Here is a 72,089-nt window from a genome sequence, read left to right on the forward strand (position 1 = left end):
AGACCTAATTTTTGAAGCCTACAGTACAGTCACTAAAGTTCACCTAGAACTCTTCCATGGGGGTATCCTCCAATTTTCTAAGTTTGTTAAAATCTGACCAGGCCTCATAAGCACTTATTAAGTCACTCTTTTTGTAATTCTGATCCATGAAAGTTAATAATGCATCCAAACCTCCATTTGAGTTCAAATGTTCCGGCTCCATTTCTGAGGATACCTTGCAACTTATTTTGTTTTTATACGGCAGCGAAAGTGCCAGGGTCATTCCTTGTTTTATCTTGGTCAAGGATGTAACTATTGTCCACATGGTAACTTCATTCTTCCATTGTGCATAGGGTTGATGTTCAGAAAATAATGGTGGGTAGTCATACCGCAACACTCTACCCTTGGATTCAGCTATTTGTTTTCCAAGTTAGTCCAAATCACGCTTCAAGGTTGGAACTCAGAATACAGTCTTTCATCTGAAGAAATTGCAGTTTGCAATCCTTTTTTTCACTTGCTTTCGATAACCATCCTCTGCTACCATTGATGAGACCAGGGCCGGGATTCTCCCCTACCCGGCGGGGCGGGGGGTCCCAGCGGGATGGAGTGCCGGGAACCACTCCAGCGTTGGGCCGCCCCAAAGGTGTGGGTTTCTCCACACCTTTAGGGGCCAAGCCCTCACCTTGAGGGGCTAGGCCCACGCCGGAGTGCTTGGCGTGCCGCCGGCCGGCGGGAAAGGCCTTTGGCGCCACGCCAGCCGGGGCCGAAGGGACTTTGCCAGCCGGCGGAAGTTCGCGCATGCACGGGAGCGTCAGCGACGGCTGACGTCATCCCCGCGCATGCGCGGGGGGGTCACTTCCGCGTCGGACATCGCGGAGGCTAGGGCCGACGCGGAAGGAAAAGAGTGCCCCCACGGCACAGGCCCGCCCGCAGATCGATGGGCCCCAATTGCGGGCCAGGCCACCGTGGGGACACCCCCCCGGGGCTAGATCGCCCCGCGCCCCCCTCAGGACCCCGGATCCTGCCCGCGCCGCCAGTCCTGCCGGTAAGAGAGGTGGTTTTATTCCCGCCGACGGGACTGTCATGACAGCAGCGGGACGTCAGCCCATTGCGGGCCGGATAATCGCCGGTGGGGGCCCGCCGATCGGTGCGCCGCGATTCCCGCCCCCGCCGAATCTCTGGCGCCGGAGAATTCGGCGACCGCCAGGGGCGGAATTCACGCTGCCCCCCGGAAATTCTTCGACCCGGCGGGGGGTCAGAGAATCCCGCCCCATATTTGGAGTATTGTGTACGGTATTGGTCTCCTTTATTAAGCACCGATAGTATCTCTGTAATGCAAAACTGGAAAGTAAGTCTTGACTTCTTCAACTCCAAGTTTATTAGATTTAGATTTATTGTCACGTGTATCGTGGTACAGTGAAAAGTATTAGAACATAGAACATAGAAAAATACAGCACAGAACAGGCCCTTCGGCCCACGATGTTGTGTCGAACCTTTGTCCTAGATTAAGAACAAATTAATCTACACCCCATCATTCAACCGTAATCCATGTACCTATCCAATAGCTGCTTGAAGGTCCCTAATGTTTCCGACTCAACTACTTCCACAGGCAGTGCATTCCATGCTCCCACTACTTTCTGGGTAAAGAACCTTCCTCTGACATCCCCCCTATATCTTCCAACATTCACCTTCAATTTATGTCCCCTTGTAATGGCTTGTTCCACCCGGGGAAAAGTCTCTGACTGTCTACTCTATCTATTCCCCTGATCGCCTTATAAACCTCTATCAAGTCACCCCTCATCCTTCTCCGTTCTAATGAGAAAAGGCCTAGCACCTTCAACCTTTCCTCATAAGACCTACTCTCCATTCCAGGCAACATCCTGGTAAATCTCCTTTGCACCTTTTCCAAAGCTTCCACATCCTTCCTAAAATGAGGCGACTAGAACTGCACATAGTACTCCAAATGTGGCCTTACCAAAGTTTTGTACAGCTGCATCATCACCTCACGGCTCTTAAATTCAATCCCTCTGCTAATGAACGCGAGCACACCATAGGCCTTCTTCACAGCTCTATCCACTTGATTGGCAACTTTCAAAGATCTATGAACATAGACCCCAAGATCTCTCTGCTCCTCCACATTGCCAAGAACTCTACCGTTAACCCTGTATTCTGCATTCATATTTGTCCTTCCAAAATGGGCAATCTCACACTTTTCAGGGTTAAACTCCATCTGCCACTTCTCAGCCCAGCTCTGCATCCTATCTATGTCTCTTTGCAGCCGACAACAGCCCTCCTCACTATCCACAACTCCACCAATCTTCGTATCGTCTGCAAATTTACTGACCCACCCTTCAACTCCCTCATCCAAGTCATTAATGACAGCAGAGGACCCAGAACTGATCCCTGCGGTACGCCACTGGTAACTGGGCTCCAGGCTGAATATTTGCCATCCACCACCACTCTCTGACTTCTATCGGTTAGCCAGTTCATTATCCAACTGGCCAAATTTCCCACTATCCCATGCCTCCTTAATTTTTGCATAAGCCTACCATGAGGAACCTTATCAAATGCCTTACTAAAATCCATGTACACTACACCCACTGCTTTACCTACATCCACATGCTTGGTCATCTCCTCAAAGAATTCAATAAGACTTGTGAGGCAAGACCTACCCCTCACAAATCCGTGCTGACTATCCCTAAACAAGCAGTGTCTTTCCAGATGCTCAGAAATCCTATCCCTCAGTACCTTTTCCATTACTTTGCCTACCACCGAAGTAAGACTAACTGGCCTGTAATTCCCAGGGTAATCCCTATTTCCTTTTTTGAACAGGGGCACAACATTCGCCACTCTCCAATCCCCTGTTGACAGTGAGGACAAAAAGATCATTGCCAGCAGCTCTGCAATTTCATCTCTTGCTTCCCATAGAATCCTTGGATATATCCCGTCAGGCCTGGGGGACTTGTCTATCCCCAGGTTTTTCAAAATGCCCAACACATCTTCCTTCCTAACAAGTATCTCCTCGAGCTTACCAGTTTGTTTCACATTGTCCTCTCCAACAATAAGTCCCCTCTCATTCGTAAATACTGAAGAAAAGTACTCGTTCAAGACCTCTCCTATCTCTTCAGACTCGACACACAATCTCCCGCTACTGTCCTTGATCGGACCTATCCTCGCTCTAGTCATTCTCATATTTCTCACATATGTGTAAAAGGCCTTGGGGTTTTCCTTGATCCTACCCACCAAAGATTTTTCATGGCCTCTCTTAGTTCTCCTAATCCCTTTCTTCAGTTTCCTCCTAGCTATCTTGTATTCCTCCAGCACCCTGTCTGAACCTTGTTTCCTTAACTTTACATAAGTCTCCTTATTCCTCTTAACACAACATTCAACCTCTCTTGTCAACCATGGTTCCCTCACTCGACCATCTTTTCCCTGCCTGACAGGGACATACATATCAAGGACACGTAGCATCTGTTCCTTGAGCAAGTTTCACATTTCACTTGTGTCCTTCCCTGACAGCCTATGTTCCCAACTTATGCACTTCAATTCTTGTCTGACAGCATCGTATTTACCCTTCCCCCAATTGTAAACCTTGCCCTGTTGCATGCACCTATCCCTCTCCATTACTAAAGTGAAAGTCACAGAATTGTGGTCACTATCTCCAAAATGCTCCCCCACTAACAAATCTATCACTTGCCCTGGTTCATTACCATGTACCAAATCCAATATGGCCTCCCCTCTGGTCAGCCAATCTACATACTGTGTTCGAAAAGCTTGATTATCATAGAATTTACAGTGCAGAAGGAGGCCATTCGGCCCATCGAGTATGCACCGGCTCTTGGAAAGAGCACCCTATCCAAGATCAACACCTCCACCCTATCCCCATTACCCAGTAACCCTAGCAAACACTAAGGGCACTTTTGGACACTAAGGGCAATTTATCAAAGTCAATCCACCTAACCTGCACATCTTTGGACTGTGGGAGGAAACCGGAGCACCCGGAGAAAACCCAAGCACACACAGGGAGGATGTGCAGACTCCGCACAGACAGTGACCCAAGCCGGTATCGAACCTGGGACCCTGGAGCTATGAAGCAATTGTGCTATCCACAATGCTACCGTGCTGCCCAAGCTTCCTGGACACACTGCACAAACACCACCCCATCCAAACTATTTGATCTAAAGAGGTTCCACTCAATGTTTGGGAAGTTGAAGTCACCCATGACTACTACCCTGTGACTTCTGCACCTTTCCAAAATCTGTTTCCCGATCTGTTCCTCCACATCTCTGCTGCTATTGGGGGGCCTATAGAAAACTCCCAACAAGGTGACTGCTCCTTTCCTATTTCTGACTTCAACACATACTACCTCAGTCGGCAGATTCTCCTCGAACTGCCTTTCTGCAGCTGTTATACTATCTCTAATTAACAATGCCACCCCCCACCTCTTTTACCACCCTCCCTAATCTTATTGAAACATCTATAACCAGGAACCTCCAACAACCATTTCTGCCCTCTTCTATCCAAGTTTCCGTGATGGCCACCACATCGTAGTCCCAAGTACCGATCCATGCCTTAAGTTCACCCACCTTATTCCTGATGCTTCTTGCGTTGAAGTATACACACTTCAACCCATCTCCGTGCCTGCAAGTACTCTCGTTTGCCAGTGTTCCCTTCCCCACTGCCTCATTTCACGCTTTGGCGTCCTGAATATTGGCTTCTTTAGTTGCTGGACTACAAATCCAGTTCCCATTCCCCTGCCAAATTAGTTTAAACCCTCCCGAAGAGTACTAGAAAACCTCCCTCCCAGGATATTGGTGCCCCTCTGGTTCAGATGCAACCCGTCCTGCTTGTACAGGTCCCACCTTCCCCAGAATGCGCTCCAATTATCCAAATACCTGAAGCCCTCCCTCCTACACCATTCCTGCAGCCACATGTTCAGCTGCACTCTCTCCCTATTCCTAGCCTCGCTATCTCGTGGCACCGGCAACAAACCAGAGATGCCAACTCTGTCTGTCCTGGCTTTTAACTTCCAGCCTAACTCCCTAAACTCGTTTATTACCTCCACACCCCTTTTCCTACCTACGTCATTGGTACCAATCTGCACCACGACTTCTGGCTGCTCCCCCTCCCTTTTAAGGATCCTGAAGACATGATCCGAGACATCCCTGGCCCTGGCACCCGGGAGGCAACATACCTTCCGGGAGTCTCGCTCGCGACCACAGAATCTCCTGTCTATTCCCCTAACCATTGAATCTCCTATTACTATTGCTTCTCTATTCTCCCCCCTTCCCTTCTGAGCCCCAGAGCCAGACTCAGTGCCAGAGACCTGGCTGCTAGGGTCTTCCCCCGGTAGGTCATCCCCCCCAACAGCATCCAAAACGGTATACTTGTTTTGAAGGGGAACAGCCACGAGGGATCCCTGCACTGTCTGCCTGTTCATTTTCTTTCCCCTGACTGTAACCCAGCTACTCTTGTCCTGTACGTTGGGTGTGGTTACCTCCCTGTAACTCTTCTCTATAACCCCCTCTGCCTCCCGGATGGTCCGAAGTTCATCCAGCTTCAGCTCCAGTTCCCTAACACGGTCTTTGAGGAGCTGGAGTTGGGTGCACTTCCCGCAAGTATAGTCAGCGGGGACACCGGTGGTATCCCTCACCACCCACATCCTACAGGAGGAGCATGCAACTTCCCTAGCCTCCATCCCCTCTTACCTTACAGAATATAGCTGCCCTGTGGACCAACTGGAACTCTGCCCTCCGACTCTGCTCCCAGTCAGCTACACTCTCTGTAAACTCCTGGCTCCCTTCATGCTCTTTGCGGAAATGAAATAAAAGGAGCACCTTGCTCACTCCTCACCTAACTTGTTCTGAGTACAGATCAGACAGATCGTTCCATACATGAAAAACATAGGACATATGAGAAATACACAATGTAAATACATAGACATTGGGTGAAGCATACGGAGTATAGTGATACAACAGTAGGGAAAATGCGTAGAGAGATCAGTTCAGCCCATCAGACGGTATTTCAGGAGTCTGGTAACAGTGGGGAAGAAGCTGTTTTTGAATCTATTAGCGTGTGTTCTCAGACTTTTGTATCTTCTGCCCGATGGAAGAAGTTGGAAGCGAGAATAACCCGGGTGGGAGGGGTCTTTGATTATGCTGCGCTCTTTCCCAAGGCAGCAGCAGGAATAGACAGAGTCAATGGATGGAAGGCAGGTTCGCCTGACTGGCCTATGTTCACGACTCTCTGCAGTTTCTTACGATCTTGGGCTGAGCAGCTGCTATACCAAGTTGCGATCCAGCCAGAAAAGGAGTTGGATTCTCCACAGCCCCGCGCCGAAATCGTGTTTGGCGCGGGGGCGGAGAATCAAAGTTCCCGACCGAATCGGGCCCGGGGCCACTCGGGTGATTCTCCGGGCCCCGAAAAATTGCAGGTCTGCAATTTACACCTTGCGGCTGGGGGACCATTGACAGAGGCCCGCCCAGCGATACGCCAAATTCCCGACGCCGTGGAACTAATGTGGTATGGCCGGTCGGGACTCAGTCCGCAGCCGCCCTGGTGGGGGGCGGGGGGGGATCGAGCCCCGGGGGGCAGGCCTAATTGGATGGCCGGGGCAGCGACCAGGCCAGAAGGATCCTCAGGCGTGTGGGGCCGATCGGGGGGGGGGGGCTTAGACTGCTGGTGTTGGTCCGCGGTCCATGTCCGCCATGGCGCTCGGTGCGGAGCTGGAGGCCGCGCCGTGCACATGTGCAGGCTTGGAACCAGAAGTGCGGGGGCCCATATCCATAGTCAAAGCTGCGAGAAGCTCCCCGGGTCCCTTCTAGCCCCCAGAAGGTAAGTGAATCGCCTTTCATTTTTTGCAGGAAACTGGGGAGTGCAACTCCTACGTTTTTACGCCGGCGTGGGGACATAGCCCCATTTTGGGAGAATCCAGCCCAAGATACTTTCTGTGGTGCATCTGTAAAAATTGGTAAGAGTCAATGTGGACATGCCGAATTTCCTTAGTTTCCTGAGGAAGTATAGGCGCTGTTATGCTTTCTTGGTCGTAGCGTTGGCGTTGGTGGACCAGGACAGATTGTTGGTGATATTTACACCTAGGAATTTGAAGCTGTCAACCATCTCCACCTTTGGCCCCATTGATGCAGCGCCACCACAGTCGGGGGAGGGGGGGAGGGAGGGGGGCTGATTCGCGGGCAGGGGGGCTTTGGCGAGGGATGGGGGCACTGGTGGGGGGTGGTCCAAGGTGTGTACAATACTTTGCTTCCTGAAGTGACCAGCTCCTTAGATGTGCTGACATTGAGGGACAGATTGTTGTCATTACACCATGCCACTAGGTTCTCTATCCTGCTCCTGTACTCTGACTCATTGGGCAGGATTCCCCCGTCTCCGAAGCCAAAATTGCGTTCGGCGATAGGCCGGAGAATCCCCGTTGGCTTTTGCGATGCTCCACCCACTCCAAAACGGCGCACTCGCAGAGTTCACCGCAGGCCGTCGGGACGTCCTTAGGATGTTACCTGAGACTCTCCCCTGATGCCCTGCCCCCCAATGGGCCGAGTTCTTGATGGCGTGGGGCGCGTGTGCTATTTGTTTTCCGGAACCCGGCGTGGTAGCTGCGGACTGAGTCCAGCGCCGCCACAGTTGGCGGCAGCCGATTCGTGGGCAGGGGGGCAATAGCGGGGGCTGGGGGCACCGGTGGGGGGTGGTCCGAGGGTGGCGAGACTGGCCAAAGGGGGGCACTATTTGGCGGACCAGGTCCATGCGCGGCTGACGCCATGTTGCATGGCGTGGCCGCTGTAGGCAGCCGCCATGCGCATGCGCAGCCACGGACCCGGCAATTCTCCGGCTGTATCCGCAGCTAAAGCCGGGGGCTTTACGCCACTGTTCCCATGTCGCTGTCAGAACATAGTCTCCCAACCGGAAAATCCAGCCCATTGTTTTTGAGATTTGACCCACTATGGTCGTGTCATTAGCAAACTTTTAGATGGAGTTGGAGGCAAATTTTTTGCCACACCGTCATGCGTTCATAAGGTGTATAGTAGGGGACTAAGTACACAGTCTTATTGAGGACTATCATGAAGGAGGTGTTGTTGTTTATCCTTACTGATTGTGGTCTATGGGTCAGGAAGTGGAGGATCGAGTTGCAGAGGAAGGAACCAAGTCATAGGATTTGGAGATTGGATATGAACTTGGCTGGGATTATGGCGTTGAAGGCGGAGCTGTTGTCAATAAATAGGAGTCTGACGTAGGAGTCCTTGTTGTCGAGATGCTCCATGGATGAGTGTGGGGCCAGGGAGATAGCATCTGCGGTGGACCGGTATGGGAATTGCAGTGGATCGAGGCAGTCTGGAAGTATAGAGTTGATGTGTCTCATGACCAACCTCGCGAAGCACTTCATAATAGATGTCAAGGCCACCGGACGGTAGTCGTAGACACACATCGCCTGGATTTTGTATTATGTTCCATAAACACTTCTCATCCAACACCACAGGGCCACCTGTACCTCCTTTATATATATGTGCAGTCTATCAAACAATTAAATCTCCAATTCTAACTTAAGCGCTGAGGAACATTAACTCTTTCTGAGCATCCTTATTGGAAGCAATTCAGAAAAGATTTACTGAACTAATAGGTGTATTGGATGGGTTGTCTTATGAGGAAAGGTTAGACAGGTAAGGCTTGTATCCACTGGAGTAAAAGCAAAGATGTGACTTGATTGAAACATATCAGATCCTGAGGGGCCTTGGCAGGATTTATGTAGAGAGGATGTTTCCTCTTGTGGAAGAATCTAGAATCATGGGTCACTGTTTAAAAATAATGAGTCACCAAATTAAGACAGCGATGAGGCAAAATGTTTTCTCTCAGAGCGTTGGTCTGTCTTTGGAACTCTCTTCCTCCAAAGGTGGTGGAAGCAAAGTCTTTGAATATTTTTAATGCATGGGTACATAGATTCCTAATAAGCAAAGGGGTAATAGGTTATCAAGGTTGGCAGTTGAGGTTACTGCATGGTCATTGAATGGTGGAGCAGGTTCGAAGGGCTGAGTGGCTTACTCCTGCTTCGAATTTGTATGCTTGTATGTTCCATGGCAATGCCTTGGCCAATCAGTGTTGACTTGCCAACCAATCATCAATCTTTTCTCCCATAGTATCAACCTTTGTGATCATTTGAATTTAGGCAGTTTTGCGTTTCTCCTGACGAGTGCAAAATAAGAAGCTTCAGCACCATGTTTCTTTTCAGTGTCCACATTGTTGCTTGCTAAAACAGATAGACTACTGTTTTAAATGAGTCTTGGGTGGCCTGTCGCATTTTACATTTTCCAAATGGGTGAACATGTTCCACAGTTAGGAGAGCCGTCCATCAGTTGTCGGAAAATGAGTTTTGCAAACTAAAATTGTTGAGCTCATACTGCCATTGTTTTGGTGATATCCCGCATGTCTCTTTACCCTTAACGTAACAATCCATGACCCAAATTCAATTAAGTACTTAAGCGTTTACCCAACTTGCCCAACTCCCCACCCCACTCCAAACAAGTTATATACTATATGGATTAAAGGAATAATAAATAGTTGGCAGTTGGTCTCAGTAGGTCAATTATTCGTGGGGTTCTGTTAATATTCACAAACAGCTCAAGTTTTTCTTGCGTTGTTTACAATGTCATCACGACCACTTGCTTGAAAAATAGTTTGTGCTTCTCTGCCAGACATTGCTTATCCTTTCTTCACAACTTTGTTCACAAGGCAGGTGAATATTTTTTTTAAATTGCATTTCCATTGGTGCGATAAAAATATCTTCATCAGGCTAATTTTTTCTGACTTATCATGGAGGATTTAAACCATTATCCTTCACTTTCCTGTTCGTTATTATTAATTTTAATAGTATAACCAGTGAAAGTAGAGTGACCAACCCTGCTGAAGTTCATCCCTACTGCGATGTTATCACTCAAGAGTTTATCGAATTGACCTCAATTGTCTTTGAAGTGCATGCAAATAGTGTGATGTGCAATCAATCTCTCTGTATCATAGGTCGCAGAAGGTCACATTTTAATGGACGCTGTCCTTCAGCTTTAATTCAAACATGGTGCAATGTCATTTTTATTTATAAATATCAAGTTATAAAGATCCGTTCACAATTCTCTTAAGGGCCATGTAAACTGAAACAATGTTTTTTTCAACAGCAATTTAATTTTCATAATAATTCATAGTAATCAATGAGTACAAATCTGGCCTCATTTAAATTTTTGTGATTCCAAGTTTTAGTTACAAAGTCTTTAAGTTGTTTTGATATTTATACTTTCTTTAGGCCTGGTTTGTAGATGTTATCTTCTTTCAGAAATTTTAGTGTATAATAATCTCACCACAGGGACCTCACAGCAAATTATCCTTCAGCTAAATCTTGTTTTCCCTTTTGAGGCCCAGAAGAATTTGTAACTGTTTATCTCGAGAGGATGTGTACCGTACAGATATAATAAACAAACACAATAATGATGTTACAGTGAAACCACCCACAGCTCGCCAGCAGTAGGAGGCTAGCAATCTTTCCTCTATTCTTGTGGGTGTTTTCACAATAATCTATTTGTGTTGCAATTAAGTACTGCCTTGTATCTACAGGTAAAGCAGTGAGTTCTCCGGTGTTGAGTATACAGGGTGAAATTTTCAACTTTGCCACCTGATCACTAATCTAGCAGAGCAGTTATTAGGCCTATAGTATGTACTTCTTCATCTTGCTGGCACTGTGGCACAATGATTAGCACTGCTCCCACACAGCGCCAGGGACCCAGGTTTGATTCTGGCTTGGGTCTGTGTGGAGTTTGTACATTCTCCTCTTGTCTGCGTGGGTTTTCTCCGGGTGCTCTGGTTTCCTTCCACAGTCCAAAGATGTGCAGGTTAGGTGGATTGGCCACGCTAAATTGCCCCTCAGTGTCCAAGGATATGCAGATTGGGTGGGGTTACAGAGATATGGGGGGGGGGGGGATTCTCCGATATTGAGGCCAAGTGTTCGCGCCGTCACGTTTCACAACGGCATGAACAGAGCCCGGGCACGACCTATTCTGGCCCCCAGCACGGCGCTGGAGCCATTCGTGCCACTCCAGCATCCTTACGTGGCGCCAAATGGGCACCGCACCAACCCGCGCATGCGCAGTTGGGCCAGCTCAATCCTGTGCATGCGCAGTTGGTCCAGATCAATCCTGCGCATGCACGGGGAACTTCTTACGCGCGGAGGGGGAGGCTGGCCCGCCGATCGGTGGGCCCCGATCGCGGGCCAGACCCCATTGGAGGCCCCCTCCCCCCCCACAGGCCGCCCCCCCGAGCGTTCCCGCAGAGTTCCCGCCGGCAGCGACCAGGGGTGAAGGGCTCCGGCGGGACTATGTCATATCGGGGCAGCCACTCGGCGCATCCAGGCCGGATTATCGGCGGCCCCGCTAATTCCAGTGAACAACCACCTTATATCCCTCCTGGGCCCCATTGCAAATAAACCTGCCCCAAAACTCGCTCAAACCCCACAATCAAGCCGCACTGAATTAAATCGAGACTTTCGCAACTAGAGTGCTTACATTTTCTTAAAGGTGAGAAAAAGAGATTCATGCCCCGAAACTAATCACAAATCATTACATTTCAAGATCTCAGTCCAGATCCAGAAACCACAACATTCAATGGGAGAAAGGTTCTCATTGATACATAGATACATAGACGATAGGAGCAGGAGGAGGCTTTTTGGCCCTTCGAGCCTGCTCCGTCATTCATCACGATCATGGCTGATCATCCAACTGTCATGTGAGAGTACCTTTAAGAAATGGCTGTTCAAGAAATGTACCTTTAAGAACTGGAGCTGCTCATGTTACTGGAGTGATGTCAGAGTGTGGGTGGAGCTGAGCTCTACTTCTGCTTTTTAGTTCAGTTTGAGAAAAAGCTTGGGTGTGTCAGTGTTTTTCAGGGAGCTGCATCTAAAGTTAAAACAAAGAGCTGTACTGTTGATCTCTGCCACCCAAAGACTATCTATGGATCATTTGGTGAACCCAGAATTGTAAAAGGTCTCAGTATTGAATGTAAAGCTAATGTGCTCCTGTTTGAAGGTTTGTTAAGTCTTTTGGGTGTTAAAAGGACAGCTTACAGGGTTACTTAGTGTTGTAGTCTTTGGGGATGTATTTGATTTACTGGTTGCTAAGATGTTCACTGTTTGTTTTAAAAAGGTTAACCTGAGTTCATAGAATAAACATTGTTTTGTTTTAAAGAAATACTTGTCCTTTTCTGCTGTACCATACCTGTAGAGTGGGCCGTGTGCTCCGCATACCACAATCTATTAAAAGTTGTGGGTCAGGTGAACTCCATGATACGCTTTGGGATTCTCTAAACCCTGACCCATAACGCAACTCAATAGCCTAATCCTGCTATCTCCCTTTGGGATCAATAGCCTTTGATCCCATTCTCCCCAAGTGCTGTATCCAACCGCCTCTTGAATATATTCAAAGTTTTAGCATCAAGTAGGTCCTGTGGTAATGAATTCCACAGGCTCCACACTCTTTGTGTGAAGAAATGTCTCCTTATCTGTGTCCGAAATGGTTTAACCTGAATCCTCAGGCTGTGACCACTGGTTCTGGACACACCCATCATTGGTAACATCTTCCCTGCATCTACCCTGTCTAGTCCTGTTAGAATTTTATAAGTCTCTGTGAGATCCCCTCTCATTCTTCTGAACTCCAGCGAGAACAATCCCAACCGAATCAATCTCTCCTCATATGACAGTCCCGCCAACCCTGGAATCAGTCTGGTAAACCTTCGCTGCACTCCCTCGAGAGCAAGAACATCCTTCCTCAGAGAAGGAGACCAAAACTGCACACAATACTCCAAGTGTGGCCTCACCAAGGCCATGTACAATTACAGCAACACATCCCTGCTTCTATACTCAAAACCTCTTGCAATGAAGGCCAACATACCATTAGCCTTCTTTGCCGCCTGCTGCACCTGCATACTTACCTTCAGCGACACCCAGGTACCGCTGCACACTCCCCTCTCCCAATTTACAACCATTCAGGTCGTAATCTGCCTTCCTGTTTTTGATTCCAAAATGAATAACCTCCCACTTATCCAAATTATACTGCAGCTACCATTGGTTTGCCCACTCGCCAAACCTGTCCAGATCTTGCTGTAGGATCACTGCATCCTCGTCACAATTCATCCTCCCACCTAATTTGGTATCATCTTCAAACTTTGAGATGTTACATTTTGTTTCCTCATCCAAATCATTAATATATATTGTGTCATGCAAGACTGCCTTTAAGAACTGGAAGTTTAAGCAATGTACCTTTAAGAAAACAGTGATGTCATAGAGTGGGTGGAGCTCAGCTCAGTTCAGTCATTTTGCAGGTTTTTAGTTTCAGTTTAAAAACAGCTTGTGTGTGTGTCTGTGTTTTGCAGTGAGCTGGATCTCTCCCATGAAAGACTATTTCTGGATCATTTGGGTGATTTAAACTTATAATAGTGAAACCTTTAACCTGATGTGATTTTGTTTAAAGGTGTTAAGTCTCTTGGAAGTTTCAAGGAACATTTTAAGGAATTATTTACTGTTGCAATATTTTCTGAGTTATCTTTGAAGTGAGGAGTGTTAAGAGATCCAATGTTTATTTAAGATGTTAAGTTGAGTTCATGGAATAAACAGTGTTTTGTGTTTAAAAACCCACGTGTCCATAATTGTAATCCCACACCTAGGGAAAAAGCCGTGTGCTCGGAAAAGCAACAAATCCATTAAAGGGTGAGGTTGGTTGAACTCCATGATACATTTTGGGGTTCTGAAAACGCCTCGCCCATAACAATTGGGGGCTCGTCCGGGATAAAAGTCTATCTATTGGATTGGGTTTTGTGAACTTAAAAACAGTGAAGGATTGTTGCTTTTCCGGTGTGGTATTTTAGTTTAAGTGGGGAGAGTATTGTGAACAATGGCTCTTTCAGAGGCTCAGATGTTTTTGGGGGTGGAGAATGTCACACGTAGTACTTTACGGACAGAAATGAAAAGCAGACTGTTAGATTTGGCAAGAACATTGCAGATAACATTACCTGACAAAATGCGAAAAGATTAGGTAATTATGGAGGTGGTTAAGCATTTAAAGTTTCCTGAGATAGAGTTTGACTCATTGGAAATGGCAAAAATTAAGTTGCAAATTAAATAAATGGAACATGAGAAAGAATTAAAATGGCTGGAATACGAGAGTGAGAGAGAGGAAAAAGAAAAAGAAAGAGAGAGAGAGGAAAAAGGAAAGGAGGGAAAAGAAAGGAGAAAAGAAAGAATAGCCCTAGCAGAACAAAAAGAAAAAGAATGGGAGATACAGATCAGGGAAAAAGATAAAGAGAGGGAGTTTGAACTTCAGAAAATGGCCATGAAACATGACAATCAGTTAAAATTAGCAGACGTAAAGGGAAAAGTACAGTTGGATGATAGTGGTGAGGATAGTGAGAAAGAGCGTCATAGTCGAAGACATAGAACATAGAACATAGAACATAACAGCGCAGTGCAGGCCCTTCGGCCCTCGATGTTGCGCCGACCTGTGAAACCACTCTAAAGCCCTTCTACACTATTCCCTTATTGTCCATATGTCTATCCAATGACCATTTGAATGTCCTTAGTGTTGGCGAGTTCACTACTGTTGCAGGCAGGGCATGGAATGCCCTTACTACTCTCTGAGTGAAGAACCTACCTCTGACATCTGTCTTATATCTATCTCCCCTCAATTTAAAGGTATGCCCCCTCGTGCTAGACATCACCAACCGAGGAAAAAGGCTCTCACTGTCCACCCTATCCAATCCTCTGATCATCTCGTATGCCTCAATTAAGTCACCTCTTAACCTTCTTCTCTCTAACAAAAACAGCCTCAAGTCCTTCAGCCTTTCCTCATAAGATCTTCCCTCCATACCAGGCAACATTCAGGTAAATCTCCTCTGCACCCTTTCCAATGCTTCCAAATCCTTCCTATAATGCGGCGACCAGAATTGCACGCAATACTCCAAATGCGGCTGCATCAGAGTGTTGTATAGCTGCAACATGACCTCATGGCTCCTAAACTCAATCCCTCTACCAATAAAAGCTAACACACCGTACGCCTACTTAACAACCCTCTCAACCTGGGTGGCAACTTTCAGGGATCTATGTACATGGACACCGAGATCTCTCTGCTCATCCACACTGCCAAGAATCTTACCATTAGCCCAGTACTCAGTCTTCCTGTTACTCCTTCCAAAATGAATCACCTCACACTTTTCTGCATTAAACTCCATTTGCCACCTCTCAGCCCAGCGCTGCAGCTTATCTTTGTCCCTCTGTAACTTGTAACATCCTTCCACACAGTCCACATCTCCACCGACTTTAGTGTCATCTGCAAATTTACTCACCCATCCTTCTATGCCCTCCTCCAGGTCATTTATAAAAATGACAAACAGCAGTGGCCCCAAAACAGATCCTTGTGGTACACCACTAGTAACTGGACTCCAGTCTGAACATTTCCCATCAACCACCACCCTTTGTCTTCTTCCAGCTAGCCAATTTTTGATCCAAACTGATAAATCACCCTGAATCCCATGCCTCTGTATTTTCTGCAGTAGCCTACCATGGGGAACCTTGTCAAACGCTTTACTGAAATCCATATACACCACATCAACTGCTTTACCCTCATCCACCTGTTTGGTCACCTTCTCAAAGAACTCTATAAGGTTTGTGAGGCACGACCTACCCATCACATGACCGTGTTGACTATCTCTAATCAAATTATTCCTTTCCAGATGATTATACATCCTATCTCTTATAAACCTTTCCAAGATTTTTCCCACAACAGAAGTAAGGCTCACTGGTCTATAGTTACCGGGGTTATCTCTACTCCCCTTCTTGAACAAGGGGACAACATTTGCTATCCTCCAGTCTTCTGGCACTATTCCTGTAGACAAAGATGACTTAAAGATCAAGGCCAAAGGCTCAGCAATCTGCTCCCTAGCTTCCCAGAGAATCCTAGGATAAATCCCATCCGGCCCAGGTGACTTATCTAAGACGTGGTGAGGATCTATTTAAATATGTCCAAGCATTGCCAAGGTTTGACGAGAAGGAAGTGGAAGCCTTTTTCATCTCATTTGAGAAGGTAGCTAAACAAATGAAATGGCCACAGGACATGTGGGTGTTACTGGTTCAAACAACGCTGGTAGTAGAGTTAGTGAAGTGTTTGTATCACTACCGGAGGAAGTATCTGGAACGTATGAGGAGGTGAAGAAATTCATCTTAAGTGCATATGAGCTAGTGCCTGTAGCTTACAGACAAAGGTTTAGAAACAGTGATCATGGGGGACTTCAATATGCAGGTGGACTGGGTAAATAATGTTGCCAGTGAACCCAAAGAAAGGGAATTCATTGAATATTTACAGGAGGGCTTTTTAGAACAGCTTATGATGGAGCCCACGAGTGAACAGGCCATTCTGGACTTAGTGTTATGTAATGAGCCAGACTTGATAAAAGATCTTAAAGTAAGGGAACACTTAGGAGGCAGCGATCATAATATGGTAGAATTCAGTCTGCAATTTGAAAGAAAGAAGGTAGAATCAGATGTAAAGGTGTTACAGTTAAATAAAGGTAACTACAGGGGCATGAGGGAGGAACTGACGAAAATCGACTGGGAGCAGAGCCTAGTGGGAAAGACAGTCGAACAGCAATGGCAGGAGTTTCTGGGAGTAATTGAGGACACAGTACAGAGGTTCATCCCAAAGAAAAGAAAGGTTATCAGAGGGGGGATTAGGCAGCCATGACTGACAAAGGAAGCCAGGGAATGCATCAAAGCAAAAGGGAAAGCCTATAATGTGGCAAAAGAGTAGTGGGAAGTCAAAAAATGGGGAAGGCTACAAAAACAAACAGAGGATAACAAAGAGAGAAATAAGGAAAGAGAGGATCAAATATGAAGGTAGGCTAGCCAGTAACATTAGGAATGATAGGAAAAGTTTCTTTAAATACATTAAAAACAAACGGGAGGCAAAAGTAGACATTGGGCCGCTCCAAAATGACGCTGGTAATCTAGTGATGGGAGACAAGGAAATAGCTGAGGAACTAAATAAGTACTTTGCGTCAGTCTTCACAGTAGAAGACATGAGTAATATCCCAACAATTCAGGAGAGTCAGGGGGCAGAGTTGAATATGGTAGCCATCACAAAGGAGAAAGTACTAGAGAAACTAAGAGGTCTAAAAATTGATAAATCTCCGGGCCCAGATGGGCTACATTAGAGTTCTAAAGGAGATAGCTGAAGAAATAGCGGAGGCATTAGTTATGATCTTTCAAAAGTCACTGGAGTCAGGAAAAGTCCCAGAGGATTGGAAAATCGCTGTTGTAACCCCCCTGTTCAAGAAGGGAACAAGAAAAAAGATGGAAAATTATAGGCCAATTAGCCTAACCTGGGTTGTTGGCAAGACTCTAGAATCCATCGTTAAGGATGAGATTTCTAAATTCTTGGAAGTGCAGGGTCGGATTAGGACAAGTCAGCATGGATTTAGTAAGGGGAGATCGTGCCTGACAAACCTGTTCGAGTTCTTTGAAGAGATAACAAATAGGTTAGACCAAGGAGAGCCAATGGATGTTATCTATCTTGACTTCCAAAAGGCCTTTGATAAAGTGCCCCACAGGAGACTGTGAGTAAAATAAGGGCCCATGGTATTCGAGGCAAAGTGCTAACCTGGATTGATGATTGGCTGTCAGGCAGAAGGCAGAGAGTTGGGATAAAAGATTCTTTTCCGGAATGGCAACCGGTGACAAGTGATGTCCCGCAGGGTTCAATGTTGGGGCCACAGATGTTCTCTTTATATATTAACGATCTAGATGACGGGACTGGGAGCATTCTGGCTAGGTTTGCCGATGATACACAGATAGGTGGAGGGGCAGGTAGTATTGAGGAGGTGGGGAAGCTGCAGAAAGATTTAGACAGTTTAGGAGAGTGGTCCAAGAAATGGCTGATGAAATTCAACGTGGGCAAGTGCGAGGTCTTGCACTTTGGACAAAAGAATAGAGGCATGGACTATTTTCTAAACGGTGGCAAAATTCATAATGCTGAAGTGCAAAGGGACTTGGGAGTCCTAGTCCAGGATTCTCTAAAGGTAAACTTGCAGGTTGAGTCCGTAATTAAGAAAGCAAATGCAATGTTGTCATTTATCTCAAGAGGCTTGGAATATAAAAGCAGGGATGTACTTCTGAAGCTTTATAAAGCACTAGTTAGGCCTCATTTAGAATACTGTGAGCAATTTTGGGCCCCACACCTCAGGAAGGACATACTGGCACTGGAGCGGGTCCAGCGCAGATTCACACGGATGATCCGAGGAATGGTAGACCTAACATACGATGAACGTCTGAGGATCCTGGGATTATATTCATTGGAGTTTAGGAGGTTGAGGGGAGATCTAATAGAAACTTACAAGATAATGAATGGCTTAGATAGGGTGGACGTAGGGAAGTTGTTTCCATTAGCAGGGGAGACTAGGACCCAGGGGCACAGCCTTAGAATAAAAGGGAGTCACTTTAGAACAGAGATGAGGAGAAATTTCTTCAGCCAGAGAGTGGTGGGTCTGTGGAATTCATTGCCACAGAGGGCGGTGGAGGCTGGGACGTTGAGTGTCTTTAAGACAGAAGTTGATAAATTCTTGATTTCTCGAGGAATTAAGGGCTATGGAGAGAGAGCGAGTAAATGGAGTTGAAATCAGCCATGATTGAATGGTGGAGTGGACTCGATGGGCCGAATGGCCTTACTTCCGCTCCTATGTCTTATGGTCTTAATTTAAGGAAAGAATTTGGTCAAACATACATGGAGTTTGAAAGGCTCAAACAGAGTAATTTTGATAGGTGGATAAGGGCTTTGAAAATAGACCAAACGTATGAAGCTCTCAGAGAAATTATACTTTTGGAGGAGTTTAAAAATTCAATTCCTGATATAGTGAGAACTCATGTGGAAGAACAGAGGGTTAAAACTGTGAGATTAGCAGTTGAAATGGCAGATGATTATGAATTAGTTCATAAATCAAAGATTGGTTTCCGACATCAGTTTCAGCCGGTGAGGGATAGAAACTGGGGACATGAGAAATACTCAAGTGGTAAAGGTAAAGGTGATCTGATGGGAGACAATAAAGAGAGTGTACCTCAGATTAAAAAAGAAATCCAGGAGGGTGGAAAAGAAATGAAAAGTTTCAGATGTAATAAACTAGGCCATGTGAAGTCACAGTGTTGGTAGTTGAAGAAAAGCACTGGGAAGGCTGATGTGGTAAAACAGGATAAGACAGTGGGGTTTGTTAAAGTGGTAAAGGAAAGCCCAAGGGAAGCGAAGAAGGTGCAAACGATTGTGCAGCCTGTTCAAGAAGTAATTGTTAAGAAGGTGCCAGATGTATTTGAAGAATTTACTTGTGTGGGTAAAGTTTACTCATGTGTATCAGGAGGAACAGGTAAAGAAGTCACAATTTTAAGAGATACAGGGGCTAGTCAATCTTTAATGGTAAGAGATGAGGAATTATGTAGTTTGGGAAGAATGTTGCCAGAAAAGGTGGTGATATGTGGAATTCAGGGTGAGAGGAGTAGTGTTCCATTATATAAGATAAGGTTGGAAAGTCCAGTGAAGAGTGGTGAAGTGGTAGTAGGAGTAATAGATAGAACATAGAACGATACAGCGCAGTACAAGCCCTTCGGCCCACGATGTTGCACCGAAACAAAAAGCCATCTAACCTACACTATGCCATTATCATCCATATGCTTATCCAATAATATCCACGATAGATAAACTATCTTGTCCAGGAATACAGTTTATCTTGGGTAATGATATAGCTGGATCGCAGGTGGGAGTGATGCCTACTGTGGTTGATAAGCCAGTGGAAAATCAGTCAACTGAAATGTTGAAGGATGAATATCCTGGGATTTTTCCGGATTGTGTAGTAACAAGGTCGCAAAGTCACCGGTTAAGACAAGAGGAGAAATCAAAGAGTGAAGATGAAGTTGAAGTGCAATTATCAGAAACGATTTTTGATCAGATGGTTGAAAAGGAACAAGAACAGGTGGAGGATGAGGCGGATATTTTTTGTTCAGGAAAATTGGCGGAGTTACAACAGAAAGATGTAGAAATAAAACGGATATATCAGAAAGCATATACGGAAGAGGAATCTGATAGTATACCAGAGTGTTATTACCGTAAAAATGATGTCTTGATGAGAAAATGGAGACCTGTACATATGCAGGTGGATGAAAACTGGGCAGAAGTTCATCAAGTAGTATTGCCGGTAGGGTATAGAAAGGAGGTGTTGCGAGTTGCACATGAGGTACCAGTGGGAGGTCTTTTGGGAATAAGGAAAACTCAAGCTAAAATCCAGAAACATTCATATTGGCCTGGACTACATAAAGATGTTGTTAAATTTTGTTAATCATGTCACACATGTCAAGTGATAGGGACACCTCAAGCAGTGATAAAACCAGCGCCCTTAATACCCATTCCAGCATTTGAGGAACCTTTTACAAGGGTCCTAATCGATTGTGTTGGACCGCTTCCTAAAACAAAAAGTGGGAATCAATATCTTTTGACTGTAATGGATGTGTCTACTAGGTTTCCAGAGGCCATTCGAGTACGTAATATTACAGCTGAAAGGATTGTGGAGCAGTTACTTAAATTCTTTCCTTGATATGGACTACCCACAGAAATTCAATCGGATCAAGGAACACATTTTACTTCAAAGTTATTCAAAGAAGTTATGGATAGCTTAGGAATAAAACAATTTAAATCAACTGCGTACCATCCAGAATCGCAGGGTACGTTAGAAAGGTGGCATCAGACATTAAAGACAATGTTGAGGGCGTATTGTCAAGATTATCCAGAGGATTGGGATAAAGGAATCCCATTCGTATTGTTTGCAATTAGGGATGCACCTAATGAGTCTACCAAATTAAGTCCTTTTGAACTAAGTTTTGGTCATGAGGTAAGAGGACCACTTAAATTGATTAAGGAAAAATTGGTGGGTGAGAAATCAGAAATTACACTATTGGATTACGTGTCAAATTTTAGGTAACGATTAAATAGAGCAGGTGAATTGGCTAGACAACATTTGAAAGTTGCACAAAATGTGATGAAACGGGTAGCGGACAAGAAATCCAAAGTTCGTAGTTTTGCCAGTGGGGATAAAGTTTTAGTGTTGTTACTAGTGGTAGGGGAACCTTTAAAGGCTAGGTTTTGTGGAGCGTATCAGATTGAAAGGAAATTAAGTGAGGGGAATTATGTGGTAAACACACCAGATAGAAGGAAGACTCACCAAGTATGTCATGTGAATATGCTTAAAAGATACTTTGAAAGGGAAGGAGAGAAAAAGGAGGTTTTAATGATTCTAACTCAAAGTGACAAACCAAATCCAGATGACTGTGAATTTGACATACCTCAAATTAAATTGGAAAATGAGGATGTTCTTAAAAATTGGGATGAATTGTTAAGTTACCTTCCAGAGGAAAAACAAACTGACCTGAAAGAGTTATTGATATCACATGGGCAAGTTTGTAGAGATAAATTGGGAAGTACTAAAATGGTTATACATGATGTAGATGTGGGAAATGCTGTTCCTATCAAACAACATCCATATAGACTTAATCCTTTAAAATTGGCACAGGTTAACAGAGAGATTGAGAGTATGCTTAAAAATGGCATAATTGAAGTGTGTTGCAGCCAATGGAGCTCACCCATAGTGATGGTACCTAAACCAGACGGTACCCAACGGTTGTTTGTGGACTATAGAAAGGTGAATACGGTTACAAGAACGGACTCTTACCCTGTCCCAGCATTGAAGGATTGCATGGAGAATGTTGGACAATCTGCTCTTATTTTCAACTTCCAGACATGGAAAGAACCTTTAAAACCTCCTATAGAGTTCTTTGATCGACTTCAGGAGGCGGGTTTGGTGATAAACCTAGCCGAAAGTGAATTTGGAGTAGCCCGAATCACTTTCCTTGAGGAGTTTCCGATACCCTCAAGACGAAGGGAGGCAATGCGATCTCTTAACATGAATGAATTTGATCGAACAGCTGTGCAAAAGTTTTGTGGCGTGGTTACTCCACTGATGGACTTGCTAAAGAAACGTCAACTATTTCAAGGGACAGCGGACTTTCAACAGGCATTTGACTGCCTGAAAGCTGTGGTAACCAATGTTCCTGTATTGGAGAATTGCAAGGGCCTCTGTGGTCAGATTGAACTAAAGTATCTGATTCTAAAGAGAAATGACGAGGAGTAGAGGAATGGATGGATCGTGCAGGGACTTTGTTCAAAGAGGCTGTCAATCGAGAAGGTTTTTGGTTGGAGGAAGAAGAACAAAGAAAAAAATCACTATATTATTATACCTTTGCATGTGTTTTTTTTTTAAAACGAAAAAGTATATTTATTGTGTACATTTCTTAGTGGACGGGCAAAAGTGAAAAATGAAACCATCTTGAAGTTGATGGGTTTTTTTTCTTGGGGGGAGGTGCCATGTGAGAGTGCCTTTAAGAACTGGATGTTTAAGCAATGTACCTTTCAGAAAACAGTGATGTCATAGAGTGGGTGGAACACAGCTCAGTTCAGCCATTTTGCAGGTTTTTAGTTTCAGTTTAAAAACAGCTTGTGTGTGTGTCTGTGTTTTGCAGTGAGCTGGATCTCTCCCATGAAAGATTATCTCTGGATCATTTGGGTGATTTAAACTTATAATAGTGAAGCCTTTAGCCTGATGTGATTTTGTTTAAAGGTGTTAAATCTCTTGGAAGTTTGAAGGATCATTTTAAGGAATTATTTACTATTGCAATATTTTCTGAGTTATCTTTGAAGTCAGGAGTGTTAAGAGATCCAATGTTTATTTAAGATGTAAAGTTGAGTTCATGGAATAAACAGTGTTTTGTGTTAAAAACCCACGTGTCCATAATTGTAATCCCACATCTAGGGAAAAAGCCGTGTGCTCGGAAAAGCAACAAATCCATTAAAGGGTGAGGTTGGTTGAACTCCATGATACATTTTAGGGTTCTGAAAACGCCTCGCCCATAACAATTGTGAATAGCTGGAGTCCCAGCACCGATCCCTGTGTTACCCCACTGGCTACTGCCTGCCAATTTGAAAAGGACCCATTAATCCCTACTCTTTGTTTCCTCTCTGCCAATCAGTTTTCTATCCACCTCAATACATTTCCCCCAATCCCATGCGTTTTAATTTTGCACAATAATCTCTTATGTGGGACTTTGTGAAACGCCTTCTGAAAGTCCAAATATACCATATCGACTGCCCCCGAGCTCTTCAAAGAATTCCAACAGATTTGTCAAGCATCATTTTCCCTTCATAAATCCATGCTGACTCTGACTGACCATGCCACTGCTTTCGAAATGTTCCGCTATAAAGACCTTGATAACGGATTCAAGCATTTTCCCCACTACCGATGTTAGGCTTACTGGTCTATAATTCCCTACTTTCTTTCTCCCTCCCTTTTTGAATATCGGAATGACATGAGCTACCCTCCAATCTGCAGGGACAGTTCCAGAGTCTTTAGAATCCCGGAAGATGACCACCAATGCATCCACTATTTCTAGAGCCTCCTCCTTAAGCACTCTGGGATGCAGATTCTCAGGCCCTGGGGATTTATCCGCCTTCAATCCCATCATTTTTCCCAGTACCATTTCTCTACCAATGTTGATCTCCCTCAGTTCTTCCCTCTCACTAAACCTTTCATTCTCCAACATTTCTGGGATCTGATTTGTGTCCTCATTTGTGAATGCACAACCAAAGTATGTATTCAATTGCTCAGCCATTTCTTTGTCCCTTCTTATGCATTCCCCTGTTTCTGTCTGTAGGGGGCCTACATTTTTCTTTACCAATCTCTTTCTCTTCACATATCTGTAGAAACTCTTAGGGCGGGATTCTCCACTCCCACGCTGAAGTGGCCGCGCCATCATGAACGGCGTCGAGGTTCACGACGGCGCGGAACGGCCCCGGTCCCGACCGATTCAGGCCCTGACAATGGGCCAGTATCGGGGCCGCGTCATCTACACGCGCCAGGCCTTGTCGCCCGCGTAAAAGCTGCGCCGCATAGATGACGCGGCTGGCGCCGCATAACATACGTCATCCGCGCATGCGTGGTTGCCGTCGTCTCTAAGTCCGCTCCGCAAGAAGATGGGGGACGGACCTTGCGGGGCCGCAGAAGGAAGGAGGTCCTCCTTCAGAGAGGACGGCCCGACGATCGTGGGCACCGATCGCGGGCCACCCCACATTCCAGGTGAAGCCCGGTGCAGGATCCCCCCTCGCCCCCCCACAGGCCGCCCCCCCAGCGTTCACGCACCGCCCACGACTGCAGCGACCAGGTATGGACGGCGCCGGGGGGAACCCGCCATTTTGGCCTGGCTGCTCGGTCCATCCGGGCCTCAGAATAGCGGGGGTGCCGGAGAATCGCCATTTTCGGTGTCTCCGGCGATTCTCCGACCTGCTGCCCGCAAAACTCGATCGGGCCGTTCCCTCCGCTTGGGAGAATCGCGGGAGGGCGTCGGACCGGCGTCCCCAGAAATTTTGGCGGCCCAGGCGATTCTCCCAACCGGCGTGGGAGTGGAGAATCGCGCCCTTAGTGTCAGTCTTTATGTTCCCTGCAAGCTTCCTTTCGTACTGTACTTTTCCCTTCTTAATCAATCCCTTCGTCCTTCTTTGCTGAATTCTAAACTGCTCCCAATCCTCAGACCTATTATTTTTCTTGGCCAGTCTGTATGCTTCTTACTTGTATCGGATACTATTTTCAATTTCTACTACCCTTTGTGTGAAAAAGTGCTTCCTGATCTCGCTCCTAAGTGGTCCAGCTCAATTAGATTCCCTGACCAGAGGAAATAATTCCCTTGATCTATCCAATCAAACCCCTTTGTCATGTTAAAGGTCACAAATAGTCCCCCCTTTAGCCTTCTAAATTCCAGGGAATATAAACCAATTATCACTTCCTCACTTATGAATTCCAATTCTCTGAAAATAAATTCTATTTTTGATTACATTTTGTGCCTGTACACTGCCTTTGAGAGAATTGTGTATATGGACGCCTAAATCTCTTTGCTGCTCCACAGCTCCTTCTTTGAACATTAAGAATACACTTCAATTTGTCTTTCTTGGGTTCAAAGAGGCTGACCTCTCATTACCCTACATTGAACTCCATCTGCAATATTTTTATTCCAAAAAGTCTGTCTATTTCCTTTGTGCTCTATTGCAAACTTACACATAATTTAACGGTATCTCCTAAATTAATGTAATTTAAAAGTTTAGATAGATAATCCTTAATTCTTCATCCAGTTTATTAACATATAAGGCCAAACAGCCAGTGAAGATCCCCACGGAACATTATTTATCATAACTGTAATGACCAGAGAATATTCTCTTTGCTTTTGCAATCTGACTCCTACCTCTCAACCAATTACTAGCCCATGTCACAGGCACCTTCACTTTTCCTAATAATCAGTTGCCTTATTCTGGAAGTCCATAAAATTATCATCCAAAGACACTCCACGCTGCACCATATCTCCTCAAAAAGCCTCAACTAGATGAGTGAGCTCTTTTCTTCTATCTTCAGGTACCATGACCTGAGAGGGTGTTGTGCACCATGGACCTCTATGTTAATTCTGCTCTGAGGTCTGGATCACCTCCACAGGTATTAGCCTTCACAAATCCAGTTATTGGTCAGTTTCAGAGTCGTCCGAGTGCTCAGTTATTCTGAACCTGATTTTACTCCAGGGACGGGAAATAAGCATCAGGACTGATCTGAGGTCCTTGGCGGGGGGGGGGGGGGGGTCTAGCAGTCACAGCAGTCGGTTTTTAATGGGTGGGGAGGTAGTTAGTTAACTATATTGCAGGCTTGGAGGACAATTTGTGGTTACGGAGTGGAAAGGGAAGCAGGTCAGAAATGTTGCAGGCCCAATTTAAACGGACCATAACTACCTTTCTAGTGGCTGCTGTTTCATTGCATTCTTTGCTGGGTTGAAGATGGAGCAGCAGAGTCTGAGGCCCAGAACCTGATGCATGGCTGCCCATTGTTTTGCAGATGAAGACCTGGTGGTCCTACCCGAGGCAGTGAGAGAGTGGAGGGAGGTCCTTGTCCCAGAGAGTGGCTGGAGAAGGCCCCCTTCCCACAACAAGCAGGCCTGGATTGAGTTCACTCACAGAGCGAGCAGAGGAGTGTGATCTGCAGGAACTGGGTGCAGTGCAGGAAGAGTTTCAATTACCTTTATTTACACTGGCAAAGTGAGTGCAGCCATGGACCCTCAGGACAGCCTCTGGGTATTCAAACCCCAGCAGACACATCAGCTGTGGAGCCTGAGGCCACATATTGTTCCTGAATAAGAGAAGAATGTGTCCCCAGCATACCCACTGACTCTTCAGCAAGGCTGACGGCCACAGTGACACTGAGTAGCTGCCAGCACTTACGTCTGCAGCTCCTTCCGAATATGAGCTGTTGGCTTTGGTCATCTCTCTACTCTTTGTCGTTGCATGAGAAACCGACATAATGTCAGTGAGACAGTCCAAAGGGGAGGAGGGCTTCCCAACTTCACATAATTACTACAATGGAAGAACAAGCTATGGAAATGATCAGGGTGACAGATGAAGAACAGGTTGGGGAAGATTAGACGGGCAACCTTGGTGGAATTGGTGAATCCAGAGTGCAATGCGTTCATTAAGAGACTGTCCAACAGCATGTTGAAGAGTCAGCCGCATTGGGAAGCCTGAGTACTGCAAAGGCTTTTACTCTCCTAGTTCTCATAATTTCTTTTTGTGTCTCCCACAGGTGCTGACATTGAGGTCAAGTGGGCCAAGTGTTGTCAGAGCAGAGCTCAGGTGAAGCACCTTCATGCCTTACAGAAGGACCTTCCACCAGTGCAGTTATAGTCATGTCGATGGATCCTAGCTTGTGATTAGATAGAGTGACACTGGGTGATGAGCATGTGTGCAGAAGGAGGTTGGCAGAGGCAGAGGGAGCAGTCAGTAATTTAGGGCTGGTTTAGCTCAGTGGACTGGACAGCTGGTTTGTGATGCAGAACAAGGCCAGCAGTGCGGGTTCAATTCCAGTACCAGCTTACCCAAACAGGCGCCGGAATGTGGCGACTAGGGGCTTTTCACAGTAACTTCATACTTGTGACAATAAAAGGTCAGTATTATTATTAGTCTCCTTGAAGGATGGAGGACAGACACAGCCATGCTTAGCTGAGTACACACGCAAGAGCTCTTGTTGAGGTTGCAGACCAGCTGAAACTTGACAGAGTTTGAGCCTTTCCTGTTGATGAGTTGGCGTCTTAAGCCCACATGGGAGCAATTAATGTCTTGTACCTTGGGGACTTGAGCATTGGAGGCAAAACCCACTGCCCTCTGTGCCTGCATGGCCCCATCTGTCTGCAACTGACTGTACTGTCCAGCTTTCACAGTCAGGTTATTAGTGACCTGTGAGTTGCAATAGTGTGCAGCCATTTCTGATACGCCACCAAGGTCTGCAACTGATAGAACCAGAACCTTCAACACCACAGTGACTTTGATGGCTGTAGACAGGGCATGGTGAGCAGTCACCTCTGGTTCCTTTGACAATTATCTTAAATCTATCTTCTGCAGTTTGGCTTTTAGCCCCCTGCTGGATTTGGGAACAGAGGCAGTTGGGTGTGGAACATCATGCCACTGGACTGCTTATTGGTTCCCAGTCTCCATTCCATTCTGAGGCAATTTTTTCAGACGGTTGGGATTGGGTGATTGCAGAGTTCCTGCCCTCAAATTTAGCACAGGGCTAGATTGTTGGCTTTGAAAGCAGACCAAGGCAGGCTAGCAGCACGGTTCAATTCCCGTACCAGCCTCCCCGAACAGGTGCCGGAATGTGGCGACTAGGGGCTTTTCACAGTAACTTCATTGAAGCCTACTTGTGACAATAAGCGATTTTCATTTCATTTCAAAGAGTGGGTAGCCTATTAAACCACTTAAAGACCTATTAAGGCTGTTGGTGGAGCCCAACTGTGATTTCCCAGTTGCCTTGTATATCGCTGCAAGTAGAAAGCAGATTGAGGGGTCCACCTTCACTGTCAGGGTGCGGCAGCAGCTACAGGCAGCCTATGGAGGCGTTCTCTCCCATGTCTACAGTGGTAGCCCAACTGTAAAGGTGATTTCTTATTTTAAGTGTTGTAGAGAGGATGCGTCTATTTTGAGGCGCCTTCACTTACCCGCCATGGCAATCTGCTACTGTTTTTGAGCCGGAAAGCTTCCTTTTGTCCCTCCAGTTGCGAGGGCCTGCCCACCATCCTTATTTGGACATCAAGCCCGCCCCCTGACCATTATTGGTCAAATCAGGAAAAATCACAATGAGTGACTTGGGGCGAAATTCTCCGTTATCGGCGGAAAGTCCGCCGATCGGCGCAAAAAACGGCGCAAATCCCACTTGCGTCACGTCATAAAAATGGGCCGATAGTCTTCGGCCCGAAATGGGCTAGCAGCGACGTGACGGGATCCGCGCTTGCGCAATGGTTCACGCCGTGCAGCGTCATACGCGCTGCACGGCGTGACGGCTCATAAGGCCGCGCAGCTCCCCCCCACCCGACCAGAACACCCGACCGCAACACCCGACTGGATGGCTAGCCGTCGCTCAGCCCCGAGGTTCGAGTCACGCGATGTGGAGGCGCTCCTGGACGCGGTGGAGCAGAGGAGGGACGCCCTGTATCCCGGGCACGGCCGCAGAGTTGCCCCACGCCACAGCCGGCGTCTGTGGAGGGAAGTGGCAGAGGCCGTCACCGCTGTGGCCCTAACACCACGGACAGGCACCCAGTGCCACAAGAAGGTGAACGACCTCGTCAGATCAGGCAGGGTGAGCCTCCCCCAAATCCCCCATATCCCCCCCCTCCCCATATCCCCCCTCCCCCATATCCCCCATATCCCCCCACCCCCATATCCCCCCTCCCCCATACCCCCCTCCCCCATATCCCCCCTCCCCATATCCCCCTCCCCCATATCCCCCCTCCCCCATATCCCCCCTCCCCCATACCCCCCCTCCCCCATATCCCCCCTCCCCCATATACCCCGCTCCCCCATATCCCCCCTCCCCCATATCCCCCTCCCCATCCCCCCCTCCCCCATATCCCCCCTCCCCCATATCCCCCCTCCCCCATACCCCCCCTCCCCCATATCCCCCATATCCCCCCTCCCCCATATCCCCCCTTCCCCCATATCCTCCCTCCCCTATATCCCCCCTCCCCCATATCCCCCCTCCCCCATATCCCCCATATCCCCCCTCCCCCATATCCCCCCTCCCCCATATCCCCCCCTCCCCCATATCCCCAAGTGAATCCAGCCCTAACCTTAACCTCTGCAACCGATGGCGTGCATTCATATACCTGCCTAACACTGTTGCCTTTTACCCCTGCCACCACCACCCCCCCCCCACAGGAGAAGCGCGCACACAACAATAGGGAGCATGTGAGGACTGGAGGAGGGCCCGCTGATGAGAGGCCACTGACCGTACACGAGGAAAGGGCCCTGGAACTGGCTGGCGGACCTGAGGACCGGGAGGTTGCTGATGCAGAGGTCGGGGCCCCACGAGCAAGTGAGCCACCAACAGCCCGTCCCCATACCCCCCTCCCCTATATCCCCCTCCCCCGTATCACCTGATCACTGCCTGATGTCTAACCATGCATGCTTCATTGTGTATCGCAGGACCAAACGTCCAGGCACCCATCCCCGCAGATGCACACCGCCCGCAGGATGTCCCTCGCACACCACGGGAGACGGAGAGACCCGCACCCTCCAGCATGCGACGCCCGCAGGATGCCCCTCGCACACCACGGGAGACGGAGAGACCCGGACCCTCCAGCATGCGACGCCCGCAGGATGCCCCTCGCACACCACGGGAGACGGAGAGACCCGGACCCTCCAGCATGCGACGCCCGCAGGATGCCCCTCGGAGACCACGGGAGACGGAGAGACCTGGAGCAACAGGGAGACGACACCCCCGTCACGTGCGGGAGCGACCACCCAGCGATGAGGGGGGCAGCCACAGGCCCCCGTCACATCCGAGCCAGGACACCACTACCCAGGACACCACTACCCAGGACACCCCTACCCGGGACACCACTACCCAGGACACCCCTACCCGGGACAGCACTACCCGGGACAGCACTACCCGGGACAGCACTACCCGGGGCAGCACTACCCGGGACAGCACTACCCAGGACACCCCTACCCGGGAAGACGAAATACCGGACAGTGACTCAGAGTGGATGGGTGGAGACGAACCCCCACCCCAAAGTGCCATGGACTCAGAGTGGGACGAAGAGCACGACACAACGCCACTGCTGTCACCAACACCCTCCACCATCGCAGAAACACTCACCACGGTTGGGCACTTTAGTGATGAGGCATCTGGTACACTCACTGGTGCGCACAACACAGCCGTCCCGGTACAGCAGGTGGAGGTAGGAGCAGCAGAGGGACCGGGCGGTCGGAGGGCAGCCCAGGCCAAGCGAACATCTGCCGCCCAGATGGATCCCGGGTTCCTGCAGTTACCACACCCACACATAGATCCGATGCAACCACCGACACGGAGACGAGCGAATAGGGTGACGGGTGGCTTGCGGCGGCTGCGGTCGCAGGTGGAGGAGTCCACCCGCGTCCAGGAGCTGGGAGTGGTCCCGGTCATGCGTGCCACCCAGGCTGACACCGCACGGGTGGCGTCCGCAGTGGAGGCAATGGGTGCGACGGTGTCAGACATGGGGAACGGTTTGCGAGGCCTGGGGCCTTCCGTGCAGGCGGCGTCTGTGGCCCAGGAAATGGCTGCCCTCTCACAGGAGGCCATGAGCCAGTGCCAGCGCCAGATGGCAGAGGTGCTCAACGCCATAGCCCAGTCTCAGCAGGCCATGGCCCAGTCTCAGCAGGCCATAGCCCAGTCTCTGCAGGCCATGGCCCAGTCTCTGCAGGCCATGGCCCAGTCTCAGCAGGCCATCGCTGAGGGCATCGGCGCCAGTGGCCATGTGCGAGCCGGCGTCGCACTGTCACAGACAGGGTTCGACAACCCCCTGGGCTCCATGGCTGCAAACCTGCAGACCCCTGTCGATACCAGCACGGGCCTCCAGGACTGGCAGTGCCAGATGTCGGGGGTGCGTCGGGTGGCCAGTCCGTTCGCATCCCCCACCCATGTAGAGGCCTGGGGGCCATCGGGCACCCCGAGGGAGGAGGAGGTGGTGTGGTCCATCCCGGCTCCCTCTGTAGGGGAGGTCCCGGTACACCGCGACACCTCGGACTCCCCCCCTTCCGTCCCAGATGCATCGGGTGGGCAACGGGCAGGACAGGCTGGCAGCTCGCCATCCCAGTCACCCGGGCCGCAGCCTGGCCCATCTAGGCCAGGACGCCCCAGGAAACGGCCGCCAAAGGGATCCAGTGTCAGAGGGCAGGAATCACAGGAGTCCACCTCCAGTTCTGCTGTACCGTCTGGGGAACCACGTAGACGTAGTCAAAGGGCCCGTAAGGCCAAACAATTAGACACTGAGTAAGTTGGCACGGGTGCAGGGCACAGATGAGTTTTAGGGGCTAGGGCACGTGCATGAACTCCTTTAGTTATTAAAGTCAATGTTACACCTACCGAAGCTGTGTGCTCTGTCCAAAGTGTGCGGGCGTGTCATGTACGTTGAGCGCAAGTGTGTGTGTGACGGGTGGTCTTACCTCAGCCCCAGGTGAGTCTGCCCCCTTCCCCCTGGGCCGCCATCAACATTCCCCGGGCAGAGGACGGGACCGTGCGCTGCAGTGTCACAGCCGCATGCAGGGATGGTCCGGGTGGATGGTGGTACTGTGGCCATGGGTCAGACATAGTCCAACGATGTAGAGCCAGGAGCTCATCGGAGGCGGGTTGTCATCATCCTCCATGGCCTGCGATAGGCACGCGTCCACCCGCAACTGGGTGAGCCCGGCCCATTGTGCCGCCGGTGGATCGGCAATTGGGGGGGGGGGGGGTGGTGTGCATGCGGGTGGGATGTGTGGGGTTGGAGAGGGGGGTGAGGGTGCTGGGTGGGTGGATGGGTGGGGGGTGTGGGTGGTCGGCTGTTGTCATGGTGTGCGGTCTGTGGCCATACTACCCGATTCCCACGCCCATCTAGTCAGTGAAGCGGGCGTCTATCAGTCTGTCCCGTGCCCGCTGGGCCAGCCGGTAACGGTGGACAGCCACCCGCCTGTGTCTACCCCGTCTGCCCTGACCATTGCCCCCATCCCCCTCATCTGGGGAGGACTGGGCCTCTTCCTGCTGCTCCTCCACTCCGCCCTCCTCTGCCTGCGGCACATCGCCCCTCTGCTGGGCTATGTTGTGCAGGACGCAGCACAGCACAATGATGCGGCCGACGCTATCTGACCGATACTGGAGGGCACCCCCAGAGAGGTCCAGGCACCTGAAACGCATCTTCAGCACGCCAAAGCACCTCTCGATCACTCCCCTTGTCGCTACATGGGCATCATTGTAGCGGCTCTCCGCCTCATTGCGTGGCCTCCGTATAGGCGTCATCAGCCACGATCGCAATGGGTAGCCCCTGTCGCCCAGCAACCAGCCCCTCAGCCGGGGATGGCGTCCCTCGTACATGCCGGGGATGGATGACCGCGACAACACGAATGAGTCGTGTACACTGCCTGGGTGACGGGCGCAGACGTGCAGGATCATCATGCGGTGGTCGCAGACCACCTGTACGTTCATTGAATAGGTCCCCTTCCTATTAGTGAACACGGCCCTGTTATCTGCAGGTGGCCGCACGGCGACGTGCATCCCATCGATCGCGCCCTGGACCATGGGGAACCCGGCAACGGCAGAGAAGCCAACGGCCCGGGCATCTTGGCTGGCCCGGTCCACGGGGAAGCGGATGTAGCGGTGCGCCATGGCATCAAGGGCATCTGTCACTGCCCGGATGCACCGATGCACCGATGTCTGCGATATGCCGGACAGGTCCCCACTCGGTGCCTGGAATGACCCCGTTGCATAAAAGTTCAAGGCCACCGTAACCTTGACGGACACGGGGAGAGGGTGTCCCCCGCCAGTGCCACGCGGTGACAGGTGTGCCAGCAGGTGGCAGATGTGTGCCACGGTTTCCCGGCTCATCCGGAGTCTCCTCCTGCATTCCCGGTCCATGAGGTCCTGGTATGACTGCCGGGGCTGGTACACACGGGGCGCCCTCGGGTGCCTCCGTTGCCGTGGGGCCGCGACCTCCTCCTCCCCCTCCTCGTCCTGTCGGTCAGGTGTCCCTCCAGCCTGGGCGGCTGCCGCCTGCCCCTCTGCGGCAGCCTGCGCCGCCTCTCTGGCACGCTCCTCCTCCTCCTCCTCCTCCTCCTCCTCATCCAGGGCAACATAGACATGAGCGGCTGCCACCACGGCGGCCAACATCGCTGGATGGTCTGAAAACATGACGGCCTGGTGGGGGGGAGGGGAACGACGACATGTCATCATTGCCCATATCCCCTCCTCCCCCCAGCCAGGTGGCATGGACCGCATGGGTCCAACTGTTGGAGGCTGGCACCTGGCCAGGTGGACCAACTCATTTGCCCTCCCATCACCCACCCCAGCACGGACCCCCTCCCAAACCCCCAACCTCCACCCCAGCACGGACCCCCCCCCCCAACCTCCACCCCAGCACGGACCCCCCCCCAACCTCCACCCCAGCACGGACCCCCCCCCAACCTCCACCCCGGCACGAACCCCCCCCCCCAACCTCCACCCCAGCACGGACACCCCCCAACCCCCAACCTCCACCCCAGCACGGACCACCCCTCCCAACCTCCACCCCAGCACGGACCCCCCCCAACCTCCACCCCAGCACGGACCCCCCCCAACCTCCACCCCGGCACGGACCCCCTCCCCAACCTCCACCCCAGCACGGACCCCCCCCAACCCCCAACCTCCACCCCAGCACGGACCCCCCCCCCCAACCTCCACCCCGGCACGGACCCCCTCCCCAACCTCCACCCCAGCACGGACCCCCCCCCAACCTCCACCCCAGCACGGACCCCCCCCAACCCCCAACCTCCACCCCAGCACGGACCCCCCCTCCCAACCTCCACCCCAGCACGGACCCCCCCCAACCACCACCCCAGCACGGATCCCCCCCCAACCTCCACCCCGGCACGGACCCCCTCCCCAACCTCCACCCCAGCACGGACCCCCCCCAACCCCCAACCTCCACCCCAGCACGGACCCCCCCCCAACCTCCACCCCGGCACGGACCCCCTCCCCAACCTCCACCCCAGCACGGACCCCCCCCAACCTCCACCCCAGCACGGACCCCCCCCCAACCTCCACCCCGGCACGGACCCCCCCCCAACCTCCACCCCAGCACGGACCCCCCCCCCAAACTCCACCCCGGCACGGACCCCCTCCCCAACCTCCACCCCAGCATGGACCCCCCCCCAACCCCCAACCTCCACCCCAGCACGGACCCCCCCTCCCAACCTCCACCCCAGCACGGACCCCCCCCCCCCAACCTCCACCCCAGCACGGACCCCCCCTCCCAACCTCCACCCCAGCACGGACCCCCCCCCCAACCTCCACCCCAGCACGGACCCCCCCCCAACCTCCACCCCGGCACGGACCCCCCCCCCCAACCTCCACCCCAGCACGGACCCCCCCCAACCCCCAACCTCCACCACAGCACGGACCCCCCCCCCAACCTCCACCCCAGCACGGACCCCCCCCAACCTCCACCCCGGCACGGACCCCCTCCCCAACCTCCACCCCAGCACGGACCCCCCCAACCCCCAACCTCCACCCCAGCACGGACCCCCCCTCCCAACCTCCACCCCAGCACGGACCCCCCCCCCAACCTCCACCCCAGCACGGACCCCCCCCCCAACCTCCACCCCGGCACGGACCCCCCCCCAACCTCCACCCCAGCATGGACCCCCCCCCAACCCCCAACCTCCACCCCAGCACGGACTACCCCCTCCCAACCTCCACCCCAGCACGGACCCCCCCCAACCTCCACCCCAGCACGGACCCCCCCCAACCTCCACCCCGGCACGGACCCCCCCCCCAACCTCCACCCCAGCACGGACCCCCCCCAACCCCCAACCTCCACCCCAGCACGGACCCCCCTCCCAACCTCCACCCCAGCACGGAGCCCCCCCAACCTCCACCCCAGCACGGACCCCCCCCCCAACCTCCACCCCGGCACGGACCCCCCCCCAACCTCCACCCCAGCACGGACCCCCCCCAACCCCCAACCTCCACCCCAGCACGGACCCCCCCCAACCCCCAACCTCCACCCCGGCACGGACCCCCTCCCGGCACTCCCCCGGAGCCCAGCCTACTCTAACCACCCCCCCCCTCGGCCGCACACACACAGAAGCCGAGACACACCTCTCCTCACGCAATCAGTCTGCGGCCACGCCATTTCCTGCCCAGAGCCAACCCCCCAGGCCGTCACTCACCTCCTCGCTGGTCGGCGTGAGCCTGGAGCACCGGGTCACGCCGATGAAAAGGAGGTTTGATTCACGTCGACGTGAACGGTCATCACGTCGACGGGACTTCGGCCCATCCGGAAGGGAGAATATCGGCAGGCCGAAAATTGGCTGCCTTGCGCAGGCCCGTGATATTCTCCGCGGCAGCGGCGCCATTACCGCCCCGCCGACATTTCTCCCTTCGGAGACTTCGGCGGGGGCGGGATTCACGGCGGCCAACGGCCATTCTCCGACCCGGCGGGGGGTCGGAGAATGACGCCCTTGTTTCTTTGCAGAGGAGATTTACCAGACTGTTGCCTGGTATGGAGGGAAGATCTTATGAGGAAAGGCTGAGGGACTTGAGGCTGTTTTCGTTAGAGAGAAGAAGGTTAAGAGGTGACTTAATTGAGGCATACAAGATGATCAGAGGATTGGATAGAGTGGACAGTGAGAGCCTTTTTCCTCGGATGGTGATGTTTAGCACGAGGGGACATAGCTTTAAATTGAGGGGAGATAGATGTGGGACACATGTCAGAGGTAGGTTCTTTACTCAAAAAGTAGTAAGGGCGTGGTATGCCCTGCATGTAACAGTAGTGGACTCGCCAACACTAAGGGCATTCAAATGGTCATTGGATAGACGTATGGACGATAAGGGAAGAGTGTAAATGGGCTTTAGAGTGGTTTCACAGGTCGGCGCAACATTGAGGGCCGAAGGGCCTGTACTGCGCTGCAATGTTCTGTGTTCTATGGTTCTATAAGCTTGATGGTGGGGTTCAGACTCCTGCTGGGAAAATCCGCCCCCTGGTTACCAAACCTTCTGCCACTAGAAACAGTTTCTCCTAAATTACTCTTTGAACACCTCTGTTAAATTTACCTAAAACTGTCTCCATTCTAAGGAGAACAGCCCTATTTCTCTAGGCTCTCCACATAATTAAAGTTTTTTATCCCTCATGCAACTCTGGTAAATCTCCAATGCACCCTCAGTAAGACCTTGACATCCTCCTCAAGTATGGTACACACAAGTGAACACAATACTTCAAATGGTTACCAAACAGTGATTCCATCGTAATTTCAATGAGACTCCAAATATTCTTCTTTGTAGCCATTACTCTATGAATCTGCAACATTCAATGGGAGGAAAAAAGAATCCATATTTCTAATACTGAACAAGCATCTCAGTGAAATGAATTGATAATTGAAGACCATCCTCACATTCTAATATGCGAATCAGATTTCATGATCTACATAGAAAACCAATGCTCCTTCTGGTTCCAGAAATCTTGAAATCTGCTGTAAGCCCATTCATACCGTTTTGCAAATAAAACATACATCTCAGCTCAACAGAGGAGCCTCTGGATCTTTTGGCCATGTCCCATGCACCCTCACTAAGACCTTGACGTCCTCCTCAAGTGTGGTACACACAAGTGAACACAATACTTCAAGTGGTTACCAAACAGTGATTCCATCGTACTTTCAATGAGACTCCAGTTGACACTGGTTCCTTGCTTATAATTCACCTCTCTTAAATTTCAATGGGGCCCAGCTCTTAGACTGGCCGTAGGTCTCATGCCAGATATATCAGGCAGGTGGCAGGATCACTCTTGGCCCCATTCAGAACCATGAACTGTCCTGACTCTGTTACATCTGTCAATGAGAAATCTTCGGCGGGATTCTCCTCAGGGCACTCGCCTAGGGTTTCCACTAATCTTCTGCCAAAGTTACAGCAGCCAAGTGGAAAACTCACAGCGCTTAAATTTTAAGTTAGAAGAGGGTTATTTTTAAGAATTAATTTAATAAGACATTGAGTTGGATAAAATCAGATTTTGTTCCCATTCTGCCAAGTTGTAGTTTCTTTCTCACACTGACGAGCCATACACAGTTAAACTATACAAATTAATCACTCTGCAATTTGTTGCTGTAACTTTATAGTACCTTAATTATCACAGGACCTGGACATTCTCCAAAGAAAACAGAATTGTCAACGGACTGTACACACACAGGAAACTCAAACGCTAACCTCCAGCTCTCCAGATCAACTAGTAAATGCTTTATGAAAACAGAGATTTGATAAAATGCTGCTCATGTATAGTCTATGTGTTTTTTTGGGTGTTGGAAGTGAAACAGAGGAAAATATCTGTCACATAAAGTGTAATTTTTCTAAAATGTAAACCATTCTGAGCTGGTGCAATCCACATCTGTACTGAAAGCATGATGAAATACAAGAGAAAGTAATAGATTCAAAAACTTTCACTGCATAACTAAGCTTTCTGAAAGTTTTGATTTTTCGAAATACTTACACAAGTGACATTGTGTATTTGTGACATTCAGAAAGCTGGTATTTTGTCATATCTTATGTTAAACCACTGTCCTCCTGAGAAAAACATTTCACAGAATCCTTTTGACTTTAATTGAGGCTTTTCTTTCAGAAAGGGCAAAAAGTTAATTGTCAGCCATGATAAACTACAACATATGAATTACAGGACACTCGTAAGTAATTGGTTTCTGCTTTAATTAGCATGAAATTCCTTATGCCAATACAGAACTTAACAACATTCCTGAAAATTAATATGATTAGCAGTTTGCCATACACTCATCATATTTTCATATTCCAGGGCAGGGGTTCCCTACAGGCTTCTGAATCCCACCATTAGCCTCAAATCAGGGGCAGGAGCCCACATTATGTGGGGAACAGTCAATCATTGTGATTGCCCATGATGTGGCCAGAGGGCGTGCTTGCCATCTACTTAATGATGGTGGTCAGGCTCTCAAAGCTGGAGGGCCAATAGGAAGCCCTCCAACATGGAACTCTCAGCATGATACCATGGCAGGTATATATGCGTGTGTGAGCGAGAGAGAGAGGTAAAATCTAACTTTTTCACATTTAAAATAAGAAATAGTGCTTGCTGTTTTTCCATCACTGTCAGGATGGTGAGAGGGAGTTGTCTGGAGCATAGCCCCCCCACCCCCACCCACCCCCTCACTGTCTGTCTCTGGGTGGCCGTCTCCAGGTAGCTAAATTGCACCTGGCATCTGGCCGGGAGCTAGAGGCTGACTGGAAAATCCCAGTCGCTCTGTTAACAGGCCATAATAGGCCAAAAGTGGATTAATAGGCTTCCTATGTGAAGCAATCATGAGTTAAAGCTAATCTGTATTACTTAAAGTCAGTCTGTACCTTTTAAAGTAGATCCCGATGTCAGAACATTTTTAAAGAGAGGAATATTTCACCAACTGTTCCTCACTGAGGTTCCAGTTAGAGAATTGGTCTCCTGCTGAGGACACTTCTCCCCCATCTCCTCCTTGCTCTTCCAACAACTTGTCCTGCTCTATGTCAGCTCCGCTCATTCTCCTTGTCATACTGTAGTCCCAGGGGAATGCATACCACTGCATCCATTTTTGGGAGCAAGTGTTTTGTGCAGAATCAGGCCAAAGTCCTTTGCATGTGTATGCCATTCGCTGTAGACTTTAGCAACTTAAAGAGCTGTAGCGACGGCCAAGTACTTCTAAGATTGCAACAACAGCCAGTAGAAATCAATCAACAACTAACCTGAAAATAGTTGGTGATCCCTTGGTGAGGCATCCTTCCTGCTGCCGAACACATGTTCAGCTGTTTATGTTTAGAAAATAGCATTAGCTGGGGTATTGAGCTCCAGAATAGCAGTGCTGGCATCACTAACTTTACACATTGATTGTGTCATGGTCTGCCCACCCAGATTAATTAGTGCCGATGCTCCATGCGCATGTGTTAACAGCATTTTGAAGGTAAATGACGCTTGTAGCTCTAAAAAAAACGGGCACTAAGGAGCCGAAGTTTGCAACCAGTGCCTCTTTCAACGCAATAATAAAGTTGTTATTTATTTAAGACTATATGATATAGGAGCAGAAGTCGACCATTTGGCCTTTCGAGCCTGCTCCACCATTCAATGACATCATGACTATTCTGAAATGATAATCCTGAACTCAACTTTCCCGCCTTATCCCCATTCATTCCTTTACTGATAAAAAATTTGATAAGACATTCTAGTTTCTCCAGGCAAAATCAGGAAGACAGAAGAGACCATGTACAGCAATGTCAATAATTGCGTTATTGTCCAGGAGTTACACATGACCTACACAGACAAGGATTGTTTCCCAAGATCGTATAACTGAGACTAAGAAATTCCTACGTCTGGGATGTCTTAGTAAAAATGTTATTCGAGATGGGGACTAGGGGTGTTATTAAATGGAAACATTTCTAAGTGTGGTAGCGAGTGGGACATGCCATGAGCTCCCCGATGCTCGGCTTGGCGAGGCCGCCACCGCTATAAAAAGTTAATTGGCCCACTTAATGAGACCCCACGGGATTCACGCCACAAATCATGGCTTGGCGGTTGATTCGCCCAGGACCGGGCTTGCCAGTCACCCGCTAAAAAGTAACAACAGCATTTAAACCGGTCCTTCACAGCCAACCCCACTATGCTAGCAGACATGCTGCCACAGAGTGCAGCCCCACACTTTGCTGATGCAACCTGGGCTGACTATTGAACGTGGTGGATGCCCTGTTCCCCCGAAGGTCCAGGAGGGTCAGCTATAGGGCAGCTACCTTGGCCTGGCGGGATGGCAGCAGCCATCAGCTGGGGGAGCGTGATCAGGAGGACCGCCACCCAGTGCAGCAAGAAGGTCAACGATCTCCACCAGGCCGCTCGGGTGAAATTTTACTGGACCCCCGCAACTGCCCCACCCACATATTCTCCACCCCATAATCCACCTCCATACTCCCCATGCCCACCCATATGACCCGTCCCCCCAAGCCCCCTCCCACAACCCCCAAGCACCCCCACAAGGAACCAAGCATGAGGCTAATGATGCCCCTTCTGTGTCCCTGCATAGGAAGTTGGCCCACAGCCGACAGGAGAGGGCTGGATATCAGAGCTCTCCCTCCCTATGAGGAATGGGCCCTGGAGGTTACGGGGGTGGAGAGGACAGATCCGTCACCAACGTGGAGGTCAGGGCATGGTGCAGAGGTGAGGATCCACTGGCCCTCACCGAGATGACCTGTCAAACATTAGTTGTCAATGCCATTCAGACTGACCCATCCCTCCCACTGACCACACTTCCATTCTCCCTCAAGAACTCCAGCCGACATGCCGGCCTATCCAGGGTGTTTCCCCCCCTGCCTCCCATGTGAACATCTCGGAGGAGAGTTCTGAGGACGCTACCATAGAAACGGCACAGCTGTCATCCTCACCCGCCACCCACACAGAGACACACACCTCATAGAAACATAGATACACAGAACATACAGTGCAGGAGGAGGCCATTCGGCCCATTGAGTCGGCACCAACCCACTTAAGCCCTCACTTCCACCCTATTCCAATAACCCAATAACCCCACTAACCTTTTTTTGGACATTAAGGGCAGTTTATCATGGCCAATCCACCTAACCTGCACGTCTTTGGACTGTGGGAGAAAACCGGAGCACCCGGAGGAAACCCACGTAGACACGGGAGAACGTGCAGACTCTGCACAGACAGTGACACAATGGGGAATCAAACCTGGGACCCTGGCGCTGTGAAGCCACAGGGCTAGCCACGTGTGCTACCATACTGCCTTTGGTGGGCAACAGCAGTGTTCAGGCTTCTGGTGCACATTCTGATGAGCACCAGACAGTTGCAGATGCACATCAGGTGGAGGCAGGATCGCCCAGGCGGGACAGCAGTCAGAGGTGAGCTGAATCCAGGACCCAGCTGGGTCCCTGTCAGATGTTGAGCCTCTGGAGCCGGAGCCGATGCAGATGATAGGGTGCAGCCATGATATTCAGAGGGGGATATCAGTGACCCTTTAGCAGATCCAAAGCCGATTGGAGGAATCCCAGAGGCTACGGCGCAGGAGATGGCAACCGGCAATGTGTGACATCAAGGCCAAAACTGTTAAGGTGGCCACCACAGTGGAGAGCTTGATGCACAACGTCAGCAGCATGAGTGGAGTTGTCCAAGGCGTGATGCAGTTGCTGATGCCCTTGGCAGAGGGCCTCGGGAGACTGTCCAACGCACTGGGAGAAGTGACCCAGTACTAGGCGGACCTTGATGAGGCCCTGTGGGACATGTCCCAGTCCCAGATGGGAATAGGCGAGGCGCTGCAGAGCACGTCCCAGTCACTGAGGAGCATCGCCGAGGGCCTCAACACCATGATGCAGACATTGGGGAGCTGCCAGGGCTGGCAAAGCCAGACGACACAGGGGCAGCTGGGCCTCGAACCAGCCTCCGCTCTGTCCTGAGGTGACCCCAGGGCACTATGGGCACAGACTGGGAGGAGGGAGCGGTGGATGCCAACCCGGACTCATCCCATGGAGTGGCAATGCCGGCCACCAGCTCTCCCAAGTTCCACCTCTCTGACAACGTGGCATCTTGCAGTCAGCACCCGGTACAGTTCGCCACGTCACATGTGCCGCTGGCAGGTACGCGGGTGCCCTCTGGCCCCAGAGCCACCAGAGGATACCTGCCTGTCAAAGACCACGGGATGTGGTAAGCAGCTGGCCGCCTCCGCCTCCGATACACCTAGATGCAGCGGTAGAACACGTTGTGGATCTCTGAGAGGACACGGGGGAGAGGGGAGAAAAGTGGTAGGTAGAGGATAAGGGGGAAAGTGTCTGTTGGCGGAGTGTGGAGGGAGTAGTGGGGAAGGGAACGGCACCATCGGGAGATGGGGCAGCGGTGGACACTCTGTGAAACCTATTAAAATATCTGCACCTCAACCAGTATGGCATCTCTGGCACTTTCTTCCGCTATGCGGAACGAGCACCAATCCCATGCCCCATCTCCCCAGACATGAGGCTCCTGGAGTCCTGCCGCTCTCCATCCCCACCAGTTTACATAGTTTGCTGCCTGGGCAAACATGGCATCCGTAAACTCATGGATGCACTTGTAGGCTGTAGCTTTTGAGATTCTGCAGAAGTCCTCACTTGAGCACTGGAATGATCCTGAGGTATAGAAGTTCAGGGCTGCAGTGACCTTGATGGCTACCGGGAGCGGGTATCCTCTTCCTCCATCTGGTGCTACGTCCGCAAGGACATGGCACAGGTGCCGCACCATCCTCTTGTTGAGACGGAGCCTCCTGCGGCACACGTTGTCCACCATCTGTTTGAAAGACCAGCGACACCTGTGCACTTTGGGCTGTCGCTGGCCTCCCCCTCTGGGTCTCTCCCTGGCCTGTTGGGTGGCCTGATCCTCAGGGTGTGGAGCGGGGCACAGCACATGGGCTGCTGCCTTGAATGTCTGTTGACGCTGCTGCAGCCGCCTTCTCTGGTGTATGGCCGCCGGGCCTGCCAGCAACACCACAAGGGCAAGTGCCGCAGGATCCAAAATATCGTCCGTACTCTTCAATATCTGTGAGGAATTGGGAGAGGGTGTGAGACTGACAACCAGCAATGTCTTCCACCCCAGGACCCTCCAATTCCCGCCCTCTGGCACATCCTGCCCACGCACTCCCAACCGCAGCCGGGGCCCCTGCTCACTGCACCCCAGTAACGTTACCTGGACCGGATGCAGGTCCCCTCCCCGATGCACACTCTCACCCTCTGGTCGCTGAAATGTCCCTGGTGCCGGGGCCCAGCCCTTGGGTGTTTGGATGTTGGATGCTGCATCCATGGTGTTGCTTCCTGCAGGGCTCAGGCACAGTTTCCAGGCAGCACGGTCTGATTGGGATGCTAGGCAATAACCCCCACTTACTGCATGGCACGTCTAGCCACACGGATCCACTTGGTAAATGTGAGGCGCTCACTTAACCACGATTGCCAATTCTCAATTGGCACGGCCTTCAGCCGTGTAGCCGCAGGCCTCCGTGGTCAGTGAGAGTTAAGGGTGGACAGACAGGGGTTGGTGTTGCCCCTGGAACGGATACACACATCCCAAGGGTTGGCATGGCAGACCTGCGTGCGATTACATTCCCTCCCCCAGCCGAGACCATGGGCAGCCACACCCCACTGCTTTGTGCCCCCCAACCTTCACTGTGGCTGACCCCGTCCGAGGCTGGCCCCTCGGTTGCTCCCCCACCCCCTTCGAGCACTGGGGCAGCAAGCCCAGTGCCCTTGGGCTCTTTGCCTGTGAGCGGAGATGGCTACTACCTCCTCAGGTCCCCACAGCAGCTCCTCCGCCAGTTTCACATTTTTAAAAAGGAGTACTAATCAGCACTCATATGACCACCTTCGGGAGAGGCCATTAGATAGGGCGTTGGTCCCGTTAATGGTCTGGAAATAGGGCTTAAATGGTGATTATTGGTTTCTCGCCATGCTAAGGCGAGTTCCGGATCTCACCAAGGGGAGAGGGCCAGTTCGATTGCAAACACATCGATGCCCGGCACGTTTCTTATTTTTGGCATCTCCCGCTATTTAGCTGTCTCGTCGCACTCTCATTCATGATCAATGTGACCAATAAATTGTGCCCAAGGTCTTTGGGTTCAGACTCAAATAAGAACAAAGAAGAACAAATAAAATTACAGCACAGGACAGGCCCTTCGGCCCTCCCAGCCTGCGCCGATCCAGATCCTTTATCTAAACCTATCTTCTATTTTCCAAGGATCTACCTCCCTCTGTTCCCCACCTGTTCATATATCTGTCTAGATGCATCTTAAATGATGCTATCCAAACAGTCTGGAGTTGTGGTTATCAGCTCCCTGATAATATTGTCACAATATAATAGAGTGTAATAAAGATACTCACAAAGTGAAGATACTCAATGAATAAAATATACATCATTAAAAGTTAAGTAAGCCCACAATTTATCTTCTGACTTGCATCTACTCGAAAATCCACCTCTTAATCTTGAGTTTCGGAAAATAAGTATTTATATACCTGATTTCAGTTAGATTAATGCAATAGTTTGTGCAAGGATTTGGTTTTGCATTGCTAATACAGGGTAGATATCAATTGTCTTAAGTCTGGTACACCAAGGCTAATCTTCAGCTTTATAACCATCTAGAAGGACAAGAGCAGCAGGTATCTAGGAACCCCACCACCTGGAGTTTCCCCTCCAAGTCACTCCCCACCTCGACTTGGAAATATATCGCTGCTCCTTCACTATCGCTGGGGCAAAATCCTGGAACTCCCTCCCTAACAGCACAGTGGGTGTTCCTACACTCAGGAACTGCAGTGGTTCAAGAAGGCAACTCACCATCACCTTCTGAAGGGCAACTAGGGATGGGCAATAAATGCTGGCCTAACCTGCGACGCCCGCATCCTATAATTGAATTTTTAAAAACATGGCTGCACATTTCCTAAACTCAGAAATGCCGCTACCTATTTGTATTTTTGCTTCTTCTTTCAGAAATCAAAGAACACTGTGAATCTACCTTGCTGCCTTCATTATTGACTTTATATTCTAATGGGTGATGACTTTCAATTCATTGATGCATCAACAACAGGTTTCCCATCTCACAATGTGCCTCAAAAAAACTGCCGCATTGATGTGTTTAATTTTATCAGTGACTCCCACCTTTCCTTTCCTGTGAAAGGGCAACACGGCAGCATGGTGGTTAGCACAATTGCTTCACAGCTCTAGGGTCCCAGGTTTGATTCCCGGCTTGGTTCTCTGTCTGTGCGGAGTCTGCACGTTCTCCCCGTGTGTGCGTGGGTTTCCTCCGGGTGCTCCGGTTTCCTCCCACAGTCCAAAGATGTGCAGGTTAGGTGGATTGGCCATGCTAAATTGCCCTTAGTGTCCAAAATTGCCCTTAGTGTTGGGTGGGGTTACTGGGTTATGGGGATAGGGTGGAGGTGTGGTCTTGGGTAGGGTGCTCTTTCAAAGAGCTGGTGCAGACTCGATGGTCCGAATGGCCTCCTTCTGCACTGTAAATTCTGTAAATTCTATGATTCCTCCTCAGCTGATTTTCCTCATTTCAGCACCTCGTGCAAATTTCAACTTCCATTTATATTTACTGCCCTCACACATCTCATGTGACTTCCTTGCTAAGTTTTCCTTCTTCAGTCTGTGCACTGGACAATTATTAATCCTTGAAGACGTCACTCCCGAAAACACTGCCCATCGTCCCCTCACCAAGTCATTCTCCCAAATCCTCTCATCGGAGCCTCAACTCATGACAGTTCCATGGCCATGACCTGCTAAAGAGTTCTATTATTTCTGTGTTCAACACCCTCAACCACATCAAGCAGCTCAGCATCTTTCACCCTTTGCATCCCACCTTCATATCCATAAAACTAGGGCTACTTGAATGTATCTGTTTACCGGTGGTCTGATAAACATGACCACTGTTTACTGGCTCCAGGATTTGGTGACATTTTTGTTGGTTCCCCTTGTTCAAGCAATTCCCACTTTCATTGTCATCATTCCCTTGCTTAAAAGGTCCACTACTCCTCCAGCCATCTTTACCTACCACATAATAATGTAGCACAGAAGGAGGCCAGTCAACTTGTCATGTCTGTGTTGACCCTGTGAAAGAGCTGTCCAATTTGCTCCTATACCCCAGCAATCACCCCATAGCCCTACAATTTAGTCACCTTCAAGACTAACCTCTGTCAGCAGGCTCCTCCGCTTCATTAGCAGTGCACCCATTCTTGCGGGTCTCCCGACGGCATGGGATGGCCACAATGGGAAACCCCATTGGCCGGCTGCCGGAACGGAAGATCCCACTGCCGGGCAGGGTGTGTTGTGCCGGAAAATGGGACTGAGGAGCCGGAGAATGGGGCTGAGGGGGTGGAGAATCCTGCCCAAATATGTCTTTAGCTCCCAATTCTCCTCTCCCTTCAGTCTGCTTTCCACCCTGCTCACCACGCAGATTACCTAAATGAAAGTTACCAAAAATATCCTTCCTGACTGTGACTGTATTGATTACTCTTTGTCTTACTTGACCTCCTTGCAGTGCTATACCTGGTTGATCATGCCTTCTTCCTCCACCACATCACTTGTATGGGACTGCCCTATAGATTTCCACTCCTATCTGTCCTAATTAGGCAGTGGATACCCAGCAATGGCTTTACCCCCAGCTTCTATACAGATACTTCCTCAGATCACCAATGATCCAAAGTACCTCTTTCTCTTCCGCAAATAAAAGTTGCCACTTTATGACAACATCCATCGTGACAGATCCAGCTTCACACCCAATTCTATTTCACCATCATTTCCATCAATGTCATGACTATCTCTGTGCTGATGAATTGCATGTCCACCATTAAGCCATGGATGAGTCAGAATTTCCTACACGGAACAGAGGGAAGGTCAACTCCAATATTATTGTTCCCACCAAAAGTTTCACAATTTTGCCATGATCCTACCTGAATGCTTGCTGCTCCAGATCAGGCTAATTGCAACCCAATTCTGTTTGAGCTAAAGATGAGATTCAAACACTATGGCCCTGTTTTTAATTTGAGGGGGGAATGAGGCTATGATGCACCCAGGCAGGCAACAAACTATCCTGACCTCAGCAGCTCCAGGAGATTTTATCTACATGCCGGTAGCCAGCAATTACCGTCTAAAAATGGCAGGAAAAAGCAGCTGAATGCCGAGCAGAATGTCCAGTGGCACGCAGATAAGTTAATCAGTGCTAAAGCGGGTGGGGGGTTTAAACCTTCCTCATTAACCAGGCCTTTGGCAACCTGATCTGATATCTTTTTATGTTACTCAATGTCAAGTGTTTATGGCTTTCTTGACAGGTCCACCAGGTGAAAAGAGAATCGGAGCCATAATATGGGCCCTGGAGGAACACTTCCATTCTGATCCTACAAGGAAAGTCAACCCCTGAATGTTTTGGACCTATTCTGGCTCCGATTCTCTTTTCACCTGGTGGACCTGTCAAGAAAGCCATAAACATTTGACATTGAGTAACATAAAAAGATATCAGATCAGGTTGCCAAAGGCCTGGTTAATGAGGTAGGTTTTGTACAAAGAAAGAGATGGAGAGGCAGAAAGGTTTAGGGAGGGAATTCTAGAACCTAGGGTCTAGGCAGCTGAATGCACGAGTGACAATGGTGGGACTATGAAAATCAGGGATGTGCATGATGACAGAATTGGAGGAACTTAGTCATCTGGATGGTTCTAGAGCTAGAAAAGTTACAGTAAAAGGATGTTTTAGGAATACTTTAAGAGGAGACACATGTTAATAAGATACATAAATTCACAGAGCATGCTCCAGAGAGCACAGACATTGAGGGTCAAATGTATGCCCGCAATGGTGAAGTAGAAAAAGGAGTATACCAAATTCAGAAGGTCAGAAATATTTGTGAGGGTAGGGGAGATCAAAGTCATAGAACTGAACATATGATCCAATATCCTTTCCATCACAATGACCTGCTTACTTACTGGGTAACTGGGTTCTTCACACTAACGTACCAGGCACAGAGTGAATTATAACAAATACTTTGGGTACTTTTTATTAAAGACTCACAAAACTAAGCACAAGAAACAGGAAATTACTACATCTTACATGGGGTTCCTCACTATTCCAATGCTGTGTCACTTGCTAATAGACATTAATACTTGCAGTGATGTCACACACTCACTATTTACATATTCCATTGTAGTAATATCACACTTTCAACTCCATATTCTCTCTCAGCCCTTTGTTGTTGAAACCCTTGTCATGACTACTGAGCTTTAAAAGATGGTTGTTTTCAAATGTCCCCTTTGACTTAAGATCAAAGAGTCATAGAATTTACAATGCAGAAGGAGGCCATTTGGCCCATCGAGTCTGCCCTGGCCCTTGGAAAGAGCACTCTACCTAAGCCCACATCTCCACCCTACCCCACACCTCCACCCTATCCCCGTAGCCCCACCTGACCTTTTTTGGACACTAAGGGCAATTTACCATGGCCAATCCACCTAACCTGCACATCTTTGGACTGTGGGAGGAAACCGGAGCACCTGAAGAAAACCCACGCAGATAAGGCTAGAATGTGCAGACACCGTACAGACAGTGACCCAAGCCAGCAATCGAACCTGGGACCCTGGAAATGTGAAGAACTGTGCTACCCACTGTGCTACCATGCTGGAAGATAGAACATAGAACATAGAACAATACAGCGCAGTACAGGCCCTTCGGCCCACGATGTTGCACCGAAACAAAAGCCATCTAACCTACACTATGCCATTATCATCCATATGTTTATCCAATAAACTTTTAAATGCCCTCAATGTTGGCGAGTTCACTACTGTAGCAGATAGGGCATTCCACGGCCTCAGTACTCTTTGCGTAAAGAACCTACCTCTGACCTCTGTCCTATATCTATTACCCCTCAGTTTAAAGTTATGTCCCCTCGTGCCAGCCATATCCATCCGCGGGAGAAGGCTCTCACTGTCCACCCTATCCAACCCCCTGATCATTTTGTATGCCTCTATTAAGTCTCCTCTTAACCTTCTTCTCTCCAACGAAAACAACCTCAAGTCCATCAGCCTTTCCTCATAAGATTTTCCCTCCATACCAGGCAACATCCTGGTAAATCTCCTCTGCACCCGCTCCAAAGCCTCCACGTCCTTCCTATAATGCGGTGACCAGAACTGTACGCAATACTCCAAATGCGGCCGTACCAGAGTTCTGTACAGCTGCAACATGACCTCCCGACTCCGGAACTCAATCCCTCTACCAATAAAGGCCAACACTCCATAGGCCTTCTTCACAACCCTATCAACCTGGGTGGCAACTTTCAGGGATCTATGTACATGGACACCTAGATCCCTCTGCTCATCCACACTTTCAAGAACTTTACCATTAGCCAAATATTCCGCATTCCTGTTATTCCTTCCAAAGTGAATCACCTCACACTTCTCTACATTAAACTCCATTTGCCACCTCTCAGCCCAGCTCTGCAGCTTATCTATATCCCTCTGTAACCTGCTACATCCTTCCACACTATCGACAACACCACCAACTTGAGTATCGTCTGCAAATGTACTCACCCACCCTTCTGCGCCTTCCTCTAGGTCATTGATAAAAATGACAAACAGCAACGGCCCCAGAAAGATCCTTGTGGTACTCCACTTGTGACTGTACTCCATTCTGAACATTTCCCATCAACCACCACCCTCTGTCTTCTTTCAGCTAGCCAATTTCTGATCCACATCTCTAAATCACCCTCAATCCTCAGCCTCCGTATTTTTTGCAATAGCCTACCGTGGGGAACCTTATCAAACGCTTTGCTGAAATCCATATACACCACATCAACTGCTCTACCCTCGTCTACCTGTTCAGTCACCTTCTCAAAGAACTCAATAAGGTTTGTGAGGCATGACCTACCCTTCACAAAGCCATGCTGACTATCCCTGATCATATTATTCCTATCTAGATGATTATAAATCTTGTCTCTTATAATCCCCTCCAAGACTTTACCCACTACAGACGTGAGGCTCACCGGTCTATAGTTGCCGGGGTTGTCTCTGCTCCCCTTTTTGAACAAAGGGACCACATTTGCTGTCCTCCAGTCCTCTGGCACTATTCCTGTAGCCAATGATGACATAAAAATCAAAGCCAAAGGTCCAGCAATCTCTTCCCTGGCCTCCCAGAGAATCCTAGGATAAATCCCATCAGGTCCCGGGGACTTATCTATTTTCAGCCTGTCCAGAATTGCCAACATCTCTTCCCTACGTACCTCAATGCCATCTATTCTATTAGCCTGGGGCTCAGCATTCTCCTCCACAACATTATCTTTTTCCTGAGTGAATACTGACGAAAAATATTCATTTAGTATCTCGCCTATCTCTTCAGACTCCACACACAATTTCCCATCCCTGTCCTTGACTGGTCCTACTCTTTCCCTAGTCATTCGCTTATTCCTGACATACCTATAGAAAGCTTTTGGGTTTTCCTTGATCCTTCCTGCCAAATACTTCTCATGTCCCCTCCTTGCTCATCTTAGCTCTCTCTTTAGATCCTTCCTCGCTACCTTGTAACTATCCATCGCCCCAACCGAAACTTCACACTTCATCTTCACATAGGCCTCCTTCTTCCTCTTAACAAGAGATTCCACTTCCTTGGTAAACCACGGTTCCCTCGCTCGACGCCTTCCTCCCTGTCTGACCGGTACATACTTATCAAGAACACGCAGTAGCTGATCCTTGAACAAGCCCCACTTATCCAGTGTGCCCAACACTTGCAGCCTATTTCTCCACCTTATCCCCCCCAAGTCATGTCTAATGGCATCATAATTGCCCTTCCCCCAGCTATAACTCTTGCCCTGCGGTGTATACTTATCCCTTTCCATCATTAACGTAAACGTCACCGAATTGTGGTCACTGTCCCCAAAGTGCTCTCCTACCTCCAAATCCAACACCTGGCCTGGTTCATTACCCAAAACCAAATCCAACGTGGCCTCGCCTCTTGTTGGCCTGTCAACATATTGTTTCAGGAAACCCTCCTGCACACACTGTACAAAAAACGACCCATCTATTGTACTCGAACTATATCTTTTCCAGTAAGTATTTGGAAAGTTAAAGTCTCCCATAATAACTACCCTGTTACTTTCGCTCATATCCAGAATCATCTTCGCCATCCTTTCCTCTACATCCCTAGAACTATTAGGAGGCCTATAAAAAACTCCCAACAGGGTGACCTCTCCTTTCCTGTTTCTAACTTCAGCCCATACTACCTCGGAAGAAGAGTCCCCATCTAGCATCCTCTCCGCCACCGTAATACTGCTCTTGACTAGCAGCGCCACACCTCCCCCTCTTTTGCCTCCTTCTCTGAGCTTACTAAAACACCTAAACCCCGGAACCTGCAATATCCATTCCTGTCCCTGCTCTATCCATGTCTCCGAAATGGCCACAACATCGAAGTCCCAGGTACCAACCCATGCTGCCAGTTCCCCTACCTTGTTTCGTATACTCCTGGCATTGAAGTAGACACACTTCAAACCACCTACCTGAACACTGGCCCCCTCCTGCGACGTCAAATCTGTGCTCCTGACCTCTATACTCTCATTCTCCCTTACCCTAAAACTACAATCCAGGTTCCCATGCACCTGCTGCATTAGTTTAAACCCCCCCAAAGAGCACTAACAAATCTCCCCCCCAGGATATTTGTGCCCCTCAGGTTCAGATGTAGACCATCCTGTCTGTCGAGGTCCCACCTTCCCCAGAAAGAGCCCCAGTTATCCAGAAATCTGAATCCCTTCCGCCTGCACCATCCCTGTAGCCACGTGTTTAAATGCTCTCTCTCCCTATTCCTCATCTCACTATCACGTGGCACGGGCAACAACCCAGAGATAACAACTCTGTTTGTTCTAGTTCTGAGCTTCCATCCTAGCTCCCTGAAAGCCTGCCTGACATCCTTGTCCCCTTTCCTACCTATGTCGTTAGTGCCAATGTGGACCACGACTTGGGGCTGCTCCCCCTCCCCCCTAAGGACCCGGAAAACACGATCCGAGACATCACGTACCCTTGCACCTGGGAGGCAACATACCAAACGCGAGTCTCTCACGCTCCCACAAAATCTCCTATCTGTGCCCCTGACTATAGAGTCCCCAATTACTAATGCTATGCTCCTCTCCCCCCTTCCCTTCTGAGCAACAGGGACAGACTCCATGCCAGAGGCCCGTACCCCATGGCTTACCCCTGGTAAGTCCCCCCCCCCCACAAGTATCCAAAGCGGTATACTTGTTTCTCAGGGGAACGACCGCAGGGGATCCCTGCACTGACTGCTTTTTCCCAGTCCCTCTTACAGTTACCCACCTATCTCCAATCTTTGGTGTAACTAATTCCCTGAAGCTGCTATCTATGACCCCTTCTGCCTCCCGAATGATCCGAAGTTCTTCCAACTCCAGCTCCAGTTCCCTAACTCGGTCTTGGAGGAGCTGGAGATGGCAGCACTTCCTGCAGGTAAAATCAGCAGGGACACTAACTGCATCCCTCACCTCAAACATCCTGCAGGAGGAACATTGCACTCCCTTCCCTGCCATTCCTCTAACTTTCTACCAAGATCTGGCTAACAACTAAATTAAAGTTTTATTAAAAATAATAATAAAATAAAATATGGTACTTACCTCAGACCAATGGGTTTTATTATTAGGTTAGAGGAGGAGGGCGGGTGGGAGACACTACACGTGTAGTGTCTCGGGTTTCCTCTCCACCAGAATTTATTGGTGAGGGTCTTCCCAGACGTCCGCGGGTCGACTTCCTGTTCCCGCCTAAAAAACTAATTTAAAAAAAAAGGAAAATTCTCAGCTCCTGCTGAAATTGACTAACCAGCCAGCTCCACTCCCGCCGAAATCGACTGGCCTGCCCCTGCTAAGACAAGTGCTTATAAAGGACAGACTTACCTCCCAGCAACCACTTCCGCAATGCTCCCGCTGAAACTGACTCACCAGCTGTTCTCACGCCGAAATCGACTGGCCTGCCCCTGCAAAGACAAGTGCTTTTAAAGGACAGACTTACCTCCCAGCAGCCACTTCCGCAATGCTCCCGCTGAAACTGACTCACCAGCTGTTCTCCCGCCGAAATCGACTGGCCTGCCCCTGCAAAGACAAGTGCTTTTAAAGGTTGACTTACCTCCCAGCAGCCACTTCCGCAATGCTCCCGCTGAAACTGACTCACCAGCTGTTCTCCCGCCGAAATCGACTGGCCTGCCCCTGCAAAGACAAGTGCTTTTAAAGGTTGACTTACCTCCCAGCAGCCACTTCCGCAATGCTCCCGCTGAAACTGACTCACCAGCTGTTCTCCCGCCGAAATCGACTGGCCTGCCCCTGCAAAGACAAGTGCTTTTAAAGGACAGACTTACCTCCCAGCAACCACTTCCGCAATGCTCCCACTGAAACTGACTCACCAGCTGTTCTCACGCCGAAATCGAGGAGATGAAAAGTAAATTTCTGAAAAGGGGGATGGCGAAGTCATGATGAGCACCTAAGCTTAGAAACATGTCCATGGAATGTTGTTGCCATGAGGAGAAGACAAATTCATACAGAAACACTTTGAAATTTTGAGTGCCAGTTTTAACATCTTTTAGAGAATCTCCAAAGTGTGCCTTGCTGGTGGTAATCATATCTGAGAAAGCCTGGGCTGAGTGGAATAATTGTTGAAAGATATTAGCAGTTTGAACTAGCATGGCGGGAAGAAGTAAATCTACTGGAGAACTTGGAGTAACTGTGGGACTGTTCCTGTAACGTTACATATTGGCCAGAAGTGAGGCGTTGCATTAAGATGGGCATGAGACATATTTCAGTTCCATTAGTTAGTTAACGTGAAAGTACCTTTTCTTTAGTTTGATGTGTTAGCTGCCTGTTAACTAATGTTTGTTTGATGTTGATTTTAGTTTGTTTGTTATAGTATAAGTCTTAAAATGTGAAATTTTGTCCTTTGGTTCTTTCCGTTGGTCACTGCGAAATTCATCTCTTTTTAAAAGCTTTTGGTATTTCCGAGGATCATGTCGCCCTCATCCATAGCTCTATCACTTCCATATTTCAGTTTCCGATGCACTCCTGTCCAGCCTCCCATTCTCCATCCACTATACACTTTTATTGAGCCCAAACGTTGTTGCCCATATTCCATCGTTCACGACTCACTCGGCACATCATCCCTATTCTCACTGACCCTATTGGTTCTTGGTACTCCAAAATGTCAAATTCAATATCCTCTCCTGGCATCATCCTTGCCCATCTCTAATGTTCTCCACTCCTACAGCACCCAACCCATCTCCAAAACCTCCCTTCCCCTGACTCTGTCCTCTTGTGCAACCTTGCACCACTCTCAGCAGATTTGCATTTCCCACTTCGGCTCCACATTCTTAAATTCTGTCCTGAATCCCTGTGCCTCTACATCATTCAGGCCTTAATTAAAACCTTTCACTTATTTCCTAATCACTTCTTTGGCTCAGCATTTATTTTTGCTTTACATGTCTATACTGCACATTGGCATGTTTTTCCATGCCAAAGCTGTTAAAAAGTTGTCCTTGATTGGAATTTGGCACACTGGAGGATAAACGCAAAGTGATCTGCATGCTGAAGGTAGAGATAGAGACAACAAAAGATAGAGGCCTGGTGACCATTTTAAGATCATCAAGCCTCATTGGAATAAACCTGGCAAGCTGTGAATGCCAATCGGGCATCTTCAATGCAGCTCAGAGGGTCAGATCCTTTGAATTTTGTTCCATAGGACACTGCAGAGCAGGCCCACAGGTATATCGGGGATGAAGGTTATTTTTTTAATATCTTTTTATTCTCCTCATTTTCAACATTTTCATCAAATAAACAACAAAAGAAAAAACAAGCAAAAAGCAAATACAATAACAATCCCCCCCAAAAAGAATGACACCCCCCTCAATATACAGACCAAAATATCCACCCGTTCATTCCAAGTAAAAAATTAACAGTCATTAAACAGTGTAATTAAAAGCAACAATAATCCCACCTCTCCCCCTCTCCTCACCCCCCCCCCCCCCCCCCCCACTGTTCAATGGCAACCAATTCCCGAAAGTGCATAATAAACAGTCCCCATGAATTGTAGAACTCTCCATCATCCCCTCAGCTCAAATTTCACATTTTCGAGAGTCAGAAATTCAAGTAGGTCCCCCCGCCAAGCCGAGGCTCAGGGTGGAGAAGCTGACCTCCACCCCAACATCTGCCCCCCTACCCGCCTGCAGCTCAGGCTGGTCCGATACCTCAGAAATGGCTTCTAGGGGACCGGGTTCCAAGTTCACGTGCAGTGTCTCTGAGACGATACTGAAAACCTCCCTCCAATACCTCTCCAGCTTCGGACAGGGCCAAAACATATGTACATGGTTTGCGAGGCCCCTCCCACAATGCTCACATACATCCTCCACTCCCTCAAAGAGTTGGCTCATCCTCACCCTCGCGAGGTGTGCACAATACACAACCTTCAGCTGTATCAACCCAACCTCGTGCACGAGGTTGAGACGTTCACCCTCCGGAGCACCTCACACCACAAACCATCTTCCATAACCTCCCCCAACTTTTCCTACCACTTGGCTTTGATCCCTTCCATGGACACCCTGTCCAGCCCCAAAATCAACTCGTAGATCATCAACACCACCCTCTTCCCCATTCCCCCTGCCGTCTGTCATGATATGCAAACATGCAGCTAATGAACACATAGAATCGGACACGACCAATGAGCAGTCAGGACACTCAGGGGTGGTATCACACTATAAAAGGGATGAGGCACTCACACCCCACCTCTTTCCACAGACCAACATCTACAGAGTGAGACAGGGTGTATCCTCAGCATCACACCCCAGCACGTAGCTTAGAGCAAGGCTGGTTCAGTTAGACTGAGTTACTACATTCAGATTAGCAGAGAGTCGAACTCTTTGAGAACTGCGCTAATAGTTCAATAAAACACATTGAACTCACTTCTGAAGCATCTTTGACTCAAAACTGCATCAAGTGGCAGCTTGTGTTATTCCAAATTAATTAATACAACACCTTCAATATCTCTTCCAGCAATGAGGGGGGTCGGCGCTATCAGGAAGCTCTGAACCTCCTTCCTAGCAAAGTCCCGGAGCTGCAAGTACCTAAACCCTTCCCCTTGCCTCAGTCCATACTTCGTCCCCAACTCTTCGAACCTCGCAAAATGACCCCCCAGGAACAGGTCTTTTAACACCCTGATTCCCATCTCTGAAACCTTCCACCCAGCTTCCCTGGCTCAAACTTACGGTTCCCCCTAATCGGCATCTCCTCTGACGCCGCCCCCAGATTAAAGTGCTGCCTCAACTCCAAATCCTCAGCGTTGCCACCACCACCGGACTCCCAGAGTACTTGCCCGGGGCCATCAGGAGCAGTGAGGCTGCCAGTGGACTCAACCCCGACCATCCCTTCCCTTTGTTGCCATCGAACCCCTCCCCTCTCTCCCAGAATCCCCCCATCCACTTCCTCTTGAAAACACCTCACCCAGTATCGGTTCCCTCCCCCCACTTTTCACATCTCCTAGGCCCACTGAAACCTATGCGACCAGGCTCCAATGACCGCAGCCCCTCCCCCCACCCCCACCCCCCATTCATTAACCAACTTGAGCTTGTTAGTGTTGAGGCCCCTTCCCAGGCTCCACTCCCCTCCAATCCCCTCTCCCCCACCTGTTCCCAGGAAAACAAAGAAATTCCCTTCACACAAATAAACCCAGAAAACCATCATTGCAAAAAATCCCAACTCCTACCTTACCCAAATAGGCAACTTCTCCCAATATAACACACATAACCACATGAAATAAAACAAATACAATAATCCACCCCCCCTACCCTCAGTCCAAGACCAGTCCTCTGTCCCATTTCTCACTTCTGCCTCAGTCCTTCTGCCTCCACAAATGCCTCCGCTGCTTCCACCGTCTCAAAGTAAAAGCCTTTGGAGTTGTAGGTCACCTTCGACTTAGCTTGATACACTGTAGTACAGTGCCGTCTTCACTCGGCCGAAGGCTGCCGCTTCCTCGGCAACTCAACAGTTAAGTCCTGGTAAATATGCGTTGCCAGCTCCAGCCCACTACACCTCCCGCTTCTGCTTTGCTCAATTCAGGACCTTCTCCTTCACGTGGTACCTATGGAAACAAATAATCAACGCCCTTAGCGGCTCATTCGCCTTCGGGTTTATGCCTCAACGACCGATGAGCCCGATCCAGTTCAGCCAGGAAGGATCCTCCCCCTTGCCCCAACAGCACTGCCCACATCTTGGCAATGTACTCAGTTGGCCTCAGGCCCTCCACCCTTTTGGGCAGGCCCACGATCCTCAGATTTTGCCACTTAGATCAGTGTCCTGCACCTTCATTCGGAGACCTTTGTTGGCCTCCACCACCCTCTGCCGCTTCTCACCCATCAAGATGAGCTGATTGCTGTGTTGCGACATGGCCTCCTCCAGTCCCTTCAGTTTATCATCCTGTCTTCGACACTGCCGCCTTCACCGGGGCAATTGCCTTCTTCACCATTGCTGTCATCATCTCCTTCCTCATCACCTCCATGTGCCATGTGAGAGTCCCTTTAAGAAAAGTGTGTTTTATCAAATGGCTGCAGTGATGCCATTGTGTGGGTGGAGCTAGAATGTGATTCTGCTTTTTACTTTCGTTTTGAGCTGGAAGATCTTTTTGGCTCTGTGTTTTAGTTTTGCTTTCAATTGGAGAACTGCATTCAAACTGGTCTCTCTCTGTATGTTAAATTATCACTTGATAATTTAAAAGTGATAACTTCTCTGTAGAGAATTCAAACCTACTGCCTTTGTTAAAAAGTGTTTTGGCTTATGGATGTTGTTAGGAAAGTTACTAAGGGTTACTTATAGAGTACTATATCTTGTGGGGGGATTATCAGTGTTGGTAGTTGGTAATACGTTTATTGTGGGTCTATAAAATGTTAACTGGATTCAAAGAATAAACATTGTTTTGTTTTTTAAATACTTTTGATCTCTGTTGCATCACACCTGGAAAGTGGGCCCTTGTCCTCCCCATAACCAAAATCTATTAAAAGTTGTGGGTCAGGTGAACTCCATGATGTACTTTGGTGTTCTCTAAGCCCTTGCCCATAACAAATTGGGGGCTCGTCCGGGATAAAAGTCTATCTTTCGTGATTGGGTTGGCTTCGTGAACTTAAAGACAGTGAGGGGTAAGCATATTTGTGTTTGCTTTTCAGGTGTGGTATTCCAGTTTTAGTAGGGAGTGTGTTGTGGACAATGGCTCTTTCAGAGGCTCTGAAGTTTTTGGGGGTGGAGAAGGTTGCACGCAGTACCTTATGAACAGAGACAAAAAAACAGGCTTTTAGATTTGGCAAAAGCATTGCAGTTAACATTATCTGACAGAATATGAAAAGATGAGGTACTTACGGCAGTGGCTAAGCATTTAAAATTGCCTGAGATCCAGTCGGACTCATTGGAAATGGCAAAAAGTCAGTTACAAATCAAGCAATGTGAACATGAAAAAGAACTAAAGCAGCTTGAATATGAAATGAGAGAAAAGGTGAGAGAAGAAAGGAAAAAATAAATAATAGCCCTGGCAGAACAAAAAGAAGGAGAAAGGGAGGTACAGATCAGGGAAAAAGAAAAAGAGAGAGAAAGAGAGGAAAAAGAAAAGTACAGAGAGGAAACGGAAAACGAGAGAGAGTTTGAACTGCAGACAATGACCATGAAACATGACAGTCAGTTAAAATTGGCGGATGTAAAGGGAAATGTCCAGTTTGAGGAGAGTGATGAGAATAATGAGCTGGAGCATCACAGTCGAAGGTTTGCTGGGGATCTATTTAAATATGTCCAAGCATTGCCACGGTTAGATGAGAAGGAGGTAGAAGCCTTTTTCGTTTCATTTGAGAAGATAGCTAAACAAATGAAATGGCCACAGGTCATGTGGGTATCACTGATTCAACAAACGCTGGTAGGTAGGACGAGTGAAGTGTTTGCATCACTATCAGAGGAGGTATCTGGGATATATGAGGAGGTGAAAAAATCCATCTTAGGTGCATATGAACTAGTGCCTGAAGCCTACAGACAAAGGTTTAGAAATTTAAGGAAAGAATTTGGTCAAACATACATGGAATTTGAAAGGCTCAAACAGAGTAATTTTGATAGGTGGATAAAGGCTTTGAAAATAGACCAAATGTATGAGGCTCTCAGAGAAATTATACTTTTGGAGGAGTTAAAAAATTCAATTCCTGATGCATTGAGAACTCATGTGGAAGGGCTGGGGGTTAAAACTGCGAAGTTAGCCGCAGAAATGGCAGATGATTATGAATTAGTTCTTAAATCAAAGCTTGGTTTCCGACATCAGTTTCAGCCTGAGAGGGATAGAAACTGGGGCAAAGAGAAATACTCAAGTGGTAGAGGTAAAGGAGATCTGATGGGAGATAATAAGCAGAGTGTACCTCAGATTAAAAAGGAAATCCAGGAGGGTGGAAGAGAAATGAAAAGTTTCAAATGTTTTCACTGTAATAAACCAGGCCATGTGAAGTCGCAGTGTTGGTGGTTGAAGAAAAGCACTGGGAAGGCTGATGTGATAAAACAGGATAAGACAGTGGGGTTTGTTAAAGTGGTAAAGGAAAGCCCAAGTGAAGCAAAGGAGGTGCAAAAGATTGTACAATCTGATCAAGAGGTGATTGATAAGAAGGTGTCAGATCTGTTTAAAGAAATTTACTTGTGTGGGTAAAGTTTACTCATGTGTATCAGGAGGAGTAGGTAAATAAGTCACAATTTTAAGAGATACGGGAGCTAGTAAATCTTTGATGGTAAGAGATGAGGAGTTATATAATTTGGGAGGAATATTGCCAGAAAAGGTGGTAATATGTGGAATTCAGGGTGAGAAGAGTAGTGTTCCATTATATAAGGTAAGGTTGGAAAGTCCAATGAAGAGTGGTGAAGTGGTAGTAAGAGTAATAGAGAAACTATCTTGTCCAGGAATACAGTTTATCTTGGGTAATTATATAGCTGGATCAGAGGTGGGAGTGATGCCTATTGTCATTGATAAGCCAGTGGAAAATCAGACAACTGAAGTGTTGAAGTACGAATATCCTGGGATTTTTCCGGATTGTGTAGTAACAAGGTCGCAAAGTCAGAGGCTAAGACAAGAGGAGAAATCAAAAAGTGAAGATAAAGTTGAAGTTCAATTATCAGAAACGATTTTTGATCAGAGGGTTGGAAAAGAACAAGAACAGATGGAGGATGAGGCGGATATTTTTAGTCCAGGAAAATTGACGGAGTTACAACAGAAAGATATAGAAATAAATCAGATGTATCAGAAAGCATATACGGTGGAGGAATCTGAGTATATACCAGAATGTTATTACCATAAAAGTGATGTCTTGATGAGAAAATGGAGACCTTTACATATGCAGGTGGATGAAAAGTGGGCAGAAGTTCATTAAATGGTATTGCCGGTGGGGTATAGAAAGGAGGTGTTGTGAGTAGCACATGAGGTACAAGTGGGAGGTCATTTGGGAGTAAGGAAAACTCAAGTTAAAATACAAAAACATTTTTATTGGCCTGGACTACACAAAGATGTAGTTAAAATTTGTTGATCATGTCACACATGTCAAGTTATAGAGAAACCTCAAGCAATGATAAAACCAGCACCCTGAATACCCATTCCAGCATTTGAGGAACCTTTTACAAGGGTCTTAATTGATTGCCTAGGACTGCTTCCTGCAACGAAAAGTGGGAATCAATATCTTTTGACTATAATGGATGTGTCTACTAGGTTTCCAGAGGCCATTCCAGTACGCATTATTACCACTAGAAAGATTGTGGAGGAGTTACTTAAATTCTTTACTAGACATGGACTACCCACAGAAATATAATCTGATCAGGATCAAATTTTACCTCAAGGCTATTCAAAGAAGTTATGGCTAACTTGGGAATAAAACAATTTAAATCAACTGCATACCATCCAGAATCGCAGGGAATGTTAGAAAGGTGGCATCAGACATTAAAGACAATGTTGAGGGCTTATTGCCAAGATTATCTAGAGGATTGAGATAAAGGAATTTCATTCGTACTGTTTGCAATTCGGGATGCACCTAATGAGTCAACCAAATTCAGTCCTTTTGAACTAATTTTTGGTCATGAGGTAAGAGGACCACTTAAATTGATTAAGGAAAAATTGGTGAGTGAGCAGTCGGAACTTACACTATTGGATTACGTATCAAATTTTACGGAACGATTTAATAGAGCAGGAATTGGCTAGACAACATTTAAAGTCTACACAACATGTGTTGAAATGGGTAACGGACAAGAAAACAAAAGTTCATAGTTTTGCCAATGGAGATAAAGTTTTAGTATTGTTACCAGTGGTAGATGAACCTTTAAAAGCAAGGTTTTGTGGACCTTATCAGATTGAAAGTAAATTAAGTGAGGTGAATTATGTGGTAAGAACGTCAGATAGAAGGAAAACTCACCGAGTGTGTCATGTGAACATGCTTAAAAGGTATTTAGAAAGGGAAGGAGAGAAAAAGGAGGAGGTTTTAATGATTCTAACTCAAAGTGAAGAACCAACTCCAGATGACTTCGAATTTGACATCCCGCAAATGGAAAACGAGGATGTTCTTAAAAATTGGGATAAATTGTTGAGTTACCTTCCAGAGGAAAACCAAACTGACCTGAAAGAGTTATTGATATCACATGGGCAAGTGTGTGGAGATAAGTTGGGAAGTACTAAAATGGCTATACATGATGTAGATATGAGAAAAGCTGTTCCAATTAAACAACATCCATATAGACAACCCTTTAAAATTGGCACAGGTTAACAAGGAAATTGAAAGTATGCTTAAAAATGGCATAATTGAAGTGGGTTGCAGCCAATGGAGCTCACCCATAGTGATGGTACCAAAACCAGATGGTACTCAACTGTTGTGTGTGGACTACAGAAAGGATAATGCAGTTACAAGAATGGACTCTTATCCTATCCCACCTTTGGAGGACTGCATTGAGAAGGTGGGACAATCAGCTTTTATTTCCAAACTGGATTTACTTAAAGGTTACTGGCAGGTACCTTTATCCGAAAGGGTGAAGGAGATTTCAGCTTTTGTGACTCCAGATGGTGTATACCAATTCAAAGTTATGCCATTTGGTATGAAAAACGCCCCAGCCACATTTCAACAGTTAACTAACAAAGTTGTTTCAGGATTACCCAATTATGCGGTATACATCGATGATCTGGTAATTTTTAGCCAGGCAGGGAAAGAACATTTAAAGCATCTGATGGAGGTATTCGATCGATTTCAGGAGGCGGGTTTGGTGGTAAACCTAGCCAAAAGTGAATTTGGAAAAGCCCAAGTCACTTTCCTTGGCCATACAATTGGTCAGGGTCGAATGGTCAGACGGGATGTGAAAATAAAAGTTATTGAGGAGTTTCCAATACACTCGACACGAAGAGAAATAATGCGATTTCTTGGCACGAGTGGATTTTACCGGAAATTTATGCCGAACTTTAGCAGTATGGTCGCTCCACTGATGGACTTGCTAAAGAAGCGTAGCAAATTTCAGTGGACAGCGGAGTGTAAACAGGCATTTGACGGCCTGACGACTGTGTTAACCAATGTTCCTGTGTTGGAGAATTACAAGGTGCTCTGTGATCGGATTGAACTAAAGTATCTGACCGTAAAGAGAAATGCCAAGGTGTAGAGAAATGGATGGATTGTGCAGAGACCTTCTCGTCCAAAGAGACTGTCAATTGAGAGGAATTCCAGTTGGAGGAATATGAACTAAAATGGACTATGTTATTAGAAATGTTTGCGTGTTTCATTTTGTTAAACAAAAAAAGTATATGTACTGTCACTGTTGTTTAAAAGGAACGTGAAAAGGTGAAAAATGAAAGCATCTTGAAGTTGATGGGGGGGGTTTTCTTGGGGGAAGGTGCCATGTGAGAATCCCTTTAAGAAAAGTGTGTTTTATCAAATGGCTGCAGTGATGTCATTGTGTGGGTGGAGCTGGAATGTGATTCAGATTTTTACTTTTGTTTTGAGCTGGAAGCTCTTTTTGGCTCTGTGTTTTAGTTTTGCTTTCAGTTGGAGAGCTGCATTCAAACCAAGCAGATGTTTTCTGGTCTTTCTCTGGATGTTAAACAAGGTGTATAGATCACTTGATAATTTAAAAGTGATAACTATTCTCTGTAGAGAATTGAAACCTACTGTCTTTGTTAAAACGTGTTTTGGCTTATGGATGTTGTTAAGAAAGTAACTAACGGTTACTTATAGAGTACTGTATCTTTTGTGGGGTTATCAGTGTTGGTAGTTGGTAAGATGTTTACTGTGGGTTTAGAAAATGTTAACTGGATTCATAGAATAAATACTGTTTTGTTTTTAAAATATTTTAGATCTCTGTTGCATCACACCTAGAAAGTGGGTCCTTGTGCACCTCATGACCAAAATCTATTAAAAGTTGTGGGTCAGGTGAACTCCACTTATACTTTGGTGTTCTCTGAACCCTGGCCCATAACACATGTAATTTGCAAACTGCTTTTCAAATTCCACAATCATCACCTCGGTCATCGTTTTTGCCATGAACAGTGAGGCCTCACCCAGCGACCCAGCCTCCGCCATCTTTCCAGTTGATGAGTTGACCCTTTCGCACAATGGTGAATCTTCAATCGCCCCCTTCTTATCATAGAATTTACAGTGCAGAAGGAGGCCATTCGGCCCATCAAGTCTGCACCAGCTCTTGGAAAGAGCACCCCACCCAAGGTCAACACCTCCACCCTATCCCCATAACCCAGTAACCCCACCCAACACTAAGGGCAATTTTGGACACTAAGGGCAATTTATCATGGCTAATCCACCTAATCTGCACATCTTTGGACTGTGGGAGGAAACCGGAGCACCCAGAGGAAACCCACGCACACACGGGGAGGATGTGCAGACTCCGCACAGACAGTGACCCAAGCCGGAATCGAACCTGGGACCCCTGGAGCTGTGAAGCAATTGTGCTATCCACAATGCTACCATGCTGCCCCGTTCTTCACGGCGGCTTTCTTTTAGTTTTTGGATATCCCCTCCTTCCTTATGTCTTCCTGCATTTATTTGTTGAAAAATTGCCCGTGGACCGGGCATTAAAATCTAAAAAAATCAAGCCTCGAGCAGGAGCCACCCAACGTGCAACTTTCTGCTACATGCCGCCACCGGAAGTCTGGGGTTGAAGGTTAACGGAATGAACCGAAGCGTGGACAGGTGGCAGCTCACAGTGTTAATGTGCATTCAGGTGAAGCACTCCTGTTTCTCTAGCTCCACATTACAGTTAGTATAAAAACAATTATGTTGGTTTCTTCAGCAGTTACAGAGGTCATTTTAAAGACCACTGATTAGACCATGACAGAGTTTTAAAAACTAGCCAGTGCTTGTGCAAAATTTCCCCCCAAAATTTGCATTTCAAATCTGAGATAAGACCATTATTCATTTAAGGCTGGCAACAGGGCCAACTAAAAAATACCTTAATAAACTCAAGAGATGGCTCAAACAAACATACAAATTGGGCTTCGGCTTTATTTCTTGTACATTTTTAATTTCTGTTCCTGACAGTGATGTTGGATTTATGCCTTTTTGTGTAAGACCAATCAATAAAATTACATCTATGTTCTGAGGGGGATTTACTTTCCTCATTATGAACATGTTATCTTCCAGAAAGCCAATGGGTGAAGGATATAACTGGATCCAATCTTCACATACACTCTCTAAGCATTTATTTACATAGTTACAGATGCAAGCAAGCACTTACTCACCCAACAACCACAGTTTCAGTCCATGTCTATTTATACTCTTTTAATTGAATAAGTGATCAATAAATTAAGCCCAAAGGAGAAGGGGTGGCAGCCTTTGGTGGGGCATATGTCTATTTATAGGGACACAAATAAATCCCCAGTTAATACCCTCCACGTGAACACAGCTAATATTCAATTAATATGAACAAATCAACAGAACTATTGTGAATTTGATAAAACAGCTTGAGAAGAACAATATTGTTATAATTGTTCTGTGATATGCTGCAAAACAGAAATACAAAAACTGAAAACATCCTTTTTGTGTCTCCTAAAATATGTAATATGCTAAAACATATATTTCCTTACAGGGAAAATTTGTACTTGCATCAATAAATTCATTGCTAATGTAAAGTATGGTACATATCTAAAACCTAAACACAAAGCATTTTCTTTTGAAATACATTGATGCTCAAATTGGGAACTTCTATCCTCTCAGTCAAGTAAGATGAGTAATGGGGATGGTGTAAAGTTTGCATTAAATACATATACAAAGTCATCAATAAACCTGAACTGTTGACCATTTTTATTTCTCAACAGCTAAGACTGCTCTGAGTCTTGCTGTCATTAATTTGAGTAAACATGCCCAAAAAGAAACATAATGACAGATATAGCTGCCTAACTGTTACCAGATGTTCACAGCTCAGGATAACATGGATCCAATGCAATTAGGCCTATATTTGGAAATGTATTTATTAAGGTAAAGGCAACATAAAGGTTAGATTATTTTTCTCCTTCTACTTTTCCGTTCACCTACACGGAAATGGTTAACTCATTTACTATTGCTGCATGCCATTTGTTGCCTTGTGTTGAGATAAATATATAAGCATAGAGTGTGGGCTCTGCTGGTAAGTTTAAGGAACGATCAAAATATTTAGGAATTATTTCCTATCAACAGTGATAGAGAAATAACTTCTCCTTACTTGACTGAGAGGATAGAAGTTCCCAATGAATTTAATACTATACAAGAAGAATGTTTGTGAACCTTTCATTTTTGCTGGATGTTATAAAATGTTGTGCGTAGTTGGGTAAGTCCCATGAACAGTTTTCTGGTGTTTTACAGTTTAACAGTAAGTGTTTATTAACTACTTGTAACTTGGTGCATATGTATTTAAAAAAAAAAAAATTTAGCGTGGCCAATCCACTTAACCTACACATCTTTTGGGATGTGGGGGTGAGATCCACGCAGACACAGGGAGAATGTGCAAACTCCACACGGACAGTGGCCCGGGCCGGGGTTGAACCCGAGTCCTCAGCGCCATGTGGCAGCAGTGCGTTTATATATTGTATAAAGTCTAATTTAGGAGCTGGCTACATACTTGCCTCTGCGCACGTCTCTGTCCAGTAAAGATTGCCCTCTAGACTCGTGCCACGTGTTGCCTCCCATCAAACTGTAGACAATACTATACTAGTTCCACGTTGACCCTGTCTATGCAAGATCCTTATACGACACCTCCTCCCAGATCTTTAGCCAACATATTTACAATACATTCCTGTTTATGCAACATTTTTACATGACTACATCTGCCACTTTTCTCCACCTCAAATCTCTGTATTCAAGCGACTGTCTTTACAACGGTTGGAGAAGTGGATTCCGTTGAAATGAGTAAGCCTTGTTGAGTAGGAAGTTAATTTGAATGTGATCATTCTTTGGAGTGGAACCACTCCTTCTCAGCTCACACCTGGTGTTATCATTGGTCATTGGCTTATCCCATTCCTTCTGAAAAGGATGAACTCTCAGTTCATCTATAGTGCTCTTTCTGATTGCCTTCCTACTTGCAGTTCTGGAAGATGTTTTTTCCTGTTGTTAGGATGTTACTTATCAATGGGTTCACCTTGTAGTTTAGCATGCTAATTGGTTTGCTTCCTTATCTCACTGAAGTGCGCTGTGCTTGTTTGATGGCTTCTTCCCTGTTCCAACATTGTCAGGCTAAAGGTTTACTGATGGAGGTTGCAGTGTCTGTGTCATGGTGTCTTGAGGTACCTTATCAACATATGTTGGCGCCGGATGTTGAGGCCCTCCTTGTCACTGGTTCATCTCTTGCTAATCATCCCATGAGGTGCTGTGGTAACCAACTGAATGGTTTTCTGATCTGACCAACGAAGAGCTTCTGGCAACTGTAAAGAAAATGGACAAACCAGCTCTTCAAAGAGTGAAGACAATTCAGGGCTGAAGTCCCAGTCGGAGTGTCTTTTCTGTTTGGGACTCTCTGGAATTTGTAATTCTGCATAATTGACGGCAGAGGTTGTTTTGATGTCTTCTGTTTTAAGAAGCTTCAGGGCAACACCGGCAGCTCTGCTCAGGAGAGAAATTAGATCATAGATCATAGAATTTACAGTGCAGAAGGAGGCCATTCGGTCCATCGAGTCTGCACCGGCTCTTGGAAAGAGCACCCTACCCAAGCCCACACCTTCACCCTATCCCCATAACCCAGTAACCCCATCCAACACTAAGGGCAATTTTGGACACTAAGGACAATTTATCATGGCCAATCCACCTAACCTGCATATCTTTGGACTGTGGGAGGAAACCACAGCACCTGGAGGAAACCCACGCCCACACGGGGAGAACGTGCAGACTCCGCACAGACAGTGACCCAAGCCGGGAATCGAACCTGGGACCCTGGAGCTGTGACGCAATTTTGCTACTCAAAATGACTGGTTATGAATGATGTACATGCACAGATGTGTTTGTTGTCATACCATAATGGTTGTAGAATCATGCCCATAACCAGAAGTTGGATTCCTCTGGGCCCTTAATATGGCATGTTTATCGTTCGTAGCCAATGTGTCTCAGCCATTGTTCCTTGTCTGAGCTGGCTCTTGAGTCCAATTTAAAGCGTGGGAAATGACCATTAACTGAGATATCCTCATTCCAGAACCAAAATCCCTGGGGCTGAATTCTCCGCCGTCGGGATTCTCCACTTATCCGGCAGCCCGGTGGTTTCCTGATGGCGTGAGGCTGCCCCACAATGGGAAACCCCATTGACCAGCCGGCGAAACGGAAAATCCCGACAGCGTGCGGGAAATCTGGTGCGGCGGGATGGAGAAACCCACCCCTGATGTTTGACCTCCTCTACGAAACCTGGTTGTGATTCCCCTTGGTGTGATACCTCAACTCGTGAAATGCTTTGGGATCGTCTGTGCATCTGGTTGTTGTAGCCGTGTATACCTTTCCAAGGTGTCCTCTACAGTTGCAATTAAAACTTTGCTGGACATTGATCATACCTATGGGTTCATTTGGTTCCACAGTGCTGGCTTGGTCACCCACCCTCTCGTGGTTGCATTGAGTGTTGCCTCCCTTGACCTCGACTATCCCTGCTCCTTTGTTATTTTACTAGCTGGACAGTGGGGGTTGCTCTGTACCCTGGCTTGCTGAGATAGATATGTGCTGTAAAAGAATTTTGGATTGCCTGACGACCTAAATGACCTTTTGCAGGATCAAATCTTCCTTCATAGAATCCATAGAATTCCTGCAGTGCAGAAGGTTGCCCATTTGGCCCATGGAATCTGCACCGACCCTTGGAAAGAGCACCTCACTTCAGCCCACTCCTCCACCCTATCCCCATAACCCAGTAACCTTTGGACACTAAGGGCCAATTTAGCATGGCCAATCCACCTGACCTGCACTTCTTTGGACTTTGGGAAGAAACTGGAGCACCTGGAGGAAATCCACGCAGACACGGGGAAAAAGTGCAAACTCCATACAGACAGACACCCGAGGCCAGAATTGATCCCGGGTCTCTGGAGCTGTGAGGCAGCAGTGCTAACCACTGTGCCGTCATGCTGCCCACCGTTTGAAGCATGTCTGGGAGTGCAATGTCTCCTCTTCCCCCCCCCCCCCCCCCGCATCCCCGCCCAACAACAATTCTGTCCCTGCTTAGCTCTGATATAAGGTCACCATAGTCACAGCCTTCAGCCATTCTGTACAGCCCATTAATGAAGGATGAGCAAGTTTTCCTTCCCGTTGGGTGCTTTTGTAAAGATTTGCTGTTTCAAGGATCATATTATTTCTCGAATTAAAATTGAGGCATCGTGGCACAGTGGTTAACACTGTTGCTTCACAGCGCCAAGGACCTGGGTTCAATTCTGACCTTGGGAGACTGTGTTGAGTTTGTACATTCTCCTGTGACTGTGTGGGTTTCCTCCGGATGCTCCGGTTTCCTCCCACAGTCCAAAGATGAGCAGCTTAGCTGGATTGGCCATATTAAATTGTCCCTTAGTGTCCAAAGTTTAGGTGGGGTTTCAGGCGAGTAGGCGTAGGAAGAGTGCTCTTTCGGAGGGTTGAACACACAGCAAGTGGTGAATGTAACTGAGGCTTTAATACACTAAAGAGAAAGCCTCCTGGCTTCTGATCCCGAACTGGATCAGAGGCGGAGACCAGCCACCTTTATACATGAGCCCGAGAGGAGGAGCCACAGGTGGAGCCAGCAGGGACAAGCCCAGGCATGTAACAATACAATACAATACAATACAGTGATTTACCACATTCGTCCCCTGTTTAAAAAAAAGAGTCCAGCGGGGGTGAAGTGGGCTTTTTAAAAAAAATATTTTTATTCAAATTTTTACATATTTTCAACAAACAGAAAAAAGAAAAACAAAGAACACATATATAAACATCTTACAGCTACATCACGAATTCCCCCAATATACAAACCCCCCATTAAGTAATAATAAACACAGTAGAAAACACAAAGTACACGCCCCCCCCCCCTCTGGGTTGCTGCTGCTGCTGACCACCTCCTAACGCCCCGCTAGAAAGTCTAGGAACGGTTGCCACCTCCTGAAGAACCCTTGCACAGAGCCTCTCAAGGCAAATTTTACCCTCTCCAATTTAATGAGCCCTGCCATGTCGCTGATCCAGGCTTCCATGCTCGGGGGCCTCGCCTCCTTCCACTGTAGCAGAATCCTCCGCCGGGCTACCAGGGACACAAAGGCCAGAATACCGGCCTCTTTCGCCTCCTGCACTCCCGGCTCGTCCAATACCCCAAATAGTGCTAACCCCCAGCTCGGCTTAACCTGGGTGTTCACCACCTTAGACACCGTCCTCGCATTACCCCTCTAGAACCCATCCAGCGCCGGGCATGCCCAGAACATATGGATATGATTTTCTGGGCTCCCCGAGGACCTCCCACACCTGTCTTCCACCCCAAAGAACCTGCTCAGCCTCTCCCCTGTCGTACGCACTCTGTGAAGGACCTTAAATTGTATCAGGCTAAGCCTGGCGCAAGAGGAGGAAGAATTAACCCTACCCAGGGCATCCGCCTACGTACCCTCATCTATCTCCTCCCCAAGCTCCTGCTCCCATTTACCCTTTAGCTCCTCCATCGAGGTCTCCTCCTCCTGCATCTCCTGGTAGATCGCCGAGACCCTGCTCTCTCCAACCCACACTCCCGAGAGCACCCTATCCTGGCTCCTGAGTGCTGGAAGCAGCGGAAACTCCCTCACCTGCCGTCTTACAAACCCCCTTACCTGAATGTACCTGAAGGCATTTCCGGGGGGAAGCCCAAATTTTTCCTCCAGCGCCCCAAGGCTCGCAAACGTCCCATCTAAAAACAGGTCCCCCATCCTTCTAATTCCTGCCCTGTGCCAGCTCAGGAACCCTCCATCCATTCTCCCCGGGACGAACCGATGGTTCTCCCGGATCGGGGACCAAACCGAAGCCTCTACCTCACCCCTGTGGCGCCTCCACTGCCCCCAAATTTTCAAAGTCGCCGCCTCCACCGGACTCGTGGTGTACCTAGTCGGCGGGAGTGGCAGCGGTGCTGTCACCAGCGCTCCCAGACTTGTGCCTACACAGGACGCCATCTCCAGCCTCTTCCACGCCGCCCCCTCCCCCTCCATTACCCACTTGCGTATCATCGCCACATTGGCAGCCCAGTAATACCCACACAGATTAGGTAACGCTAACCCTCCTCTGTCCCTACTCCGCTCCAGAAACACCCTTCTCACCCTCGGGGTCTTTTTCGCCCACACGAATCCCATGATGCTCCTACTGATCCATTTAAAAAAGGCCTTCAGGATCAGGATGGGGAGGCACTGGAATATAAAAAGGAACCTCAGGAGCACCGTCATCTTCACCGACTGCACCCTACCCGCCAAGGAGAGTGGCAGCATATCCCACCTTTTAAACTCCTCCTCCATCTGCTCCACCAGCTTCGTCAAGTTGAGCTTGTGTAGGGCCCCCCAGCTCCTGGCCACCTGGATCCCCAGATACCGAAAACTCCTTTCCGCCCTCTTCAGTGGAAGCTTGTCTATCCCCCTTCCCTGGTCCCCTGGGTGTACCACGAAGAGCTCACTCTTCCCCATGTTGAGCTTATACCCAGAAAAGTCCATAAACTCCCTGAGGATCCGCATCACCTCCGGCATCCCCCCCACTGGGTCCGCCACATACAGTAACAGATCATCGGCATACAACGAAACCCGGTTTTCCTCCGCCCCCCACTGGACCCGCCCCCTCCAGTTCCTGGACTCCCTTAGAGCCATAGCCAAAGACTCAATTGCCAATGCAAATAGCAATGGGAATAGGTGGCACCCCTGCCTCGTCCCCCGGTACAGCCGAAAGCATTCCGACCTCCTCCGATTCGTGGCCACACTCGCCACCGGGGCTTCATAAAGTAGCCTAACCCAACTGATGAACCCCTACCCGAATCCAAACCTCCTCAACACTTCCCAGAGATACCCCCACTCCACCCTTTCGAAGGTCTTCTCCGCGTACATCACCGCCACTATCTCCGCCTCCCCCTCCACTGTAGGCATCATGATTACGTTAAGGAGCCTCCGCATATTAGTATTCAGCTGCCTTCCCTGAACAAAACCCGTCTGGTCCTCGTGAATCACCCCCGGGACACAGTCCTCAATTCTGGGAGCCAACACCTTCGCTAACAGCTTCGCATCCACGTTGAGGAGAGAGTTTGTCCTGTACGACACCCACTGTAATGGATCCTTGTCACGCTTCAAGATCAGCGAGATCAGCGCCCTGGACATCATCGGGGGTAGAACCCCCCTCCCTTATCTCATTGAAAGTCCTCACTAATAGAGGGCCCAGCAGGTCCATGTACTTCCGGTAAAATTCCACCGGGAACCCATCTGGCCCCGGTGCCTTCCCCGCCTGCATACTCCCCAGCCCCTTAGTCAGCTCCTCCAGCCTTACTGGCCCCTAAGCCCAGCCACCTGCTCCTCCTCCATCCTTGGGAACCTCAGTCGATCCAAAAATCGACACATCCCCCCCTCCTCCGTCGGGGGATCAGACTATACAGCCCCTCATAAAAGTCTCTAAATACCCCATTTATTCTCACCGCACTCCGCACCGTGTTCCCCCCTTTATCCCTATCTCCCCCAATCTCCCTCGCTGCCTCCCGCTTCCGAAGCTGGTGTGCCAACATCCGGCTAGCCTTCTCCCCGTACTCATACACCGCCCCTTGCGCTTTCCTCCACTGCACCTCTGCGTTCCTGGTGGTTAACAGGTCGAACTCGACCTGGAGGCTTCGTCGCTCCTTGAGTAGTCCCTCCTCGGGGACCTCTGCATACTTCCTATCCACCCTTAAAATCTCCCCCACCAATCTCTCCCTGTCTC

Source organism: Scyliorhinus torazame, chromosome 9, assembly GCF_047496885.1.
Source record: "Scyliorhinus torazame isolate Kashiwa2021f chromosome 9, sScyTor2.1, whole genome shotgun sequence".
Taxonomy (NCBI): Eukaryota; Metazoa; Chordata; class Chondrichthyes; order Carcharhiniformes; family Scyliorhinidae; genus Scyliorhinus; species Scyliorhinus torazame.